Source organism: Rosa rugosa, chromosome 7, assembly GCF_958449725.1.
Source record: "Rosa rugosa chromosome 7, drRosRugo1.1, whole genome shotgun sequence".
NCBI lineage: Eukaryota > Viridiplantae > Streptophyta > Magnoliopsida > Rosales > Rosaceae > Rosa > Rosa rugosa.
In genome coordinates this window covers 4460386-4528689 of record NC_084826.1, presented here as the reverse complement: position 1 = coordinate 4528689, position 68304 = coordinate 4460386, and the positions used below count along the sequence as shown (strand labels likewise).

The window sequence follows — 68304 nt, the reverse complement described above, 5'->3', positions numbered from 1 at the left end:
CCATCTCAGAGAGATAGCCAGCGCCATACAATCCATGGCATACCGCCGCCACGATCTGGCCTCAGGCCACCTGCTCCAAGCCTGCGTCGAATCCCAGCCACCCATCCTGCACGCCTGCGCTGCCATCCGAGAAGAGAGAAACGTCGTATACAACCCGGAAGGATGAATCCGAAACCCGATACGAAGCCCCGAGCCCCCACGATCCCGTCCGGCAACACCCGCCACTCGTCGATGAGGCCGGAACCCACAGTCGACGCGGAGGCGCTGCCGGACAGGCAACAAGCTTTTCTTTGCGATTTCCAAAACCCTAAAAGGCTTCCCTGTAATCTCGGAGCAAAATTATTTTTACAAGATTATGTGTTACAATTTAATTTAGTGGTTTCCTGTAATTTATTTCCGTTTTTTTTTTGAGAGGGATTTATTTCAGGATTTAAAATGTTAAATTAATTACGAGGAGACTCACAAAATTTCCAAACAGTGAAGAACAATGAGCCTGATCGAGCATATATTTATTACGAAATATCTGGAAATACCATTGGAATTAATAACAAGCGCTAAATTCTCCATTCGATCTTTATTACAGCGAAATTAATGAAGGCAGATAAGTAACAGAAATCGACATATAAACTACTCCTTGACTTGTTTGAAGGAGGTCAATATCTTATTGTTCAACCAAAGCCTCTCCCACACAACAGCCTCATATTTCACAGCCGAGGATTTATCCTTGACAGCAATGATGAGCCGGAAGTTTTCGCCGGCGACCACCTGAGTCTCGCCTTTGACGACGCTCTGGAACACCAACTTGTTCTTAGATTTCTTGTTGTACTCCGACACTGCGAACTCCGCGATCTCCTTCACGTGGGGGTCGTTGATGTTCTTGATCGGCTTCCAACCACCGAGCACAGGGCTTTCTGGGGCGGCGGCGGAGAGAGAGAAGAGGAGTGCCATGATTGCGAGGAGGAGGAGACGCATGGTGATCGACCGCCGTTGAATCTTTGGATGAAGTTTTAGGGAGAGAGATGGTGGTGAAAATTATTTATATCGAGGTGGTTATAGAGGTTCTTTGGCAAAGCACCTGGATTTGGTACTTATTACGGTAGTGGCACTGCACTTTTATGAGTTTGGGCGGAAAGTCGAGGGGGTAGTTTAGGGAAGGTCAATCTCTACACTATCTTAGCTTCTCTTCAAAACCCTAATGCAGAGAGTCCGAGACAGTATTACATGAATGTACACCACGTGTACTTATCAACCATTGTATGATGAAGCTAAGCTGATATATTTACACGACTGTATCAAGTTGAACTAAAGCAAGTTTAACCATTACCTTCTTTGTGCTGAAAATTGGTTCATGAGGTACTACAATTATGGACAAAAATGACAATGGTATGCGAAATTAGTAAAAGAGGATTTCCCTTAATTTGCTACCATATCATTTTCGGTGTGGTTAATGATTTAACTATTTTCTATCATATGTGCAAAGTAGTCATTACCATCTGAGGCAACTAATTTTGTGGCGTGTAATTGGGAGGCTAGTGAAAGGAACCCTTCCATACCTCCTTAATTAATTAGAATCTAAAAAAAAAAAAAAGAATACATGTTTTTTGTTGAATCTAATAGAGAAATAACAAGAATATACGTACGTACTCCATTGAAAATTGAAACAAGAGAAATATTAATAACAGCAGAACAATTATATGACTGGCATATCTTATATAATTAAGCCAATTCTTGGGAATTGTTAAATTTTTGAACTACCATATATGCCCTCACATAATATAGGTATTAATAAATAAATTATTTCTAGATGAGGATAGGATAGTTAATTGACTATATCATAATTCATATATCCCACAAAAAAATGAGAAACTTCCCTAAAATCAGGAGAGATAACTCTTTTAATTTAAAAAAATTAAAATAAAAGGCAATTGACATGTGCGAAGCACATGTTAAGGGGCTAGTTTACAATTATATATACATGTATATATGAAAAAGGTAATGAATTGGAGTAGACATTAATTCCACATAACTAATATATAATTGTATATACAAGATGATCGAGCAGACGTGATGTAAGTGGTGCAGTCTAGGGAGACTAGATAGAGGTACGTCTGTGAAGAGATTGAAACGTTGTGCAAACCAAGACATGGCATTGAATGGTGCTAATTAAATGAGGTAGTTCAATAAGGCTCGGGTGGAACTGATGATCCGACCATAACCGATTGATCTTTATCAGAAGGTGATGATATCTCACACTATTGTGCATGAAGGGTCCAGTGATGAGGGACTATAAATTTGCAAGCAAAGAGTAAACATTGTCTAGCTCGACTCATTTCAGAAGATCATGGAGAAAGGCATCGAGCTCACACCTCAATTTATAATTTCTTTTACTTCCAAGTTCCAAAAAAAGAGTTGAGGATAGGTACCCAGAGGCCAGTAACTGCCATGGTTATGTCGAAGCTGGGATGATGATGAGTAGTTCAGGAGGTGGCAAGGAACTATATACACATAATCGGAAGAGCAACGATGTTTACATCCTCGGGTATCCACTGCAATAAGGCCATGCTTTGCAAATACATGTTGATGTTGCCACGGAAACCAGATTTTCCCATGAAGCTTAGGGCACACATGCACACGTGTGAAGTTCCATACCCTTGATGTTTAATTATTGATTTTTTCAATTTCAAGCCTCTCTCCCATTCCACTCTTCAATAATTAAATACTGTGAACAATGTGAATACGTGTCTTTCCAATTCTTTTATTCAATTCTTTTCAATTTCTTTCAGCAGAGCTCTTAAAGAGATGAAATTAGTACAAATTTTGTTTTGAATGATGCTCAACCTGGCATATAAATTGGGATAATTTACGTACTGTACTAAACTAGCCAAACCTAGGGTTTTGAGTATAGAGAGCGACGACGACGGCTTGCTCCTCATCGTCGGTCTAGCAGAGGCGCGATCTATCGTCGTCGAGCGAGTTTCAAAGGTGAGGCAGGGGAAGTAGGTTTTGCGGCTTGGAGCAGGTTTCTTTTTTGCTGTTTGGAGTAGGTGTTGGGGAGGAGCAGCCGGCGGTTTTGCAGCGGCGATTGAACTAGGTGCGGTCTGTGTAGCGGTGGTGAGCGAGGATTGGCTGAATAAGAGGCCTCTGTTGTTGTGGCGGTGGTTGGTTCGAGATCGGAGATCCTAATCGATCTCTCGTTTTTGGCCGTTTGGGTTTCAATTTTGTTGTTCTTCTCTCCCAGTTCCAGCACCGATCGGGTTGCTGCTAATCTGTGCTAGGTTGCTAAGAGGAGGTGACACTTATGCTGCGTTGGAGGGGACGTCCGCTGGAATCTGTGGCGGCGGCGGCGATGATTGGCAGAGGCAGACTAAAGTCTGCTATGGTGTTGTTTTTGGTACCCTTGGGCCTGGGCCTGGGACAAAGTCTTTTGGGTTTGGTCTCAATCTCTAGGCTAGTTTGGTTTGTTAAGAGGTCTGACCCTTTTACAGGACAGGAGCCTATAGATGTCTAGTTGGTTTATTTGCATCTATGTCTATGCTTGTAAGAATGTCTCTATGAGTATTGTGGAAGTACTTAGCTTTAGCGTACCACAATTGCGTGCTCGACATTTAAGGTTAGGTAGAATAGATTGCCTACAAGGCGAGGTGTTGTTATTTGGCATAGACTACTCTGAGCATAAATGTATTATTAGAGTAGTCTTCTGTACTATTCTTAATCTATGAACCGGGGCATACTACTAGTATGTTTCCATAATTCAAAAAAAAAAAAAAAAACCTGGCATATAAATTGAGAGCTCGAATGTGATTATTAATTGTTGAAGAACATGTTGAATCTGGCAACAAGTCCAACTCGAACAGGCTCTTCACGACATAATGTTCAAACTAAGTTTTGTTAGAGTGACTTAGAAAATGAAGAACCTAGTGGATAAAATGTTTATATCCGGTCTCACATTAATTCTGTTACCTTCTAGTATGATGAGGGTGACACAACTTTAGAACATGAAAGCTCATTCAGACTCTACCAAAAACTCAAAGGCCAAACATTGTAAAACTAGTTCGCAGATCTCTATCCTACCCACAATCGAACACCAACTATGCGTCTTAACCTTTAATTTAATTGGTTAATTATGCCTTTTTTTCGTAAGTGGTCTTAATGTGCCTCCTTGTTGTTCTCTTTCTCATCTCAATAAGTCTAATATTTTTTAGCCAAAAAAACATATGTTGTGAATATCGGGCCTATGCCGAAACTAGTACGGCCCAGTATCGTACCAGTTTTTTTTTTTTTCTGAGCTGGGGTGACCCAATTCATTGAAAACGATTGCTTGTGGTCTCCACTGCACCGAATCACTAGTTAAAGTCTCATACTTTTCAACCACCCATTATTCTATTTTCTTTTTCTTTTTACCTTTTCTACACGTTTTGCGCGCAAAGCGTTCTCCTTCAGTTTAACGGTACCGCCCCGATTCCCTGCACAATCTTCATTTACGTTCTTCTTCTTCTTCGTCTTCCTCTCTCTCTCTCTCTCTCTGAATCCTAATTCCGAAGCATACATATACTATTTCATATATAACTACAGCGTTAGGTTTTTCGCAATGGATCTCCCTGATTCACCCCCTTCAAATCCATGGATTCGCCCGTCTCCGGTGAGTTTATATTGTATTTCATGCAGTCTTATTCGATCGCTTTCTCATTCGTTTGATTTTAATATGCAATCCGATTGTTTATGCTTGTGTTTGAATTTTTGCTGAAACAAGTCATATGAATATTCAATCACTTTTTTATTTCATTTTCATATATGAAACCATGAGGAACTTTCCTCAGTTGAGCTTATTTTGAAACAATAATTATTTTCTAAATTTGATAGGAAAGATGTAATAAAAAACAAAACAAACTAAACAAAAAAAGAAAAGGAAAAAATTTCATAGCCTGATCATCACTAGTGACTAGTTCCTATCATCTGAACTTACTTATTCGATCTGCAAGGTTATGTTTACTAACTACAGTGATGAGGGAGCGGGTGCCATAGCTCATGCAGTTGGATAAGAAGGGTACATAGCAATGCCACACAAACCTCCTGGAGGACCAGCATTTCGAAGAATTCTCATGTAGCCCTTTTCACCCCAGGTTTCGCCCCATGAATTCTTCACTAACCAATAGTTGGTGCCTTCTTCAGTCATTCCGAACCCAACGATTGTAACAGCATGGGTTAGGTTTGTCCCGCAATTACCAGAAAATACCCCACTTGTGTATGCCCTAAATTCATCTCCATCGGCATCAATGGCAACTGAGACTGGTTGCTTGGCCACGGCCTTTAGTAGATCATTTTCGCTATTGGGAGGAACCATTTCATAACCGTTTATCTTGGCAGCATATTCAGTCGTCTTAGTAGTGTCACATGTCTCTTCTGCACCCTTGTATTGGTAGTTTTCTTCACTAGTGATTCCTCCGTTGTCATTTATGTATTTAAAGGCATCTTCCATATTACCACCACCGCAGCCCTTGTTAATTTGATCTCTGTTACAGTCCACAAGTTGTTGCTCGGACAGTGACATCAATTTGTTACTTTTGATTTTGGTAATGCCCTCAATTGCTGCCACTGCTGAAAATGCCCAACAAGAACCTGCATATGTGTACAGAGAATTTGATAAATTTACGTGGAAGAAAGTCATTAATATACAAGGAATTGATCAAGGTTTGAGATATGGTGGTTCTTACTGCATTGTCCTTGTTCCTTGACGGGGGTAACAGCACCTTGTTCCCTCCAGTCAATTCTAGTCGGAACATCAGTTTCAGACAGGTCTTGGTACCTAAAAGATTTGATATTACGTTGTCCGCGGAATGAGCTTGAGTTTAAGGTGACATTGGGAGCTTGAAATCCAGTGTAAAGTCCGAGAAATTCTTCATTGGCCATATCAGAAAACAAGTTGACGCTTAACTTGTAAGTCTTATTCCCTTGGCTGTTGAAGTTATTTACAAATAACAAGTTCTTCATGAATATGGTGAGACGCCTTTCTTTCTCTGCATTGTCACCGTAAGTGCGTCCGAACTGTGCCATCCATTGCTCAAATGTTTTCAAAAATGTAGAGGGATCAACTTCATCGTTGGACGTGGCTGGGGGTTGTGCCATTGCCCCCAAGATGATAGATAAAATGGCAATTATAACAAGGTTATTTTGAAAAGCCATTGCAGTACTACACCCGCGGCCAGTATATATCAATGAGGGCTCTCTGATACCAAATGACTTTGATTTAGCAAGCTGTGAAGGAGAGAGCATGCTATCATCGGTTTATATAAAATGTGAACATGTCTCACATACTATGATAGACGTACCGGAATTTAATTTTGGCAGGTTTAAAATTTGACAATCTTAAAGTATCACAATTATGAATAACAGTTATTCATTTGGTGGGTTTAATTCTAATTAATATTTGGTAATTTTCTGTTATGTTATATATAGTGAAGAATCACAGGGTGACTATTAAATGTACCCTGTAATTTTTGTGGTCAACCACTATTAAATGTACCTGTAATTTTTTGTTTATGTTATATGTGTTACAATTTAATTTAGTGGTTTCTTTACCTGTAATTTATTTCCGTTTTTTTTAGAGGGATTTATTTCAGAATTTAAAATGTTAAATTAATTACGAGGAGTCTCACAAAATTTCCAAACAGTGAAGAACAATGAGCCTGATCGAGCATAGTTCATAGTAGTTCTTACATGTTACATTATGAAATATCTCGAAACACCATCGGAATTAATAACAAGCTAAATTCTCCATTCGATCTTTTATTACAGCGAAATTAATGAAGGCAGATAAGCAACATAAATCGACATATAAACTACTCCTTGACTTGTTTGAAGGAGGTCAATATCTTACTGTTCAACCAAAGCCTCTCCCACACAACAACCTCATATTTCACAGCCGAGGATTTATCCTTGACCGCAATGACGAGCCGGAAGTTTTCCCCGGCGACCACCTGAGTCTCGCCTTTGACGACGCTCTGGAACACCAACTTGTTCTTAGATTTCTTGTTGTACTCCGACACTGCGAACTCCGCGATCTCCTACATGTCGGGGTCGTTGATGTTCTTGATCGGCTTCCAACCACCGAGCGCAGGGCTGTCTGGGGTGGCGGCGGAGAGAGAGAAGAAGAGGGCCAGGATTGTGACGAGGAGGAGACGCATGGTGACTGCTGTAGACACAAGAAATTTAATGAAAATAAAATTCATTAAATAAATTGGTCAATCTTTGAAATTTTGACTAAAAGGCTTAGTTGGCACATGAGTCCTACAAAAGGTACACGTGCTCATACGTCACCAAAATTATGTGAGCTTCGAGGATGACGCATGTCAAAATACGAGTGATCTATCGGTTGAATGACGCGGAAACATCAATTTATCGCTGATTGATTGTTGCTCGAGTTAAGCATTTAAAGCGGATCAATCATATTAAACTGATTGATCTCAATGAAAATCAAGTATTAAATCACTACTAGAATTATGGCCTCAGACATCGGCCAAAAACCGATGAGAAAAAGAATTTCGACCGATGTCTTAGTGGGTGATGAGAAAGCTAGGTCCGGAAAATCCAGACATCGGTTTTTAGCCGATGTCTGGTATCATTATATACATCGGTTCTTTATTATAAATCGATGTAAATACGTTTAAATGATAACAAATTTGTATGTTTATATATTGTTAAACCCTCATCTTTTTGCCTTTAATGCTTATAGAAATATAGATCCTACAGCCCAACTATGCATTTTAACATCGTTATTTATTTAAAAACGATGACTAATATTGTTTCACACATCGGTTTTCTTGTCTTCACCGATGACAATACTTATACTAGACATCGATCTCTATCTAAAACACGATGTGCACTAGTTTGTGGCACATCGGTTTCAACATAGTAATTCGATCTCTTGTGGTTAATGGGACATCGATTTTTATTTTGAAATTGATATATTTCTCTTAATAGACATCTTTTCTTATAGTTATAACTGATTTAAACTTTATATATAGACATCATGTTATTTAGATGAAAATGATGTCCACAAAATATGTAGCTGCTGCTATAAAAGGCAATCTATAATATTTGACGAAAGTAATTTGAATATTGGAGTATTATGTCCAAAATCATTATCCTTGACGGTTCACAAAATAGGTAAAATAAAACCCCAATTAACCTACTACAAGGCTAGCCTAGCAATTACTATTGCAGTTTTATTCACAATTGCTGTAGTCACTTCATCTACCACAAAAGGTGCGAATTGGGTGCGCTGCAAGACTGAAGAAATCATATGGATAGTTCATATTGTCTAAAAATTCTTGAAGATCTTCCAACTTTGCACCAGAGAAGCCTGCAAAAGAGAGTATAGACAAACATGGAAATGCAATGTTTCCTGTTAAATTTCACTTGCACCACTGACTATCATGAACATTTTATAGCTATTACCATTACTATCATTCATCACAGATGAATCTTTGTATCAGTTGTAGATCTTATCTATCTTATTCTGTTTCGCTTCTTCAGCTTTTCTGGTCTTCAGCTTTGCTGTTTTCGTCCCAAGTTGTGATGATGTTTTAACCATCTCTGCACAACACAATAATTTACAATGAGTTTTGATATAAAATTCATCAACGGATACTACCACCCAACAACAAAAGATAGATACATGCAAAACAACTTCAATATGGTAATTGTAAGGATTTTCCTATTCATTAGTCTTCAATCAGGAAACCAGATACAGTAAAATTGCACATAACAAAATATAAGCTTGTCTGTTGAACAAATATAATTGTACAGGGCCAAAAGAAAGAACTACCACTTTTGGCAATTTGGGGACTAGCAGCTAGAAAATTACTCTCCATGTTAGATCAGTAAATTATATCTCATGAGAGCCAAACAATGATAGAGGACAAGAAGTCCTCAATTAAGCCTAGAAACACTCAACAGTAACAAGGAAAAAAAAAACACTCAACAGTAACAAGGAAAAAAAACACTTCAAGATAACGACATTAGTCAAAGTAATAGCAGTTTTCCAATCTTATGATAGGGCTGATAAGAAGTAATGTCTAAACTCTAGAGCGACTGATGCCCATAGAGCAGACCAAAAAATGATTCGATCCCAAAACATAACTACAAAACGGAGCACTATTTAAAACTGATGTGCAAGCCTAGATCAGAATGTTACCTATGGTGAAACATAGACTTTGATTAACAACAAACTACTCACTGTGATAAGGAGCTTGCCTTTTTCAAAAGCTCTTTGATCTCTCGCCGCAACCAAGTTTCCGCAGCAATCTTTGGTCCTCTCTGAGACCAACAAACCCACCCAAACCAGAAAAAATTCTTTTCACAATCAGAATTGAACCTTAAAAAAACATGAGAACGAATCCAATTGAAGCATGGAAGCGTCGAATTGCATGATTAAGACAACGAATTCTGAAATCTATGCCATAGGGATTGAGCTATGCCATAGGGGTTGAGCGACGGTACCTTCTTTCAGTAAAGAAATTCAACATGCGAAAAATCAAACTATCCAAAAGTACTGGACTCTAACTTACCTAAACCCGTAATGGGACATCACAGCAGCAGGTTCTCCTTTTGCCAATGTACCTCGGGGAAAATGTGGTTGGCTCCATTACACAATGGTTCAACTTCAACCCAATGGTTTATGGTCTACTGGTCTGCTTGTCTGTATCAATATAAAAGTAGGATTTTCCAGTATTTAGTCTTTAAATTTCCTTAGTGCTACAAAATTTACCGTAAAAAGGACATTAATCCAAGTATGGGCAAGGAATTGACCACCTCTAGACTTTAAGCAAGAAAGGAGCACATCACAAGATCCTTGATTAGCAGGTCTGGAAGACCTAGTTTACTTCTTCACACTATTGATTTTCACTGCAACTGGTTCTGAATAGTATGGACAACTTCCAAATAAAACATCAAATGACCTGTAATGCAAGTACAAAAAAAAAATAAAAATAAAATAAAATTATTTAGTAACCATAAAAGGAATCCTATGTTCACCACTGTAGGTTTTGACTTGACATGACTGACAGATGCAGCCCAAACAATTCTCAATGTTAATATTTTCAAATCATTACACTAATTGTCATGGTCAATTGAAGAGATTGTTTGAAGTAGCTTAAGAAGTAATGGAGGCAGTACTAATGAGAACAGGTTAAGAAGCTATTCTATATGTCCCTTACAGTTCCTTTTAGGATACCTATATGTTTTTCCTTTATGATATAGTGGAAAACTGGAAATGCACCAAGTCATTGAATGTTAATGTCAAGTTCAAGCCATGACTCATGAGTATGCTAGATAATTATACATTCTACACCTACAATTTCTGTTACAAAATATCAAAGCAAGTAAAGCTATAATATATTCAGTGCAATAACCAGTGGAAAGATGACAGTGATACAAGAGCCTTAACATACTGCCTTGTTGTGGTAATGGAACGCAACCAGTCCACGAGACATATGCTATGAAAAGCCCTCTTGCAGCTGGTATTATCGCATGTATAGTCAGAGGTAATGGATCTACATGTTGCTGAGAAGGATCCAAAATGAGCGGTGTGAAATCTTGAGAACCAAAGCAAAGCACTAAAGCATTTTCCTTCACTTCCCTAAGAACCAAAGCATCAAACACCAAAACACTAAAAACCCAGTAACTCAAACTCCATTACCTTTATCATTCAAAGACCAACACAAGCTCAGATTCTGAAACAGCAACCACACAACGGATCCCCACACAACCACCACACCCACAACCCCCAAAGGGTCTCTAAACCGATTGAACCTCCACTCATCCTTCATCTTTCTCAAAATCAAAGCAAACCCAATTAACAAAACAATAACACAACCAAAACACTACAACTTTATCTCCAAAAACCAGAGTTGAAAAGGCAGCAGATGAGTAAAGATCAAAAAACGTGTACTAGTACTAGTTGCTAGCTAATAAAGGCCCCCCAGAAGTGTTTGAAAACGCGTTCCACTACCTCAGATTACATATAATCTAGATAATAAAAAAATCAATGTAAACAAGTCAGAGGAACCCAAAAGATTCATACTTTAGCCTAGTCGGAAAAAAAAAGGTTCATACTTTACAATCAACCAACCCAAAACAAGAAGGGGTCTAAGAACTAGAGCGCACGGCAAGCCTGAGGTAATTTGCTGAGATCTACATGTTGTTGAGATGGATCGAACTGGGTTTTGCAATTCTTGCAAGTCCTAAGATTCACAAAACCATACACCGCAACAAAAATGCCCCAAATGTTGAAGATCCCCTCGATGCCGAGAACCCAACCTTGTGAGTAGCGAATTCGAAACCGGATCGACCTGTTTAACAATGGGCTCGCCCGAGCCAGTGTCATATTAGAAGAGAGAGAGAATCAGTATTGGTGGTGCAGAGAAGAGAGAGAGAGGACCTACGCTGGTGGCGGTCGGAGAAAGAGCTCGAGGCGGCTCCAGGCTCCGAGCTGAGGTCGAGGGCGCGAGTCAAGTCGGAGAACGAGCTGAGGTCGGGAGCGTGAGTCAGGTTGGAGAAGGAGCTGAGGTTGGAAAAGGAGGCAGTCAAAGTGAGAGTATCAATTAGGGTTCGAAAGTTTCGGACAAAATGACTAAGTGTTGGGGGAAATTAAAATTTTAAACCCCCGCGTTTCTCAAACTTTTTAAGTTAGTCCCTCCGCGTTTTTTCAAAATTTTTGAACGAGACTTTACACATCAGTTAATTTAACGACCGATGTTTATAATCACAATAGAAATCGATATTTCATAAACCGATGTTAGGATGTATTTTTTACATCGCGTGCAATTCCGACCGATTTAATAGTGGTGATGTCTGATGGCATAATTCTAGTAGTGAATACAAATATCGATCAGATTAAATTGTTTAATTCTGATTGAAATCAAGTATTAAATACAAATATCTATCAGATTAAATTGTTTAATTCTGATTAAAATCAAGTATTAAATTCAAATATAATCAAATTAAATTGTTTAATTCTGATTGAAATCAAGTATTAAATCAAATCATATTTGATTGGCATATTCCTTAAATAAAAGGTAATTAAATCAACGATCGCGAATTTAAACTGATTGATTTAATTACATATTTACGGAATGTGATTAATGCTATGTCATCAATGCATTCCAAATTGAGGGAGGTGACAACACTATAAATACCCCCTCTCAAATCAAGATGAGGGGAGAGGACGATAGACAGAGGGACACAAGCCGACTGAAGAAACCTCTCCAAAGCTCAGAAGTCTCCCAAGCACATGAAGAACCATCAAGCTGCCAAATAGCCGGTCTCTTCACCTCACCAACTTCAGACAAACAAGGGAAATCACCTGCAAGCTCAGAAGTTGTCAAACTCGCGGAAAATCAACAAGCACCAAGCAAACGTGCCGATTCATCCGCCATCAAAGCAATACACGCCACGTGACACTTCTCGTGGTTCAAGTCTGATCAAGATCAAGCCTCTATAGCCCTTGATCATTCGTCATCTTCAACAAAGTAAATCCTATACAAGTTCTTCTTCAAGCTCGTGGAGAATCAATAAGCACCAAACACACGTGCCGGTTCGTCCCCTACCAAAGCCGAAGAACGCTCACCACGTGATACAACTCGTGGCCTAAATCCGATCAAGATCTCAACAAAGTAAATCATCTACAAGTTCTTCATCAAGCTCGTGGAGAATCAATAAGCACCAAACACACGTGTCGGTTCGTCCCCTACCAAAGCTGAAGAACGCTGACCACGTGACCCAACTTGTGGCCTAAATCCGATCAAGATCAAGCTTCTACAGCCCTTGGTCAATCGTCTTGCTCAAATCATCAACATAGCAAGAAGTTGACACTACAACCGTTCGATTCAAGATCAAGTGCTCGCCACCCTTTGATCAAATCAACGTCAGAGATCGAATCAGAGGAGATTCTTGTGAAAGAGCATCTACAGAGATTGTAACCCTCAAATTCATTAATATAAAATATATTATTTTGTACACGTGTCCTTCTTTCATTCATTGCAGAATTTTCGTGTTTACAACCGCCGTTGAATCTTTGGATGAAGTTTTAGGGAGAGAGATGGTGGTGAAAATTATTTATATCGAGGTGGTTATAGAGGTTCTTTAACAAAGCACCTGGATTTGGTACTTATTACGGTAGTGGCATTGCATTTTTATGAGTTTGGGCGGAAAGTCGAGGGGGTAGTTTAGGGAAGGTCAATCTCTACACTATCTTAGCTTCTCTTCAAAACCCTAATGCAGAGAGCCCGAGACAGTATTATATGAATGTACACCACGTGTACTTATCAACCATTGTATGATGAAGCTAAGCTGATATATTTACACGACTGAATCAAGTTGAACTAAAGCAAGTTTAATCATTACCTTCTTTGTGCTGAAAATTGGTTCATGAGGTACTACAATTATGGACAAAAATGACAATGGTATGCGAAATTAGTAAAAGAGGATTTCCCTTAATTTGCTACCATATCATTTTCGGTGTGGTTAATGATTTAACTATTTTCTATCATATGTGCAAAGTAGTCATTACCATCTGAAGCAACTAATTTTGTGGCGTGTAATTGGGAGGCTAGTGAAAGGAACCCTTCCATACCACCTTAATTAATTAGAATCTAAAAAAAGAAGAATACACGTTTTTTGTTGAAGCTAAACGAGAAATAACAAGAATATACGTACGTACGTACTCCATCGAAAATTGAAACAAGAGAAATATTAATAACAGCAGAACAATTATATGACTGGCATATATACAATTATATATACATGTATATATGAAAAAGGTTATGAATTAGAGTAGACATTAATTCCACATAACTAATATATAATTGTATATACAAGATGATCGAGCAGACGTGATGTAAGTGGTGCACTCTAGGGAGACTAAATAGAGGTACGTCTGTGAAGAGATTGAAACGTTGTGCAAACCAAGACATGGCATTGAATGGTGCTAATTAAATGATGTAGTTCAATAAGGCTCGGGTGGAACTGATGATCCGGCCATAACCGATTGATCTTTATCAAAAGGTGATGATATCTCACACTATTGTGCATGAAGGGTCCAGTGATGAGGGACTATATTGTCAAGCTCGACTCATTTCAGAAGATCATGGAGAAAGGCATCGAGCTCACACCTCAATTTATGTCGAAGCTGAGGATAGGTACCCAGAGGCCAGTAACTGCCATGGTTATGTCGAAGCTGAGATGATGATGAGTAGTTCAGGAGGTGGCAAGGAACTATATACACATAATCGGAAGAGCAACGATGTTTACATCCTCGGGTATCCACTGCAATAAGGCCATGCTTTGCAAATACATGTTGATGTTGCCATGGAAACCAGATTTTCCCATGAAGCTTAGGGCACACATGCACCTTCGTAGCATATATTTGCAAAGCATGACTTTATGGGAGAGGATTACATTTTTGGGTATGTGAACATTGTGTTTAAAGTACCGAATTTACAGAAGACGTAGTAGATTAATTACGGTGCCACCAATGGCAACTACATCAATTGTGGTGGAGCGCCAGCCGCCACAAGGGTGTCGGGCCATTGACGGCAATAATCTTTCTCTTTCAGTCTTTTACTAAACTGTTTGATAATATGTGTGAAGTTCTAGACCCTTGATGTTTAATTATTGATTTTTTCAATTTCAAGCCTCTATCCCATTCCACTATTCAATAATTAAATATTGTGAACAATGTGAATACGTGTCTTTCCAGTTCTTTTATCCAATTCTTTTCAAGTTCTTTCAGCAGAGCTCTTAAAGAGATGAAATTAGTACAAATTTTGGTTTGAATGATGCTCAACCTGGCATATAAATTGAGAGCTCGAATGTGATTATTGTTGAAGAACATGTTGAATCCGGCAACAAGTCTAACTCCAACCGGCTCTTGCACGACATAGTGTACGTTCAAACTAAGTTTTGTTAGAGTGACTTAGAAAATGAAGAACTTATTGGACAAAGTGTTTATATCCGGTCTCACATTAATTCTGTTAGCTTATAGTATGATGAGGGTGACGCAACTTTAGAAGATGAAAGCTCATTCAAACTCTACCAAAAACTCAAAAGCCAAACATTGTCAAACTAGTTTGCAGATCTCTATCCTACCCACAATCGAACACCAACTATGCGTCTTAACCTTTAATTTAATTGGTTAATTATGCCTTTTTGAATTACATTTTTTTCCCAAGTGGTCTTAATAATGTGCCCCCTTGTTGTTCTCTTTCTCATCTCAATAAGTCTTTAATATTTTTTAGCCAAAAAAACATACGCTGTGAATATCGGTCGGGCCTATGCCGAAACTAGTACGGCCCAGTATCTTATTCAGCTAATGGACTAGTCTTTTTGTTTTTTTTTTTTTTTTCTGAGTTGGGGTGACCCAATTCATTGAAAACGATTGCTTGTGGTCTCCACTACACCGAATCACTAGTTAAAGTCTCATACTTTTCAACCACCCATTATTCTATTTTCTTTTTCTTTTTACCTTTTCTTCACGTTTTGCGCGCAAAGCGTGCTCCTTCAGTTTAACGTTACCGCCCCGATTCCCTGCACAATCTTCATTTACGTTCTTCTTCTTCTTCGTCTTCCTCTCTCTCTCTGAATCCTAATTCCGAAGCATACATATACTATTTCATATATAACTACAGTGTTAGGTTTTTCGCAATGGATCTCCCTGATTCGCCCCCGTCAAATCCCATGGATTCGCCCGTCTCCGGTGAGTTTATATTGTATTTCATGCAGTCTTATTCGATCGCTTTCTCATTCGTTTGATTTTAATATGCAATCCGATTGTTTATGCTTGTGTTTGAATTTTTGCTGAAACAAGTCATATGAATATTCAATCACTTTTTTATTTCATTTTCATATATGAAACCATGAGGAACTTTCCTCAGTTGAGCTTAATATGAAAAGGAGGAGGAAATAATGTAATCAAAAGGTGTCAAATTCGTTGATTTTTCAAATTTTTTTTTTCCTTTTAAAAAAAAAAGCGATCTTTTATTTATTAGGTTGGATTTGTGTAATTGAAATAGGACTTGCTGGATATGAGGCCTTAAATGCAGCCAAATAATGTTTTATAGTGCATTGGTTTTGATTTCTAATTTTTTGATTGCTCAGGACTGCGTGTGAGGCATCACCGGGAACTTGAAAATTTAACACTTACGACGAGGCCGGTAAAGACGTTAAAGTATTTCACTGTGGCAATTGGTCGGTATTTTAGGCAATTTATGGCAACTGGTGGTTCGTTTGTGCTGTTTATTATGCTAGCGGGAGGTCTAGGAATTGCTACTATGACAATTGGCGGACCACATGAAAAGGTATTAACTCTCAAGCATACATTTCTCTTTTTCAACATTTGCTTTTAGATTGTTAGATAGGTATTTATTACAGATTGCTTATTAGATAAGAATGTTGTTCTATTGGATTGTAGGACTCTCTGTACCATTATTGGATGTGGATGGTCTGTATGCATTTCCGGACTATATGTTAGTCATTTAATAATTCAATCTCTGTGCAGCACATGCAGGAGCTTTTCCGTTATCTGCAATTTGGACTCTGGTGGCTGGCTCTTGGTGTGGCATCATCAATTGGTCTCGGTAAGTATGAGTTATGTTCAACATTACCTGCTTTTGTATTCTATGCCATAAACTTATTATCACATTGAACAAAATTGTATGTGTATAAGTCCATTAGGAATAATTCAGGCACACTAGTTTCTTTCCCCAAATACTTTTTTTTTGTGAAAAATTCGCTTCTGTAACAAACACTGAATCTTTTTCATCATTACTGCTATACAGGATCTGGTTTGCACACATTTGTACTGTATTTGGGCCCTCATATAGCTCTGTTTACCATGAAAGCCGTGCAGTGTGGCAGAGTTGACTTAAAAATTGCCCCATATGATACCGTTCAATTGAAAACGGGTCCTTCATGGATGGATAGAAACTGCTCTGAATATGGTCCCCCACTATTTTCATCCCAGCAAGGTTCAAGGCTCCCACTTAGCAGCATACTGCCTCAGGTTCAGTTAGAGGCTATTCTGTGGGGAATTGGAACTGCACTGGGAGAGCTTCCTCCATTTTTCATATCAAGAGCTGGTAACTACCAAACAAACAAAAAGTTCTTACGGTCACCAAGTATATTGCCATTAAGATATGTATTATTGTAGCAAACAGTTTCTTTCTAGACGGGAACAGCCTGTTGAAAAGCTTCACCCAGTCAATTTTTTCTTTTTCTTTTGAACTCTTATCTTCATCTTTGCATCTCAAGTATATATAGAATTATAAAAAATTGCACTTACGGATGGAGTGATTAATCTTGGTTGAACAAGTAACTAGTTATTACAATTGTTGTACATATATTTTAGCGAGTCTTTTATCATTTTGGCTCTTCAACACCTCAATACATTTCTGCCGATCTGCATTATCCTAACCTATGAAGTTTTCCAGCTCGTATAGCAGGGAGTGAATTGGAAGTAATGAAAGAATTGGATTCTTCTTCAACTGAAGATGGTGGAGTTGTAGCTAATCACGTGAACCGGATCAAACTATGGCTTCTTTCACATTCACAGTATCTGAACTTTTTAACGATATTAGTTCTTGCTTCAGTAAGGTTTCTTCTTGCTCTTATAGGAAAACTTTTATAATATGTGTTATGTCATTTCCCAAAACATGGCTATGGAGATATATTTTATATACTTTTTTTTTTCCCTTGAAAAGCTGGTTTCAAAGTTAGCTTAATCATACTCATGATTTTACAAATTTCTGTTAATATTTGACCTTTCTAACTCCATTTTGCATTGCAGTATATATTTTTATTACTTTTTCTTAAATATTTTCAATCCTCCTAGTTCTTATCAGATATAATTTCAGGTACCCAACCCTCTATTTGACCTTGCTGGTATAATGTGTGGACAATTTGGCATTCCATTTTGGACATTCTTTATCTCAACAATGATTGGAAAGGCATTTATCAAGACTCACATACAGGTATGTTAACTTGTAAGATATTTTCCAAAATTTGAGAACTTATTACTATCTGCTCATTGAATATTCATGGTTGCTTTTATGCACTACAGTTGCTATGTTTAATTATGTGGTGCTAGATATAATGTTTTCATAACATCATGCCAGCAGTGGTACCGTGACTTGTGAGGGATTTTGCGTCATGCATGATGCAGACTCTAGCGCTGCTTCTAAAATGAGCAGTGTGTCACTGATTGGATCCTTGATCCAAACTATTAGATGTTTAAACAATGCTTGCCGTGCAAGTTCTTAAATTACTTCATCTTGGTAGGACATACTTACAGGTTTTCAGTTTACATAGTAAAGATTCCTTGTATTGATGGTTCATGAGTTTACATAACTTAAGGAAGTTATGTTTCCCTGTACTTGCAGACCATTTTCCTCATCTCAGTTTGCAACAATCAACTACTTGACTTGGTAGAAAATAAATTGATTCGGTTGCTCAGCATTTTCCCTGGATTTGGTTTGATTGCGCCCAAACTGATTGCCAAACTACATATTTTGAAAGAGAAGTATATGGATGGCTCTCCTTCAGTTATCTCAAACAGCGAGGTAGTGTTTTTGGTTTGTGCCCTTCCTTGAGTTATACCTCCCAAGTAACCATGCTTGTCCTTATACTCTTCTCCATTTTCTGCTTTCAGGTGAAAAAGTGGAACTTCTCTATTGGTGCAATTTGGAATACTGTTGTGTGGCTCATGCTCATCAACTTTTTCATCAAGATTGTGTCAGCAACTGCACAAACCGTTCTCAAGGAAGAACATGAAAAGGAGTTGACTGCATTGACGAACAATGTAGGGGCATCAGATCTCGGCAAGGTTGTGTCAACAACTGCACAAAACGTTCTCAAGGAAGAGCAGAAAAAGGAGTTGACTGCAAAGCAACTGGCTGACGAACAATGAACAGGCATCAGAACTCGGAAAAGCAACTGATTGAATTATTCTGAAGGTCGTTCAGATCCAATTATCTTTTGTTCCTAATATTCCTAGCTTTGGACTGTAGTGGCAGAAAGTTTTTATCTCTGCTATGATCATATCTACCAAAGCTCAACATCTGCATCTCTGTTTCATTTTGTACATAAAACGCACCTGCAATGAAACAGGAGGTGGTATTGTAGAAGTATCTACATGTCTTTTAGGGGATGCTATCACTTTTAAATTGTATCGATTCTTGGCCTTTGTATCTTACATTTGCCCATCCTGGGATATGCAATGGAATAATATCCATTCTAGACATTCATTTATACAATAGATGCAATCTTACTCGGAAAATGTTGTTACCATCCTGCAATCCCCTTTTGGCATTTCTTGTTTCATTTTTCCTAGTCTTGGAGAACAGCAGACTTGCCAGAAGTGCTTTTGATAAGGAATGAGAAAGCACTTGCTGGATGCACTGTGCTGTTTCTGACAATAAGATTGATGTCGTTTCCACAATTCCATGAATCCAAGCAACAATCAATCAAGTATATCTTTCCGAACACAAATGATATATGTTATCATTAACATTTAACAATGGGGATGGACAATCCCAAGTTACAGCTTAGGTAGAGATTTACACGATTTTATATAACACAGACACTGATTCATTGATATAAAGTAGTAATCTTGAAACATTGACACAAATGGAAAGACTGGCTTGCAATGCTTTAAGCAAAGGCCGAATGAGTCTCCCACCTAAGGTCCTGCGAGAACTGAGACAATGCAGCTCTCGGATCCCCATCAGCAATGGACAAGTAGTACAGAGCAGTGGCATCATCAACCTGCATGCTTCTCCTCAGAGACTCAAGAACCCTCTTCTTGCCTAGCTCAGAATTCAAGCCACTGCTGTCGGCACTCTTCTGCGACAAAGAGCAAGAGCTCATTGATTTCTGGTCAGGACCATCTTCCAAATACAACACCGCAACTTCTCTCTTAGCACAGGGATCCACTTCGACATAGCAGGTAGCTCCCACAAGCATTTCAGGATCGCTTATCGGAATCAACAACCTCTCCCTCGAGTAGATTCCATGCTCGCTCATCATGTTGTTCAAGCGCTTTATGTCCATCACCTGATCAAATACACATCATCAATGACCAAAACATTTCCGAAACAGCTACTGATGTATCGACAAAATTTCAATATCAATGTACATTATACGAAATCTTTGGCTAAACCAACTGCAATTGCAATGTACTGGATTAATCGAAAATTTCGAGGATATAATCGACATTTTAGACCTGCAATTTTTGCATCTTCTGAAAATTTCAGGCAACCAAAACACACCGTGACCGTTACCTGAACGGAATACTTGACGGCGAGGCTCGCGACGCTATCGCCGCGGGCAATTCGGTGCGAGATGGCGAATTTGCCGAGGCTGTTATCTCTCCAGAAGCTTCCGGAGGCGGGTTTTCCGACGACGTCCTTGAGCTTCCACGGCGATTTGAAGGCGTTGGCGACGATCTCTTGATCGGAGGCGACGGAGTTCCAGGCGCGGCAGACGCAGCTGGAGCGAGCGAGGTCGGGGATCGGAAGCTTCTCGAAGATGAGGCGGAGGGTGTCGCGGCAGGCCAGGGCCGAGAAGTGAGAGTTCATCGGGGATATGGAGGTGTGGCCGTCGGAGGAGGAGGACGACGAGTCGTCTCGGGTTTGGGTGGTGGTGGAGGAGGTGGGGCTGAGAGGGTTGAGGATATCGTCGTCGTTTTCTTCGTCGCCGCAGCAACCCATCGTCCTTTAAAAGCCGAGAGCGGATGGTGGAAATGGAAGCCGGTTTCTAAGAGCCATTGGTTTTGTTAGCTTTGAACCTAAGGGACGGTGTCGTTTTGGGGGGTTGACTGTTGGGACGTGGGAGTTGACTAACTTGCGAGGCTATGGTTTTAGAATATTTTTCATTTCGGACCTCGTTTGGTTATGTTATTACAATTTTGACCTGAAAGAAAAAGATTAATGACACATTTACTTGCTGGAATGAGAATGGAAATGAAAAGAATGTCCGTTGTATGAGTTTTCCTACGTTTACTAACTTATGTAGGTATTAGAATGGATGCGTCTCCCGCCTCATTGTCAGAAATCAATTCCTGAACATTCTTAATTGGGAGAATAGTCACTTTGGTCACTCAACTATGACTCATTCGACACTTTGGTCACTCAAGTTTCAAATATATCACTTTGGTCACTCAAGTATTACACTGTCATTCACAAAAGTCACTTTGTTGTGAGAAAAAATGCCCCTTGGGTGACTTTTATGAATGACAGTGTAATACTTGACTGACCAAAGTGATATATTTGAAACTTGAGTGATCAAAGTGTCGAATGAGTCATAGTTGAGTGACCATTTGTGGAATTCTCCCTTCTTAATTTGGTACCCAAGTTAAAAAAATCAAAGCCTTAGGAATGCATTTTCTCTACCCAAAATATCCTTATGTATTTTCAATAACCCCAAATTACTCTTAAATCTTAATCCTAGAAATATATATCTCTCATGAACATTTATTTTTTTAGGAGTTTAACCCGATTCATGAACATTAGTAAACAACATCAATCATAATAAGTTATAGGGGTCCTTGACCAATAGCACCAAAAAAAGCCAAAATTATCCCATTTACCCCAGCAACATATTTTTGTTCTCACTAACCCCATTTAACATAAAAAGACAATTTTACCCTTAGTCAAATTAAATAATTACATACATGCCACTCTCTTCTCTCTCTGTCCAGCACATCGGCGCGCACACTCTCTCTCCCCCCTCCCCCCAAACGTGGCCGGCATCTGCACTCTCTCCGGTCAGAGCTCCCTCGTCACAGCGCCATCTTTCTCTCTCTCCTCCGCTCCGCGTCGATCTGCACTTTCTCTCCTCTCCGTCTCCTCCGCGCCGATCTGCACTCTCTCTCTCTGCTCTCTGTCTCCTCTGCGCTAATCTGCACACTTTCTCCTCGGTCGGAGCAAATTCGACTGGTGCAGGTCAGGAACTGCGCCGGGTCTCCAAGCCATTGAAGCCCGGGTTTCGTTCTGATCTGTAAGTTGCGTCTTTTCTTCTCAAATCCTACTTCGACGTCTCGTTTGCTGAATTGCCCACCAACTGTTCGACGAAATGCCTAGGAAGAACATGGCCGCGTGGAACACAATGCTTTCGGGGTATAAGAGTTTGGGGGATGTACAGAAAGCACGCTCAGTGTTTGATCAAATGAAGCCGCGAGGTGTTAATTCATGGTGTTGCATGATCGATGCGAATGTGAAGAAATGGCGACAATAAGTGTGGCGCAACGCTCTTTCGGAATATGGTGATTGAGGAAGGTATAAAGCCATTTGCGATGCATTTCCGTAGGTTCATTTACGAGTCTTTCTTGTCTGTTTGTTTGTTGTCATCATGGTTGGCGTTGCGCTATGTAGATACACATTGCATTGGATGTGAATGTGGACAGGGCAGAGCATGTGCTTCTATGTGCCCTTTTTTTTTTTTTTTTTTTTAAGTAATGGGACAGAAGGAAAGAAAAAAAAAGTTTTGAATGTCTATTGGGGGGCAATAGACGTCTATTGAAGGGCAATAGACGTTTTTAAATTGATATAATCTCTTCTTTTTTTCTTTAATCAAAGTTTTATTTGTCTAATTTTAGGGATATTAGTTCCAATTCCGGCTACCAAAAGTTCTATTGAGGGGCAATAGGCGTCTATTGGGGGGCAATAGAAGTTTATTGCCCCTCTATTGGGGGGCAGTAGACGTCTATTGGGGGGCAATAGACAATACCCTCTATTGGGGGCCAATAGACGTCTATTGGGGGCAATAGAGATTTTTAGAAAAGTCCGGTGAGCGGCGGCCGGTGACCGGAATCCGGCGAAAGTTGGCCGGAATCCGGCGGCCGGTGACCGGAATCCGGCGAAAGTTGACCGGAATCCGGCGAAAGTTGGCCGGAATCCGGCGGCCGGTGACCGGAATCCGGCGAAAGTTGACCGGAATCCGGCGGCCGGTGACCTGCTCCGGCGATGTCTCATATGGTTTCTCTCTCTTCCATTTTCTCTCTCTCTCTCTAAGTAACAAAGGGGTAAGGGGTAAAATGGTATTAAAAAAAAATAAAAAACAAAAAAAAAATCTTAATTGGGTATTAGGGAAGACTCTCTTAGAGTGTATTGGGTAAGAGGGAATTAAAAAAACTTAATGGGGTTAGTGGGAAAAAAATTCCTAAAAATGGGGTAAATGGACAAAAACCCTAAGTTATATTCATATTCCGATTCCATATAATAAGTAAACATCTTAACGGATATGAAATATTCTCATACTGATTCCTTCATTTCTTCTATTTTAGTCGTCACCGATTCATGATTTTTTTTCATTTCAAATAAGTAAACGTGCTAATGTGCCATACACTCGCAACTTATATGAATCAGCTTCCTTTCTTTACTTATAAAAAAAAATACAACATCTCAAGCTTCAAAGATTCAGCACAACAAACTTGCTGTTCAAGGCATCTTGTACAATAGATACGAATTTCCTAGCATCCATGGCAGTAAAAAAGATTATCCAGTGGCCAAAATCTAATTTCTAGCTCCACTGAAAACTTGGGAAACAAAAAGTTTTAACAACAGTTGTAGACGTTCACCATCCGTGGCCATGACCAAGGCCGTACGGATCAGGATAACCAGCTCCAGCACCATGAACATGTCCATGACTATGCTCTTCATGACCAGCATGACCATGAAGATGCCCATGACCAGTCTGTTCGGCTTCATCAAGCAACGTCTGAATATGCTCAGGGATCCGCTCTTCAGTGACCTTTCTGACAGTAGCAGGTAATGAGGTCACAAAATTAGCAATGTGTCCAGCTACTTCATCAGCTGCATCCTCCTATATCAAACAACAAAGGAAAACAACTTAGCGGACCATCCACAGTAAAAAAAAAAAATAGAGTAGTTTATCAGGGTACTCGTCATGGTGTCTGACTATTAGAAAAACCACTTAAATGTCGCAGAACTAGAACACATTATGGCTAGAATAACACATGAATGTTAAATTGTTAACGAAACACATTATGGATCCAACTCAACCTCACATAAACATTCTTTCACTTCAAAGATCAGTACATATATCAGACAATGTTATAATGCATTCTGTCTCATCTGAACTCTAATAGGAGCCAATTTTGGACAACCTCTGTACATATATTGTGTTGTCACTGCCTGACCACCCTTAGAAGCAGTAATTTTGGACCTCATAATTAATAGCTTATGTTACAGACATAGTCACATTCATGCAAGAAGAGAATATACATTGTAAAGCCAACAAAAAGTACACCATAACCAAAAGCAGGTCTGCTTAGATCAAAATGTATAAAGAACTCAACACACATGCAAAAGCTCCAATCGAAAAGGAAATACATAAAATCAATCCTTTCCAGAAAACGTTTTTAACCCATCAGAATACAAGATCGGCCACAAATTTGCACTTAGTAATTATAACAACCTTTATATACAATCTGTATCTTTTGGACAAAATTTTTGGAACAGTCCCTGTTAATCCATGGAAATTCTCACCACTATGACTCAAGGAAAATGAATTCGGACAAACATAAACAGCAAATGGCACTGCTTGTTAAAATGGTACCTAATTCTCAGCTGAATTGGACCATGCAGACTTCATGACTTTTCAGTTTGTACTTTTTTCCCGAAGGGCTGAGAATTATTTCAAGATACCTCAAGTCTCAATTGGTTGCAGTATACATTAAAACAACACAGAAACTAAGGCACGTCAAACTCTGCCAAGAGCCTTAATGGAAAGCAATATCATAATCTTGTTCTGCAATTGTCTTGGACTCAAAAAAGAAGCTCCACTGTAGCCATGTAGTAGTAAACTTCAGTATCAGATTTCGTTATAGCAGTATTATCCACAAAGACCATAGACCAAGCACCAGATTACTTAGACCACGCAATTGGCAAGTAAATTCTACTACAATCCACTTAGCAACTTCTACATTTTCTAGCAAGGACTATAATATTCTGATTTTAGATCACAACCAGCAATCCAAGAGTTAGCCTCCTATTTCTAACAATTATAGGCTTATAGCTGTACAGGGACACTAATACAAATACTATAGGTTCTACCCTGTGAATATCAATTTTGAAGTAACAAATGTATTTAACATTATCTAGAGTTCATTAGAAACAAGTTTATTTGGTTAGTAAATCTTATACCTTCTAACATTTACTGTTTTGAAACAGTAATTTAAGGAAACTGAAACCCAGCCAAATTCAATCTAAATGGTATTAAAATATAACATACAGGAAAAACAAGCAGTAGTTGGTAAAGGTATTGAATCCTCACCTGAGGCCACCGTCCACCAGAATGGGAGACAAAGTTTGCCTTTGGAAGTGCATTCGCAATTCGGCGCCCCTCTTCACTCCATTCCTTAGACCAACGTTCAGACCAAAGCAATTGCATTGGCACTCCTTTCAGTCCATCCGAACCACCCCATTCTGCAATATCAAAGCTACGATTCAACTTCTTCCCCATTCCAACAATCGCCTTCATCCCATCCCTCCCCTTCAAAAGAACTCTATGCGCATTCAAATCCACACTATCAACCCCGCTCGAGCAACTCATCTTAATCAACAATGCATGAGCATACGAAAACCCCAACACCAACTCCCTAACCAATGGCACTTCCAAAACCCACAAAGGTAAAGCCCCTGCCGATTTAGCCCCAGTATCAATCAATGTCACACTCCTAACAGACTGCACATTCTCCAAAACCCAATTCGAAACCATCCCCAAAGCCGAATCATGCAAAACCAAATGCACAGGAGCCAGCCCCATTGTCTCAATCACTTGCCCCAACACCTTCCCAACCTCCTCAGGGCCCAACTCAATCGGCTTCACTACTTTTCGCTTCGATGCCCTAGCCTCTATCTCCTCAAAGGGCACCTGCCCAGTTGCCACAATCTCATCAAACGCCCAAAACAAACCCTTTTCTTGAATTTCACTCACAACAAACGAAAACCTCCCAAGAAGCCCACCTGGGTTCTCCCCAATCTCCACCGTCGATTTATCCGAAAACCCATTTCCAGGTAAATCAAACGCCACCACATGAACCCCTCTGGAACCTAGGGCTTCGATTACTTTGCGAAAAGAATACGAACTCAGACCCAACCCATGAACAATTATAACCTTCTCCGATTCTGTAACGCCTTTCTCAGCTGTGAAAACTTCAAAGGCGGATTGGTCCGGGTGGGTCTGGACCTTTATAGTGCGACCCTTGGAGTAGTATTGACGCAGCGATGTGGGTAAGCTTAAAAACCAAGACTTTGGGTCTTGCGGGGAGAGAGAGGAGAAGGAGATGAAGAAGAAGGTTATGATGGAGACTGTGATTGTGAAGTAGAACCAGAAAGCGAACGGGCTTTGAACCTCTTGGGGTGGTTTTGATGGTGGCGGAGTCGGAGACGACGGAGTGGGTTTTGATTGTTTTGAACGGTGGGTTGGTTTGGTGCTTGGTGAGGGTTTGGGGTCTCGTTTTTGGTTGTCTTCTTCCTCTGTGATGATCACCATTGCTGAAAGGTTGGAGCTTTAGGAGGTTTGAATTGGAAGGAAGATCGATCTATACAGAGGAAAAGCCTGAAAAGTGAAAATGAAAAGCGAGTAAAGTGGAAGCGGGGATGTTTAGGAATATTCACTATAACGTCAGGTCGTTAATGGAAGCTAGATTTCAATAATCCACTTTTTTTTTTTTGCATCATTTCTTTTTGTTTCATAAAATTTTACTTCCACTATTTTAATTTAACCATTCTAACCCAAAGGATTTGGTCTAGCGGAAATCTGGCTAGGCCTGCAAGTTGGGCGAACGTGAGCTGAATACTGAAAGAAGTTCAACGTTTGATCATGTGCTTGTGAAAAACACCTTATGGAGAGAGCTTTATTCAAATCAGGTCTCAACTCAGAATGGTACCACTTTGTCACAATTTCTTTAACAAAAAAAATTAACCACTTTAATGTTTTTTTTTTTTTTTACCATCCAAACTTCATTGTTGCTTATTTTACTTGGTACCTACAATTAATGAGGTCCGACTGACAACATATGAAAGGGGAAAACTTGCTTATTATAGTTTTATTTTAATGACATGCTTGGTAATTATATCGATAAATATATTCAAGAAACGTAGACTGGTAACTTTGCTTAACGAAAGAGGATTAATATTACATTTGTAATTCGCTAAGTGTCGAACTTACAAGTTTTGCATTAAATGAAAAACATAAAGATTGTCACCACTTTTAAAGTACCGTATCTTCTTTATTTAATAAGCATTTTCAAACTCACTTCCTTAAATTATATAAATCATATACTACAGTATTGACCCTAAATTTCTCCCCTTAATGTACCTAAGAAGATACATATATATGTGTGTGTATATATATGGTGATTGCATCCATGGGATTAAATTTTCAAATTTGATCTAAAAGCATCTATTTCTTAAAAAAGAAATCTTTTCTTGGAGTGAAAAATAAAAAAAAAGAAAGAAAAAAAGAAATGCTTTTTGGGGAGGAAAGTTAGGAAACGATTGGTCGTTGTCGTCTATTCGGTTCAACGGTATCTCCTTCTTCTTCTTCTTCCCGTGTTTGTGGGATAACTGACAAACTGAAGCTCACATCTCCTTGCTTGGGGTTTTGCTACTCTACGATGCACTCCCTCTCATCCCATGCGACGCGTCCTCTCTCCTCTTCCTTCTCTCACTCCACCTCCTACTTCCGCTTCATCTCCCTCTCCCTCCCATTTCTCCACTCTCCCAAATCCCACCCCAAACTTTTCACTATTTCCCCAAAAGCCCCCACTTTCACGATCCGGAGCATCTCCGCCAAGCCCTCTTCGGAGCTCCGACCCAAGCGCCCCAATTCCGACTCCGACTCAAAGCTCCGAGCTCTCCGCGACCTCTTCTCCAAGCCCGGCGTCGGAATCGACGCTTACATCATTCCCTCTCAGGATGCTCACCAGGTTAAAAACTACGTCGTTTTGATCCTCATTAGGTTTTAGCTCTACAATTTGATTCTGTAGTTTGAGTCTTTGAGGCATTGTTTCGAAAGCTACGAGCTTTGCTTTTACTTTGTGACCAAGATTGTGACTTTGAGCTGTATGCTATGATGTGCTAGTGCGGATAAGTTTTTACGGTTTTGCGCCATTTTTGACTGTGAATTAATAGCTCATTGGACTTTTTCGTTTTCGGTTTCAGAGTGAGTTCATTGCTGAATGTTATATGAGGAGGACCTATATATCGGGTTTCACAGGGAGTGCCGGCACTGCTGTTGTCACTAAGGATAAAGCAGCTCTTTGGACAGATGGCCGCTATTTTCTTCAGGTGTGTAGAGCTAGAAAGTTAGTTTTCACTCTGTTTATCATGATTGGGAGAAAGCGGTTTCTTCTTTTGTATCATTTGGATTGAGGTCTGTTCTTGATAACTTTGTGTTTTGTTGTTAGGCTGAAAAGCAGCTGAGTTCGAGTTGGATTCTCATGCGGGCTGGTAATTTTGGAGTACCTACAACTATTGAATGGCTGAATGATGTTTTGGCACCTGGTGGGAGAGTTGGCATTGACCCTGTGAGCAATACTTATTCTCTTAAAATGGGTGCTTCCGCTTGTCTTTTGTACATGTTTGTATCATTAAGTTGTACTGTTTTTGGCTTCTTCAACCGGTTACTTTTGGATACGGATTTTAACTGCCTCTTCAATTCTAATCAGTTACATGAAGCACAAGGTGACTGATTACTTATGCCTTGTAAATTGAATTGATTCTCTTATTATTTTTTATATTGAAAAGCATCAGTTGCTTTGACTGAACTCATTTTCATATTTTCTTTTTCTTAATCTGTTTGCTCCATTGGGTATTCTAATGATTCATTTTATTAAGCTTGATTCCATTTTATTAAAGTTTGCGTTTCCTAATGTTTTTATGTCATTCCTTAAACGGCTTGTTTGTGATGCCACCTTCTCCTTTGTATTGTGAAGGGATCAGTTTCTGTTTTCTTCCGATGCTGCAGAAGAATTGAAGCAGGGCATCGCTAACAAGAATCATGAGTTGGTTTTTCTGTATGATAAAAATCTTGTGGATGAAATATGGAAAGAATCAAGACCAGAGCCTCCAAAAAAACCAATTAGAGTACACGAACTGAAATACGCTGGTGCAGATGTGGCATCAAAGTTATCATCTTTGAGGTCTGAACTTGTTGCAGCTGGTTCATCTGCGATAGTTATATCTATGCTTGATGAAGTTGCCTGGCTGTTGAATTTGGTAATACTTCTGAACATCACTTTGGAACTGATGCTTTGAAACACACACAAAATTATGACTTCAGAGTTATTTGTAAACGATCCGGCTTCAGAGTTAATGTATTGGTCCAAATTGTGTGTCGTTTGTTTTGCAGAGAGGAAGTGATGTTCCACATTCACCTGTTATGTATGCTTATCTGATTGTGGAGATCGACAAAGCAAAGTTATTTGTAGATACTTCCAAAGTAGGCACTGAGGTGTTGGATCACCTGGAGAATGCGGGTATTGAATTGAGGCCATATGACTCCATTCTTTCTGAAGTAGAAAGGTGAGTTTGAGCTGAACCCTTTTTGCATAGCGAACATTTTTCATAACAGTGGTGATCTTGTACATGTAATCATATGTACAGCTTCAATAGCAGTCACAGCTTAATGCCAGATCATGACTTCTAGGCTGTAATAGTCAGGCAAACTAAGTTGTATTTTCTGTCTTAATTATGCTTCTAGCCTGACCTTCAATTTCTTTTTAGAGAAGGTGAACTTATTGGGTACTTAGTGCATGACTGAAATCTTTTATTTTTTGTCTTTACTTTTTAATATTTTCAGTCTGGCAGCAAAAGGGGCTAAAGTTTGGTTGGATGCATCATCTGTGAATGCAGCTATTGTCCACACCTACAACACTGCTTGTGAGAAATATTATGAGAGCCTTGAAAGTAAAAGAAAAGGTAAGACTAAGGAATATGATGACTCAAATGGTTGGTCTGAAGGACCCACTGGAATGTATAGGGTGTCCCCTGTCTCTTTGGCAAAGGCACTGAAAAATGATGCTGAGTTAGAAGGGATGCGGAGTTGTCATTTAAGGTAATTGGTTCCTCCCTCCAAACTTGACTCTGTTCTGATTTTCATAATTTTATGCTTTGAATATCATTTTTTGGTTCCCTTTGTTTTTAACATTAAAGACTAGCCTCAGCGTCAGATACAATGACAACAGATACCTTATATGATGAAGCTTTAAGTTGGATCATGCATATAAATTTTGAAGCACACTTTATAGCATCAGATAATTGCACACTAGAATGCCTTGAGAGCTTTCATTTTGGTTATGTGGTTTTGACTTTTGTGGAAGAAAATATCTAATTAGGGATAGATAAACATGTATGAATGTATTGTATCAGATATTCTATTTTCTAGTCAGGTATCGATTTTGCCATCTGCTTCTGTGCTTTGGGTGTGGATGGGGGTTAAGCTTGACAGTGTGGAGGTCTTTCCCCGCCCCCGCCCCCGCCCCCTTTTTTTGGGTCAGCAACAGTATTTTTGTTCTTGTGATGAAAAAGGTTTCAAAATGGAAGTGTTAGGCATGACAGTCACCACGGGTATACATGGTTCGTTTCTTTGTGAAGATGACATATTATTGATTCTGTTATAAGGAGAGATCTTTTCTGCATTGTCATTACAAAGACAAATATTGCTTACAAGGATATGTGTCAAGTGATAAGTTCTGTGCAGGGATGCTGCTGCTTTAGCGCAGTTTTGGGTTTGGATCGAAGAGCAAATCAACAAGAATGTGAAACTAACTGAGGTAGAAGCTGCAGAAAAACTACTAGAATTTCGTTCAAGGCAGCCTGGTTTCCTAGACACAAGCTTTGACACCATCAGTGGTACATATCACTTATTTATTTTCAGTGCCTTTTATCCTTGTACTCTCTCATTTCTTGTTTCCTTTCTTTAGGCATGGGGGTGGATAGTCATTATCTCATATTTGTCTTCTTCTTTTTTTTTTGCCAATTTCATTGCTCACAATTCCAATGATATTCCAGGCTCTGGTGCAAATGGTGCTATCATACATTATAAACCAGAACCAGATAGGTGCAGTGTTGTGAATGAAAAGAAACTCTTTCTGTTGGATAGTGGAGCTCAGTATGTGGACGGAACAACTGACATAACAAGGACCGTACATTTTGGTGAACCTTCTCCACGTCAAAAAGATTGCTTCACCCGAGTTTTACAGGTATCAAATAAATTCCTGTGAAACTGTCTTTTTTTTCCCCTTTTTTCTTTTCTTCTTTTGGGGATGGGGGAAGTGCTCTGAGTTTCCTAAACATTGATTTATTTTAGCATCAGAAGATGTGGTTTCTTGGGCTTTTCTAATCAACTGTGCAATTACAGGGTCATATAGCTCTTGATCAGGCCGTATTCCCTGAAAACACACCGGGTTTTGTCTTAGATGCATTCGCTCGTTCTTTTCTTTGGAAGATTGGACTGGATTACCGACATGGTACTTTTCACCAATTTCTGTTGACTTATTATGAACTGTTTCTTCTGCTGAATTATTGTTGTTCTTAGTTATCTTGTCTTTATCTTTCACTGTAATAGGAACTGGACACGGTGTGGGAGCTGCATTAAATGTTCATGAGGGTCCTCAAAGTATTAGCTTTCGATTTGGAAATACAACTTCCTTACAGAGTGGTATGATTGTTAGCAATGAACCTGGCTATTATGAAGACCATGCCTTCGGCATTCGGATTGAGGTACTGCACTTAATTATATGTAGACGTTGATGCTCATTCGTTCTCTTTGTTGCTTCACCATGGTAAGATTCTTATGCTATTTGATCTTGCACTCTTGCTCAGTAAATCACATGTTCATTTTCATACAGAATCTCCTTGTTGTGAAAGAAGTTGACACGCCAAATCGTTTTGGAGGAATTGGATACCTGGGATTTGAAAAACTCACATATGTTCCCATCCAGGTATGCAGAAGCTAATTTGTTAGTTTGAAAACTTTTTGATTTTCCTCAACTAAGCATGGACTTCATGTTGGGATGGCCTTAAATGGCAAAATGATAAATAAAGCTCTGTTGGTCCTACCGGGCTTCATAAATAAACGTTAGTGGTAATTGCTGTACTGCTAATCTCAACCAGAATGGCCCTAATAAGTTAGTCCTGGTGATTTACTCTTAAAAAAAAAGCTAAGATTCTATGAGCTTCTACTCCTAATGGTTTATTTACGCAGGCTAAATTGATAGACTTGTCTTTGCTTTCTGGTGCGGAATTTGATTGGCTTAATGATTATCATTCACAAGTTTGGGACAAGGTTAGTACAAATCGATAAACCACTTTTGCAACATGGAATACGCTTGTTCTTCTTCGTAGATTTATTTCTTTCATATGATGACTGACATTAGGGGTCTTACAGGTCTCACCATTGCTCAATGGTCCTGCACGCCAATGGCTTTGGAACAACACAAGACCACTTGTCAAGCAGTGATTCTTTCTTATCCATTATTCTCCATGTTGTACCCTTTCTTTGTTGTAGCCATGTTGTCCCATTTTGTACCCTTAGCCAATAATTAGACTGTAAGAGTATAGCCTTGTACATACTTTGCTCTGCATATTTGATAATCTTTATGATTATAAGATTGTTCAAAAATATTCAAGGTGAATGAGAAAAGGAAAGTATTTCTCTTTTAATACTGTACCGCACCTTAATGGCTGAAACAAAAAGACCGCTTAACTCAACATGCTGTATCCTTCTGATGGATATATTTTAGTTTGCCTTGTTGCACAACTTTGCATGCGTTATAGTTAATCAATTTTAAAGTATTCATAGCAATTCTCCAGTTATTTGCAGCTAGGTTTGCCCTTTTTCTGTTGGAGAAGAAATGAATCTCTAGCATACTAATCAGTAATCACTCTCTGGAAAATAAATCGTTCACAGTTAATACATAAACAATTTCAGGCTCAGGTTCTTAAATATAAGCAAAGCAGTCATCTTACAATAAGATCTCATTTTAGCATACATCAGAAATATATAGATGCTTCAAAACCCAGCTTCAAATTCTGATCCGCTCCCATTGTTCCTCACAGAGGATAATCAAGATTTTTGGTTTCTCCTGTCTATTCCGGTACGGTCTTGTCCAGATCCTGAGGTTTGCCTCGGTTATCGATCTCCACCTGATGAAGCATCACGTCCCATCTTAAGCAGCTCAACATCAACTCATGATCGGGAGGATCCCAATGATAAGGAACCTCTCTGAGGTCATGCATTGCTCTACAGATGACTCGGTGGCTCCTCATTAGCCTTCATCCTATTCCTAATAGAGTAGGGTTTTTTTTTTGAAAGGTAGAGTACGGTTTATTCAAATCAGTATTTGAGAAACAGATGGATTTGCATCCATTACGTGATTTGTGTTATTTTTCTTCTAGGAATTCTTTATTGTCTTCTTGTCATGCAAGTAGGATTCCCAAGTAGAATTTATGAATTAGATTGTTTTCTTGTTGCACAAGGTATTAAGGGATTCTAGTTAGATTCTATTTAGGTTTGGGTTGCCTATATAAGCATCGTTGAATGAAAAACACAAACCATCCTACAAAATCAGAACACAAGATCAGAAAAGATGAAGCCCGTGTAACCTTATTACCCATAGCTCTCCATGGCTTTCATTACGTTACCTAGAAGATCAAACAAGACCTCGTCACAACACTTGTCAGAACCATTTCGAAGGACAATACTAAACAAGACCTTGTCACAACAATGTCTAAGAACAATAATAAAGGCATCAAGGAAGATCTTGCCACAAGAGTGTCGAAGATGAAGGGTAATTTGATGGCTCAGGATCTGAGCAAACTGGATCTAACTCAGTTAGATCCACTCTCGCCGGAAGTTATATCTCGTCAGGCCACGATCAACATTGGCACAATAGGTCACGTGGCTCATGGTAAGTCAACGGTGGTCAAAGCAATTTCGGGGGTTCAGACAGTTCGTTTCAAACAGGAGCTGGAGCGCAACATAACTATAAAAACAGGATATGCTAATGCCAAAATTTACAAGTGCAGTAGCTGCCCCCGACCCGACTGCTACAAGTCTTATGGCAGTGGAAAGGAAGACAATCCTCTCTGTGAACGGTGTGGGAGTCAGATGAGACTGGAGAGACATGTGTCCTTTGTAGATTGCCCCGGTCACGAAGCACTAATGGCTACTATGCTTAATGGTGTGTCCATTATGGATGGAGCGTTACTTGTTGTAGCTGCTGACGAACAGTTTCCCCAAGAACAAACCAAGGAGCATCTGGAAGCTGTTGAAATCATGTCTCTTAAACACAACATTGTGCTTCAAAACAAAGTTGACCTTGTCCGAGAGAAGGCAATCGAGCAGCAAAAGGAGATGAAGGAGTGGTTTCGTGGCACGGTAGCTGAAGATGCAACAATTGTGCCTATTGTTGCTCAGTTGAAGTATAATATAGATGTAGTGAACGAGTACATTGTCAAGAACATCCCCATTCCGAAAAGGGACTTTGCTTCGCCTCCTTATATGAGGATCATACGTTCGTTTGATGTCAACAAACCCGGGTTTGGGAGTGATGACATAAAAGGTGCTGTGGTTGGTGGAACTCTTCTTAGGGGTGTTTTGAAACTGAACCAATTGGTGGAGGTTCGTCCTGGTCTTGTTGTCAAAGACGAGAGGGGGAAATTCTTGAGGTGCACGCCATTGTATTCTAGAATAGTTTCCTTGTTTGCTGAGGAAAACGAGTTACAGTTTGCTGTGCCAGGAGGTCTGATTGGGGTTGGCACAACCTTGGATCCTGCTTTGGCTCGCGGCGATAAATTGGTGGGTCAAGTAGTTGGTGATGTTGGCTCACTCCCTGATGTGTATGCACAACTTGAGGTGCACTACCACATGACAAAGGGATCAGCTGACAAGAAAGGGCTATCAAAGTTAAGCAAGAATGACATTGTGATGTTAAATATTGGATCCAAGGCTACAGAAGCAAAGGTTGTTGCTGTGAGGGAAAGTATGGTGAAGTTGCGACTAATCACATCTCCAGTTTGCACGAACATAGGTGACAAAGTGGCGATCAGTCAAAGAATCGAGCAGCATAAGCCCCGGTATCTTATCGCTTGGGGCGAGATTACAGCTGGGAGAACACTCGATATCGAACCTTGCCCTACTTTAGTAGCTGACTCCACAAATCAGTAAGACAGAAAGAAGAAAACAAGAAATGGAAAGGTCAAGGCAGAGACTTTTTAGGAACAGTTTTGGTTGATTTTTATATCTATGTTATTTGGTTTTGTTTGGTGATAATTTGTAGGTTGATTATAATTGATGATGAATTTCAAGTTTTTTACTAGTGATATGCTCTTCTGTGTTGATTCTCATCTTTATGTGCAACCTCAGACCATACACCTGAACCGCGCGCATTGTTGGCTTACCGTATTGGTGAAATGCTAGCTGCTAATATATTGACAGATGATACCGAATTCATGAACTCAGTTAATACAGACAATTTCAGGTTCAGGTTCTTAAAGAAAAGCAAAGCTGCAGTCATCTTATAATATACAAGTCTCATTTTAGCATACATAAGAAATACATGATGATTCAAAACCCATCTCCAAATTCTAATCCGCTGCATCCAGCCGCTGCCATAGTGGAATTACAGAGGATGATAATCAAGATTTTCGGTTTCTCGTTTCTGTCCCACTCCCAGTCTTGTCCAGATCCTAAGATCTCCTATTGAAACACAAGAAAGTCGACATCAACTCCTCGTATTGTACGTCATTGCCTCTGTCCCTCACTTATATATCTCCAGCGCGCTGATGAAGCATCATGTCCATCTTAAGCAGCTCAACATCCTCATGTGGCTACAACAGATCCGGAGAATTCCAATGATGAGGAAGCTCTGTGAGGCCATGAAGAATTAGCGCGCAGCTCCTCATTAACCTTTATCTCGCATTTTGTGGAGCCTTAATGGAGCCTATCCTTCCAATTCGTGGAGCAATAATTTCCTAGACCTCTCATTCCAATGTAAGATGACTCCGCAGCGCCGTTGTCATCATCATCGTTTGACTCTGTTGGAAACTCTATTTGGGTAGTGTTGGTGCTCATGGCAGATCGGTGAGGTTCAAGAGACAGACACCGATTTACCACCGGGTAAAGTTGGTGAGTCACAATAATAACAAACACAACAGAGAGGACCAGGAATGGGAATAAGAGAGAAAACACTTGGTATTGTGGAAGTGGAATGGAGAGGAGTGAGGGAAGGAAGGAGGCCCCGATGGTCTTTAATTACCTAGAAGGCTAGAAGCTGGGTGGGTACGTAGTAGTTGGGAGTTGTGGGTGGTTGTGGACTTGTGGTATTCAAAACCCTAAACCTCAGTAATAAATTCAAAAGATCGAAAAGGTTGTACTGCTCTGTATTTTTCTTCTGTCAGAGAACATTCGAGTGTTGTGGTTTGCAAGACTTGAACAGCTCTGTTGTCCTGTCTCTGAGACAAAATTGGTTCTTGTACGTTGACCAGATCATCGATGGCATAATGTGTTTGAAACTATCCTATAATTTTTACTTCAAACTCTCTCACCTAAACTTAATGGAATTTCAGTTGGTCACTTTTTTTTTATCAGATTAGCATTGTTAGATTATGTTCATCACCTCAATTTCCGTATCAGATTGGTTAATTTGGTTAATAAATATTCCTTATCCATTGTATCCTTAATTTGTACACGGTGTAGCAGTTAATCAATTCAAGGTGAATGAGAGAGGAAAAATATTTTTCTTGTAAAACTGCACAGAACGTTTAGACTGCTTTAGAGATCATAGCTAGAATCCTTCAACATATGGATTGCTTCACCTCACCTTGCCAATCAATTGTGGAATTGTGGGTACGTAACCCCTTTCTGGTGTTCTTTAGCCCATGCATTGTACAGAACTTTGAAATCTGTACTATTAAAACTAATTATTAACATGAAGAGGCCTAAAACATGCCTCATTCACCCAAGCCCAAAGAGCAGCCCAAAGAATGTGCTCCTCAAAACCCTAGCAGGTTGGCCCACAACTAGGCCCAGTGCACCAACCCTTACGCCACAGCATACGATTAGTCGCCACGCCATGCCACGGCCTCCACGCATACATTGCTGTCGACCCGTGCCGATTCTAGATGTTGCTGCACCGACCACCATCGCAAGAAAGACGCAGATCAAGATCCGATCCTCCAAGCACCGGAAACTCTAGATCGAACTAGTCCAACCTCTATGCGTCAAGGTCGCACTGAAACCATCGTCGCAACCCATCCTGCCAAGCTTCCAAGAAAGCAACACTCGATGAAAACATGCTCATGAGCCCAAACATCTAAGTGCCCGTCCGACAACAGTCCACATGCATTGGCAAAGCCAGAGGCTTGCCTAGACGCCACGTACGCGCCGCCTGACGAACGTAGTTGCACAAACACGAAGGTTGGCTTTGCGGCTGCGCTCTATGGGAACGTTAGGTTTTGTGTTTATGTTTCTATTTTTGTTATGTGATTAGAATGCATACTTATTTTATTACTTCGATCTAGATTGAAATTTAGGGGATGACATCCTTAGATTTTAGAGGCAAAAACTCCAATTTAATATTCGTGGAAAATACAAGCATGATTCACTACATAATTAGCTTAATCGCGATTATGGTATGCTTGGTTGCCTAATTCCTCTATCTCTAGGCCTCTTGAAGTCTTGATGGAAGTTAGTGACCCTTGAACCGGCAAATGCAACAGCATCACAATCCTTTTTTTTTTTTTTTTCAAACCTCGATGGAACGAGGATTATTTATTGAATGGGAAGAGTACATCAAAACCCATCAAAAAATTGAAGAGACATCCCTCTTCAAGAACAACCAGAAAACTACAAACTAGCGAAATCGAAAACTAGGAAGACCTAAACGATCTCTTATTACAAGCCATCATTTTTTTTTTTTTGGCAAGCCTCAACAAAGTGAGTAATTTATTGAAGATAAGAGAGAAACAAAAGTAACGAGAGAGAGGGGGACATGTAAACCAAACCCTCAAATAATACAAAATCCCAGTCATCTATGTTGGCTTCTTTTGATCGCATGGCTTGATAGCTTTTGGTGGTGTATCTGCAAACTGCCAAAGACAGGAAAGTAAGTAGTCTGGTAGCCTGTACCCTGCCGCTGCATTGATAGGTATTGCCTCAGATATCTCTTGTATATCTTCTTTAGATAGATTCACTCTCACAGAACCAACATTAGCATCAATATTTATAGTCTTGGTTGTGCCTACAAAAACAGGAGAGTTAAGTCTGTTGAGCTTTTAACTGCGAATGAAAAGAAAGTTCTGGTGACAATATTCATCAAGGTACATTTGCCTTAGTCTAGAGGAAATAATGTACCATTACGAAAAGAAGAAGTAAGAAAAAGAAATAGGCACACACCAAATATAGGTACAACACCAGGCACACAGCAGACATCGGGTTGATCAATGAGCCACGCAAGTGCTAGTTGTGCAGGGGTGCATCCATATTTTTCAGCCAAGTTCTGTACTTTACCTTGAAGGATCTTATTTTTCTTGAGGTTGTCTCCTTGACAACGAGGAGTTGAACGCTGATAACAAATATTGGCCACCAAATGAACATAAGCAGCAACACGAGAAAATTAACAAAGTGCAGGCTAAATCAGTCGATATACAAAATCAATAACATAGATTACCAAAAAGCTATCTTCAGGTAGACCATCTACAGCTAAAAATCCACGACCAAGGGGGTGGTATGGCACTATCCCAATTCCAAGTTCCCTACGTTTCAACAAACACAATACATAGAGGCACTTAACTTTAGTGTGTAAGTGTATATATCACAACACATATATGTGTTATGTAAACCTCCACCTCAACCAAGTAAAGGTTATTGTAAGCTCTACTAAGGACTTGAAAAACATTGACAACCAAACCGTGAGTATATGGAATACAAATCAGATTGAACACCAATTAGCAAAATTACCAGCTTAATTATTGAATGGAAGCAAGTCAAGTCCCACATTATAGCACTGTGAGATGAGGTTACCTGCAAAGTGGGACAAATTTTTCCTCAATTTCGCGACTCCAAAGAGACCACTCCATTTGTATAGCCGTAATGGGATGAACTGCATGTGCCCTCCGAATTGTTTCTGGACTAGCTTCAGATAATCCAATATATTTTATCTTCCCCTCTTCCACCAGCTTCTTTAGTTCCCCCATCTAACCTTGCCAAAATACAGGAAGTAGTTTAATTCAAAATCCAAGAATTTGTGACAAATGACAGAATAAACAATGGAACACATTAAGAAAGCAGTTAAAAGAGGGCTTACAGTGTCCTCTATTGGAACTGATGTGTCTACGCGATGCTGATAGTAAAGATCAATATAGTCAACATCAAGGCGCTTTAGGCTAGCCTCACAACAGGAGCGGACATACTCAGGAGTCCCATTAATTATCCTAGTTTCATCAGGCTCAATTCTTACAATACCAAACTTTGTAGCCAACTGAACTTTATCTCTAGGCAATTGCTTCAATGCCTAAAACAATTGTAAATATTAAGTTTTAGACAACACATCAAACATTCTATCTTTTTATGAAATGCATGCATGATATGTAATGACACTACCTTTCCAATCAAAACTTACCTTTCCAACTAAAACTTCATTGGTATGTGGTCCATAGAGATCTGCTGTGTCAAAGAATGTTATTCCTTTATCGAATGCGTGCTTGATGATTGATAATGCAAACTCTTCACTAACTACAGCTTCGTTGTATGTCCCAGTAAGCCGTCTACACCCAAATCCCAACTTGGAAACCTGCATGCAACAAATGAACTTAAATTTGCGAACAATTCATTATGCTAGGCTACATTTATTAGTCACATAATAAACTAATAAGAATGACAATCTAATCAAAGTTTTTATTTTTTGTTGTTGGTAATTACTTGCTATTGACACATAAAAACCAAAAATCAGAAATGAATTTCACCTCAAATCCTTGATTTCCTAGTTGCACTCTCGGAATTCGGACTCCCTCAACCTCAACCATTCTTCTTTTTCTTTCTTTCCTCTCTAAATGGTACTAAGTGGAAATCAGGACTTGGTATTTATATAACAAACTATAGGGATCTAGATAGCTAGTATACAATAAATATGTGAGTGTGGTTGGCCAATGATAAGGGGCATTAATGAGGCCTAAGATTTGTGGCTCAATGAGGCCTAAAATTTGTGCCTCAATCTTTGGTGTCATGTCATGTAAGTAAATATAATTTTTTGTTTTCAATCTCTTCCACATAATATATCTTGCCAAATCATATTCTTGCGATACCAATTTCACCCTTTTATATTTTCATTTAGATCTTAGTTGGTGAATGAATGACATTAATGAATTTAATTAGGTGACGAAAAAATATATTGCATGTTAATGGCAAACATTTATTATATACTAATTTAAGGGATATGTCTACATTCTTTGACCAATATTTTCTTCACTTAATTAAACTCTTTCTTATAAATTTTCTTTCCAAATAACGCTAATACATTGAACTAGCTAGGTTACAGGAAATAAGGTGAATGAATGACATTAATGATATTTAATTAGGTGACAAAAAAAATATTGTGTGTTAATGGCAGACATTAATTATATACTAATTTAAGGGATATGTTTACATTTTTTGACCAATATTTACTTCATTTAATTAAACTCTTTCTTATAAATTTTCTTTCCAAATAGCATTAATACATTGAACTAGGTAACGGCATCAATTTTTTTTTTTCAAACATCAATTAATTTAATTAAAAAAAAGTATTAATAAATTGAATTTGAAAAATACATAATGTCCAAATTAAGATGTAATAAAATATTCTATGTTAGTAGCAGTCATTCATTATCATCTACAATCTACCTTTAAGGAAAAAAAAAACTCAAATCTAGCGTCAATATATATACAATAAAACTTCGATAAATGAATGTTCAATAAATTAATAACCTCGATTAAATAATGAATTTCTCTGATCCTGACTTGGGTCCAGTGCATTTTTGTAATAACATCGCTAAATGCATAAGATAATAATTTCTAAACATTCTTTAGGACCCAGTGAATATATAAAGTAATAATTGATAAAAAAAAAATTTAAAAAAATCACAAAATATATTAATAATTAATTGATGAAATACATAAAAGAGGGGGCGGATCAATAGCCACCTAAATTATAGTTATTTTTTTAGAGAAGGGAGGTCAGAACTTTATTAAACTTTTGGAAATTACATGGAAATAGATTCAACTGCTAAAGCAGCTAACAGGAAAGAAGGAGAAGAAAAATAAAAAAACTCATGCAACTCAGTACAAGCTCTTGCTGCTATAAGGTGTGCAACCTTATTTGCACTTCTGTTAATATGAACCAACTTCAGATTAGATTGACTTTCCAACACCAACCCAAGATCCTCATATAGCCGACCCAAGACAGATGTATTAATTCCATCCATCCTAGACAATTGCCTCTGCATGATTTGACAATCTGTTTCCAAGAAAGCTGGAACAATAGCCACCTAAATTATAGTTATAATAATACTCAAATTCTAGATTATTAGATTAGATAACAACTAACAGTTGAATATCCTATTTGTTTATTTTTAATAAATGCATATTCTAAAATACAAAAATATATGATTATCATTTTTCCTTTTTTCTCAATTCTTCATTGGGGTCTTGACTACATGCCCAAATTTGGCCTAATAGGAACCCACTTACCCCACTAATATATTTGTGTGTCCACTCACCATATTTAAAGAGACAAAGACAATTTTACGCTCAACTCATTTATTAAATTACAATGTGCCACACTCTCTCTCCTACCCTAGCAGCAACTACGCCGACATCTCTCTCTCTCTCTCTCTAGACCGAGATGGCTCAAAGCACCTGAAATTATGGTAGCCGAATCTCTCGCTAGTGGCCAAGTCGAGGATTATCGGAATTGATTTCACATCCTCTTCAATACATTAAGTATGTAACATTAGATCCTGAACCATTCACGTCTAGTAGTATCTAAGGTTAGAGTCGTATGTTAAGTATGTACCAGCAGTCAAAACTACACAAATTTTAGATAGTATGGACAATATATAATGCACATTTAGCCATATCAAGTAGATTAAGCATGTCGAGCAGCGTACTAAAAATTAAGAGCATGGCGGAGAACTCAGGATGGTTAAAAAGAATCACCTTTATGCCTTCAGTGTTGGAGAAGAAAAGATCCCATATTAGAAAAGTAACAATAAAATATAATTTTATAAGTGGATGGATCACATCCAATTGTATCGAGGCATTTTGTAATTAAAACCTAACACCTAACATGTGGTTAAGTTGGGATAGTATTGGTACAATGGTGGACTATAGGCCACGCTTGTCACTGTTTAATATAGTATCAGAGTGGATGCCTCTCCAATTGCGACTCATATCTTCCACTGCTCGGGAAAGATTGTGGTTGTTGAAGAATGGACATGGTATCATAGTGGGTGCCTAACCAATTACGTCTCCTGTCTCCTCTCCAATGGGGATGGTATCAGAATGGACGCATTTGTTGAAGCCAAAAGAGATTGTGGGACGCATTTGTCAAAGACAAAAGAGATTGTGGACACATTTGTCAAAACCAAAAGAGATTGTGGCCGTTGAAGAATGGACACATTTGTCAAAGCTATGCTTGCATTTGTCGAAGCCAAAAAGAGATAGTTGGTTTAATAGATAGTCGTTGAAGAATGAATGCATTTATACATCCCACATGGGAAGAGAGGACCTTGCATATGAGTTTATAAGGGTTTGGGCTACTCCATCCATTGCCAATTAGTTTTGGATATGAACCCCATATTACTTTATCATGGTATCAGAGCGGGTTATCCCACATGTGCATGCCTCACGGTCGCACGGGCTCCACGTCACCCAAAGTTGTCCACGTGTATGGCTTGAAAATTCGTCACACATGTGGGTGCATGTTGAGAATATATACATACCACATGGGAAAAAGGGGACCTTGCATATGTGTTTATAAGTGTTTGGGCTACTCTATCCATTGCTAATTGATTTTGGATGCGAACCCCAGATTACTTTATTATTTGTCGAAGCCAAAAGGGATAGTTGGTTTAAGTGGGAGATTGTGGCCATTGAAGAATGGATGCATTTGTCGAAGCCAAAAAAGCCAACTGGCTTCAGTGAGCTTGAGATTGGGACCGAGGAGGGAGGACTCTGTGCTAGCTATAGAGAGAAGTGAATGGATTTTATTCATTGTATGTACCAAAAGGGATAGTTGGTTTAAGTGGGAGATTGTGGCCATTGAAGAATGGATGCATTTGTCGAAGCCAAAAAAGCCAACTGGCTTCAGTGAGCTTGGGATTGGGACCGAGGAGGGAGGACTCTGTGCTAGCTATAGAGAGAAGTGAATGAATTTTATTCATTGTATGTATGTTGAATAACACATTACTAGATACAAATCAAACTCGATCAACTAAGATTTTTCACGCATAGCTTGCACACTAGGGGCAATCATGGTCCGATTTTTAGAAACTTCTTTTAAGTGAGCACTTAATTTTCAACAACTGAACTGCTATATGGCCAGATACAAAACCTACAAAGGAATTGGTAAAGCAACACTTGCACCATACGATATATGGTTTCTTTACAGAAATTCACAACTTTGAAGAAGCAAAATCACACTCATCTCTAGGGAACATAAGATTGCTTGTACATTGGCATGATTCACAACATACTTGGCTGCATCAGTTCCTGCTCTTAGACCAATAAACTATTAAAGCAGGGTACATATCTACAAACTTGGAGCAACTGATTAGAGAAAACATATACATACCAAAAGTGTCGTATAAAGAAATTGAGATAAACGAATATGCAGAACAAGGATGATCAACAATCAACCACTCTGGTCTGTTTATGAAAAAAAGTCCCACACAAGCTCCCTTTGCAAGACAAAAATACTCTCATCAAGTTTTGCACTGAATAAGTTGTCATTGTTTAACATATAGGAAATTTACAACTTATTACTTAGAATTGGTACAAGTAGAAGCTATATCCCTATGGGGTCAGGATCCTGGGACACAATTTTACACAATTTTTTACACTCTTTCTAAGCCCTTGAGATTAAAAGCATTCAATCGCTCGGATTAATTTTGTAAATGATGTCAACATATTAAAAGATGATTGGACAAATGACGTGGCATCAAATTAATTAAAAAAGAATTAGATTACACTTTTCTTTTTATAAGAAGCCATAAAATGAAAAAAAAAATTGCAATGAGATGATCATAAGTGGTCGTACAGTTTGAACCATATATCTTGAGTCCTTAATTCTTTCTACCAATGCCTTCCACGGTGAAATTTCATGTTCCATTGGAAAATTAACATCCATCATCAACCTAGAGTTGGGTTCAAATCTTTTGGAAGGGAAGATCCCAAACTCATTGAGAAATTAATTACCCAAGAACTATGGAAATGCTCTCCGGTTGATCCTCCTGCTCTGTCATGATCACAATCATGAAATATGAGTGCCAAAATTCCCACCAAACAGAGCACAGATCCTACAATAGAATACCGTAATCTCTTGGGGAATTAAGATGTCTTGATTTCAATACTTGGACCTTGGAGAAGATGATGGAGCTATGCTAGGGTCTTCATAGTTTCTTTACTCTTTTTTTTCTAATCGTGTTCTTCTGTTCATCTAACTGCATTTTTTTTTTCATTTTATGGCTTCTTATAAAAAGAAAAGTTTAATCTAATTATTTTTAATTAATTTGATGTCACGTCATTTGTCCAATCATCTTTTAATATGTTGACATTATTCACAAAATTAATCCGTGCCATTGAATGCTTTTAATCTCAAGGGCTTAGAAAGAGTGTAAAAAATTGTGTAAAATTGTGCGTCCCAGGATCCTGACCCATCACTATGAGTTGGAAAATACTCTCAACACTCTTCTACTCTAGAGTTAAACTTGAGACCTCGTACTTAATCAATTGGCACTAGGTACGGAGCTCATAATTTGGTTTGTTGTTGATTTTTTTTCTTCTTTTCTTTCACATGTTTCTTTAGAATTCGATTGAATTTATATACATTAAAAAAAAAAGTACAATGATTCATTTAGTTTGGTGTTGAGTTTCACTGCGAGGCTATTCGTTGATCTTTTAGTACAAGGAGCATCTGGAAGTGCTATTCTGCAGAATTAGATCACTATCCTTGACATATGCAAGTGGGTGTATTTGCATGGAACAACTGCAGTTGGAAAATAGAAGTTCCTGGGTTGCCAAGTGTTTTTTGAATATCCAAGTTATACAAAAACTTGAGGAAACATTAGTAGAGCATCTTCAGACTCAGCATCTATCGATCGATCCTTGCTCAGGGTAATCTAAATTTCCTGAGGTCTGCCGTCCGCGTCAGTCGTTTTTATTATCTTGATAGAACACAAATACACAGTACTTGTAGTTCTGTAGAAGCCAGGATCTAGCATCCCTTTGATATTCAATTTGTTTTTGGTTTTTGATTGAAGACGATGAAAAAAAGAAACTGTAACGTACAGTTTATTTATTTGTGTCAATAATATTAATATATATTTCTTGTATACATTCCACATATATGATACAGTGAGATAAATTCCACCTGCATAGATGAAAATGGAGGACCATATTTGCAGACATAATGGAAGAGGTGTGGACCAGAACAAATCAGTATATCTGTCACTGAGCATAATAAGCCACAGTGCTCACTTGTTATTGCATTGAAAGAATGAAAGGGGCTGGTTATTTTGCTCCACGCTTCTTCTACAAATTCGGATCATCCAATTTTTTTCGTCACAACATCAGATATGGAAAGCTCAGAATACATGTTTGATATTGCTTTGGCGAAGTGTGCCTTTGCTTGAGGCCTCTTGATCTGAAAAAGTATTTCATCTCAATACACTGATACTAGAAGTCTCACAAATTTCAATATCCAAACACAAGATTAAATTCAAGATGACGAAACCAGAAGATAGTTTACCTTGAAGGTTGGAGTGAGAAGGCCATTCTCTAGTGTGAATGGTTCAGGAACTAAAGTCACAGCTTTTGCAAATTCAAAACCTCTCAACTGCAGTTGTAATTGAAGAATCAATAAGCAAAACCTTGCCTTGAACCGGAAGATAGTTATTTCAAGTAGTATATCTTGAGATAAGATAATTTACCTGAGCCTCCTTTCCAATGGCATCCATGTCAGCCAAAACAGCAGACCTTACTCTTGGATTATTGCACAATTGTCTGAGATATTCGTACTGCATCAAATGTAATTAGAGTCATTAAGTATGTACCAACAGTCAACACTACACAAATTTCAGATGGCATGGACAATAATGCACATTTAGCCAGATCAAGTAGATTAAGCATGATGAGCAGCGTACTAAAAATTAAGAGCATGGGGTAGAACCTAGGATGGTTAAAAAGAACTACCTTTATGCCTTCAGATGCAGCCCACTCTTTCAATACATCCGGATCCACTGCAACTATAGCTACTAGACAGGACTTGAAGCTATCACCTAAAAGTAGATGGATAAAATTAGCAAATAGAGCATACCAGAGAAGTATGGAATGCAAAGAAAACTGTAGTCTTCTTACCGTATACAAAACATTGAGCAACAAATTGGCACTTGGCATAGACATTCTCAATCTTCTCTGGTGCTACATACTCACCCTGTGCCAACTTGAAGATGTTCTTTTTCCTGTCAAAAGAGGTTGAAAAAGAAGCTAATATTGGATTTTCTCTAGTCTTCACTGATTGAAGTTCAACTGGAAAATTTATAACATCAGACAGTTCAATTTCAATTATACCTTGTAATTTAAATTAATAAGTATTTGCAAGATCTCACCTATCAATGATCTTAAGCCGGCCTCCAGCTAACCACAAACCAATGTCTCCAGTATGCAGCCAACCATCAACATCAATTACTTCTTTCCTGCCAATCAACTGGGCAGTCAGCCAAGGTAAATTCAACAATACTAGTTCATATGTCTATGATAACAAGAGTAGATGCAAGTTAGGTACGTCTGGTTTTCATCTTTGTAGTAGCCTTGGAAGACAATGGGACCCCGGACACAGATTTCCCCACGAGGATATGGCTGGTCCTCAGAAGTGTAATTCATTTCAGGGACATCGACCAGTTTTACTTCTGAAACAAAGAAATAGGGAAAGCTAGTGAGCTAGCTAGGGTGACATATAGAAGAATCTGGAATAGGACACTTCAAAACCAGAAGTCAATCAACCTCTGTACATATGATTCCAATTGTCGTGGATCGTGATCTATAGAACATTTATTCAACTATTCATGGCATTCCAATGCAATTGCCAACGTCAGCATTTACACACACACAAAAAAAAAGGCTATATTTGTATGGGTTATCAACTCACCACAGGCTGCATTAGGGGAACCAACATGGCCAATTAATGTGTCACCCTCATCGGTCATGCTTATGACACATGAAGTCTCTGTCATACCATATCCTTCAATTACTTCACAACCAAAGCACCTGCATTTTGGTAACAAATGAAATGGAAATGATATTGCCATATTGGTCTTTGTTAACAAAATGGCACCATAATAAGTTGCATCCTACGAGATAGTCAGCTTACACCCTAAGGAAGTCCATGACATCAGGGGACAAGGGTGAAGCACCAGATGACATTAAACGGATTCGTCCTCCAAGCTTTGCCTTGATTTTATTAAATACCAATCTGTCCCACATTGGTGATGATGTTGAACCTGAGTATTTGTATAACATAGAAATTGTATGTTATAAGGTGACACTTAGTATGCATGTCTTGTACACTTCTGTTGTATCTCGAAAGATACAGTGTATGTACACTTTCTTTTTTCTTTTGATTTTGCACACACGAAATCGTACTTAAGATAAAGAGTGTCATGCTAAACAATGAGAAGATCTAGTTATAAGTGTATATACCACTCATCACGGACTGCTTCTTAGAATTGTAGGCGGCTCTGAATAGTCTCTCCTTTAGAATCCCAGATGTTTTAACAGCATTTGTAACTCTATGATGACCAAGTGAATCAGCTATGACAAAGGGATGATGGCATGAACAATAATAAAAATTATCATCAAGCAGCAGTTTTGATTACCCAGCATATATTTGATTGTACAACCGCGGAACACTGGCAAAAATTGTAGGTCTTAATGCAGCCAGGTCATCCATCAGTTTCAGATTGTCCTGTAATTGATGAAAGAGCCATATGTAGTATGCTTTTGTATATGAAATAATTCAAAGATTATCAACTTTCTGACATATCAAAATATATACGTAACAAAACTTGCTCTTGTAAGGTGGATCGACTTTCATAGAGACCTACAGATAGTGTTTAGATTTTCTTTAAGTTCCACTATCCAACAGGCAACAGTATTTTATTTTTGTAGCGAACAAAGATCTTGATCAGTATACATGAAACAAGAAAATAACACGAGTTCATCAGATTCTACATGCAATTACCTACTGCAATACTATAGCTACAATTTCCAGAGCATGATAAGTAAATCAATTTGGTTGAATGTAGTCAGAGAGTTGCATGTGGAGATAACGATTCTTAGAAAAGTTACATACCCCCTGGTAGAAACCACAAGCACCACCGTAGTACAGTAAGACAATTTGATTAGCTCGCTCATAGATGTGTGCTAAAGGAAGATAGGATATGTAACTGTGGACATATAAACAGTATACTTAAACATTACAAGATTCATAAAAATCTGACATATAGTAACTAGTAATTAATATATGGTACTCACATATCAGATGAAATGAATTGCAATGCACGAGTGAATCCAGCACAACTTGAAATTAAGTTTCCATGAGTCAACACAACACCCTTTTGTGGGAGGGGCAGGAAAGAAACAAGTTTAGTACAAGTAACGAGGTACATAATGTACTTCAGCATAGGAATATAGAATGTGCTTCTGCACCAGAAACTGAGCATAATGTCTCACAAGAGTGAGCTCTACCTTTGGTGTTCCAGTTGTACCGCTTGTGTAGCAGATGGTTGCAACATCTTCGGGATTAGGAGGGCAAAGAGGCTGTAGACTACTGCGGCCCTAGAAGAAAACCATTTAAAGGTGAACACATTACACATAATGTGTTTTTTTTTTTAGAGATTAATTTAAGAACAAGAAAACTAAACAAATAGAGAAGGGAATTTGGAACTGAAATTGCATTTCAGATTAATGATTTGGCAGATTAGATAGTCAATGGTGGTGTAAATCATTCGTGTATAAATATTTAGTGGAACGCGAACATTTGCGATATAAAGAAGAGCAAATAGCAGTATCGGGATGTGACAGAAAGAGGGGCAAATAAGATTCATAATATGAAAGTTTAGAGTATATTAAGTGAATGGAGAGCATCAAAATGTATACTAAAAAGAAGGGGTAACAGTATTGGGATGACAGAAGACAGAAGAAATCCAAAAGGCCAGCATCACAGTTTCACCAACATAACCATGTTCAACTTCTCAAAAAATGTCTTAAGATTCTTGAATCCCATCTCAGAAGGTCAAACCAATATCGACACAATGATCAATGTTTTTCTTGTTTAATGATTAATAATCACGAAATTAGATGATCAACTAGACATTGTAGTTTTGTCAAATGGGAACCAAGTGAAGAAAGATATCAGATAAGATGATAAGTTAAGAGACAGAAGAAATCTACCTGACTGAGAAGCTCTAAATATGACATAAGTTTCACTCCAGTTATAGATGGAAGGGAACGCAAGTGTTCATCTACCCCTCCCACAACCTAGATTCATGGAAAAAAGCAAGGTAAAAAAGATCAGAAAACTCATTACATGGATCAGCTGGATCTAAGCTCTAACAAGAATAAATAATAAGGTTTCAGAAGTACGGACCACTATAAGAGCTACAGATGGGATCTCGGAAAGGAAGCTTAACAACTGCAAGTTTTAGGAGAATATTAGATATAGTAAATTTGGAAGAAGTAAACAAGTTTCTTATGACGAGAAGTAGAAACCATATACAAACACAGGTAATCAGCAATCATGGTCCAGTTTCTATCAACTTCTTATAAGTGAGCATTGGTTTTCCAGCTTCCATAGTTTCAACAGCTGAATTGCCATATGGCCAGATATAATACCAACAAGGAATATGCTGGAAGAAGATTTTGAATAATCAAGGAAAAGAAAGAAAGAATGCATCTTTGAAGAATTAATGTGCAAAGGAAATCTATGCAAATTGAGAAACATGTACAAGTTCATTTGACTGGCGAATATAAGGAACTAGAGTTTTAGTGCTCTTCAAGATTGTGACCAATTAAGAAAACATGTTAGAAATGTAGTTTGCAGAAAAACTTGCACCAAGGTAAAGCAACACTTGCACCATATATGGTTTCTTTACAGAGATTCACAGCTTTGAAGAAGCAAAATCAAACTCACTGATTTCAGATTCTCTAGGGAACAAAAGATTGCTTGTACATTGGCATGATTCACAACATACTTGACTGCATCAGGTCCTGCTCTTAGACCAATTAATAAACTGTTAAAGCAGGGTATCTACAAACTTAGAGCAACTGAATTGAGTAACATACATACCAAGAGTATCGTATAAAGGAACTGAGATGAACGAATATGCAGAACAAGCATGATCCACAATCAACCACTCTGGTCTGTTTATGAAAAAAAGTCCCACAGAAGCTCCCTTTCCAAGACAAAGACAACCTCATCAAATTTAGCACTTATATGTAGTCTATTAATATGTACAAAACTTACAACTCAATACATAGAATTTGTTTGAGTAGAAGCTAAGTACCAAAGCAGAGAATTAATATGAGTTTTGCAAAGTTTATGAATGAGTCGCTTAGAAATTAGAATCCAAGTGTCTACTCACTTTTTGTATCCCATTTAACCGTAGGCCGGAACCTAATGCTTCCCGAACTGTTGCTGTTTCTCCGTATGTCATCCATTTGTACCTGCTTGGTTAATGAAGACACCAACTTATATGTAGAACTGTCATGATTTACAATTAATCGATCGGCTCAAAACACAACAAATAACCAACTAACTTACTCTCCAACAGTTCCATCAGGCCGAATTCGTGTACCCAAATACTTGTGATCTATGAAAGTTTCAGCCGAACGTCTGCATCCTCAAAATTAAGTTCCCCACCATCAATATTTTCACTAATAACATGCACAGACTCCAACATTAAAAGAACATAATCCTTACGCAAAGTTGTCGTGCAATGTCCCAATCTCCGGATGCTTAGCAAAACGAGTTACAAGCTCGAAAGGCGATCGTGCAGATCTGCAGCCAAACCCCAGTTACTAGTAACATCAAGTTATTAGTAAACATACAAGGTAGCTTAATTAGCTGTAAGGTCCGAAACTGTTACCTGTACACATTCCATTTTCCTGTTTGTAACTTCTCGGGGAGTACTACACTGTAGCCCTTCCCTGCTCAACACGCAACATACAAACTAAATCCGTCGACTTTCGACACTTTGAGATCGTGTTCAGATTTCAGAACCGTTGTTGGGAAAAATGGAGCACGAAAAGGTAAAGTTGTGATCATACCGTGAGCATAGTCGCCGGCGGTGATGTTGGCCTGAAGGAGGGGTTGAGGATCGTCGGCGGTGGGAGGGAGTAGGTGGGACTGAACGGCGTGGAGGCGACGCTGACATTCCATTATGATCGCGGGGAAAATGGGTGGGAAAGTTGGTTATGACGGTGATTAAAGGAAAAAAGAAAGCACGATTTTCGAGGAGGACAGAAGTAAGTGATTAATTAGGATTAGGTCTGGAATCTTCGGTCTCCAAAAGTCTTTATTTCGTGAAACAAAAGAACATCGTGTTGACTGTTGAATATCTCCGTACCTAGATGCATTGTTGGCATTTAATATTTCATACATTTGAGGATTTGCCTATTAGTAATTGTTTTTTTTTTTTTTTTTGAGGAAGAATTTTCTTGTTTACTTACATCGTCTCTATGTTGAAGGACTACAAATGTCGCTTCGATATTAAGTTCTTGACGGTACGCGGCTTCTACTATCTAGGAAGACGTCGCTATATGATGTTGAATTTCACTTATTTTTTAGTATCTTAGAAAATGTAAATATATATATATTTTTTTTTTTTTGAAATAAAGGGCTGGTGCGGCTGCCCTCAAGCCTTGATTAATGAAACTGTCGAATACAAGGGGGGGGACATTGAGCCTAAACCCCATATTACAATAGGCACCTAGAGAACAACCTGAAATAATATCATGAGTCTCTACAAAACAATTGGCTTTGGGACATTAGCTATCAGTAAATTTACATAATTTAGTAGTAATAACATGAAAGAAGTAACATCATGACGTTGTTTGTCAAAAACCAGACCAATGTTAGAGAAACATTTTACATTTTACATTTCTCTTCCATATATATGGTGGCCTAAATAAATAAATAAGGGAACTGAAAAAAAGAAGAAGAAAAAATTCAACTCAATATAGTAACGCCACAATGATAGTGATCGAAGCGCGGTAAAATCAAAATCTAGTTGTGAAAGCTGTAACAGCAACAACCGCCGTAAAAAACAAACAGACACCTCGCAATGGCAAAGGGCCCATCTTTGTCCCAATATGGCCTCTTCTTCTTCTTCTTGCTTTGTCTCATCGCTGAGCTCTCTCAATTTCCACAAATTTCCGATTCTGAGCGAGCTCAAGTGTCGGTGGCGCCTAGGGTTTCATGGCGGCGGTTGCGGCGATCGGGAAGACGAAGCTGCACTCGGGCTGGCTCGGCACCCGGGACAGGGATGTCACCGTCACCGGCGTCCAGCTCACCACCACTCACCCTCCGTCTCTGGGCCCCAACTCTCCTTGGGTTGAGGCCGTCGTTCCGGGAACGTAATCTCTCTCTCTCTCTCTCTCTCAATTTGATTCGAATTTGGAGTTTCAGTGATTCTGAGTTTGAATTTAGATTTTGAATGTGTTTTCTTTAAATCAAAATTCAGGTTTGGAGTTGAAAGAGTGGATAGAATGTACTTGATATAACTAAATGCAGTGCATTTGGAATAGATCGATCCATGTGCAAAGAGTGTCATTTTCAATCAATTTGTGTTCTTAGACTTCTGATTCAAAGCTGTAAAATGTATGGATTTTGAACCCTTTTTTTTTTTTTTTTTTTTTTTTTTTTGAGGTAGCCGAAAGGAACTGCTTGAAATGATTGAGTTGTGGATTACACATATCGGATGTTTCAGTCATGAAAAGTCTACATTTTGAGTTATAATCAGACTAATAATTATGAGGTTTTCAATGATAGTGTTTTGGCAACCTTGGTGAAGAGCAAAGAATTGCGGGATCCGTTCTACGGCATGGAAAATGAGTCAATCATAGATATTGCTGATTCAGGGAGGCAGTGGTACACATTTTGGTACTCTACAACCTTTCAGTGTAAGCTGGTAAGTGATGCATATAAATGAAAAAAAAAATGCACTTTGAGGTTGTGTTGAGGTTATTTCTCAATAGTTTGAATGATTACTGTCGATGTTAATCTTTACTTTCCTTGGCATTGTGGTTAGGAATAATGTTGTCTATACACTTGGCCCTTTTACAGTCAGGTACTCAGCACCTGGATCTGAATTTCCGTGGAATCAATTACTATGCAGAGGTATATTTGAATGGGCACAAAAAGGACATCCCAAGAGGGATGTTTCAAAGGCATTCTCTAGATGTCACTGATATAGTACGTGACGGTGAAAATTTGCTTGCTGTTGTCGTTTACCCCCCAGATCATCCTGGGAGTATTCCTCCTCAGGGTGGGCAAGGTGGCGATCATGAGGTACATATCTACAATCCAATAAAGCTCATTGATTATATACATTCCACTACATTCTCAGTTACAGTTTTTGCTCACCAATTTCTAGTTTTCAGAACTACCATAAAGTGCTGGATCTCGCATGATGACTTTAAACAAATTAATTTTTTATGCAACGTGCCAATGTGCAAACTAAGGTCATTAATTATTTGAATTTTAATTTCAGATTGGGAAAGATGTGACTACACAATACGTGCAGGGTTGGGATTGGATGTGTCCTATAAGGTGATTATGTTTTACTAGTGAGAATGCACCGTGTTTCGTTTTGTATTTTCTGGTCATGTGGTGCTTTTCATCTTCCTTCAAGTAAGGAATTCCAGAAAACTTGTCGGCGGATTTATTTTTATGTCAGCTAAAATGAGACCAAAGACTATTGATTGATGTCCAGGAGGAACTGCAATGTAATTGAGTTGTGATGCTGATAAGATACATCAATTTCCAGTGTATCTTGTTGTGTAATTGGTCTAGATTTTTCTTCTCTGTGCTTGTTACCAGTGCAAAATCTTCAGAAATTGTTATATTGAGATTAGCAGCACAAAAAAATCTCCATTCTAATTGAATTGTATATCGTTACAGGGATAGAAACACTGGCATATGGGATGAAGTGTCAATTTATGTAACAGGGGTGAGTTTTATTTTAAAATGCTTCACTTACTGTCATTGGGTGACGTTTCTTTGTATATATATCACATTTCTTGTTGTTGTGTAAGATAATAAAATTATCTCATGGGGTTGATAATTTGTTTTGTGTTGAGTTTCATTGAGAAGCTGTGTTGATCTCCTTGTACTAACAAATTACGAGGAGTATCTGAAAGTGCCATTCTGCAGAATCAGCTTACTCTCTCCAAAAGTATATGCATTCATCATGACACATATTGAGATATCTTACAACTTCATGTTAAGCGTCCTAGTTCTATACTTGATCTTGATTTTTTTTTTTCTTTCCCTTTTGTCTCGGATGCTAGTTTCAGTGTCATTATAGAGTTGGTTACAGTAAGTTTGAATTTTGACTAATTACTATTTGCTGCAGCCAGTGAAAATATTAGATCCCCACTTGGTTTCATCATTTTATGACAATTACAAGAGGGTGTATTTGCATGCAACGACTGAGTTGGAAAATAGAAGTACCTTGGTTGCCGAGTGTTCTTTGAATATCCAAGTTACAACAGAACTTGAAGGAAACATTTGTTTAGTCGAGCATCTTCAGACTCAGCATCTGTCAATCCCTGCTGGATCGCGGGTGCAATATACATTTCCTGAGGTGGGTGACAGTTATGTGTTTTTACTATCTTAATAGAACACAGTACTTTATAGAGGCCAGGAGCCTTTCTTTGATATCCCATTTACTTCATTTATTCCTTTTCTATTTCACTACTTGTGTCAGTGCTAAAGAGTATAATTTGGCAGCTCTTCTTCTACAAGCCAAATTTATGGTGGCCAAATGGTATGGGAAAGCAAGCCTTGTACAATGTTGTTATTACTGTTGATGTAAAGGGATATGGAGAGTCTGATTTGTGGAGCCAATTATTTGGATTCCGCAAAATCGAGAGCCACATTGATGATGCCACCGGTGGAAGGTAATGCACTTAGGACTATATATGTGTAGGATATTTATTGTTTTTGTGTGACCTGTACGTTCTACTCTTCAGGTTGTTCAAGGTCAATGGTCAGCCTATTTTCATTCGTGGTGGTAATTGGATATTGTCAGATGGCCTCCTACGGCTTTCAGAAAAGCGTTACAAAACAGACATCAAGTTTCATGCAGATATGAATTTTAACATGATCCGATGTTGGGGTGGTGGACTGGCTGAGAGGCCAGAATTTTATTATTACTGTGATATTTATGGCCTGTTGGTAAGCTATCCTTCTCTCTCCCTCTATCTTTTGCTCTTGCTTTCAGTGCGCATCTCTAGGGAAGGAGGCTAAGAAGACTTGTTACTCTGTTAGGTTTTTGGTTGTCAAAATTAAATGCACAGGTTTAGAGATCTATGGGCCATGGAATTAGTTGGGTGAATCTGATGCATACTGCTTCTGATTTAAATTTTTTAGGTCTGGCAAGAATTTTGGATTACTGGAGATGTAGATGGACGAGGTGTCCCGGTATCAAATCCAAACGGTCCACTGGACCATGATCTTTTCTTGCTATGTGCAAGAGATACTGTCAAGCTTCTAAGGAACCATACAAGTCTTGCTCTTTGGGTGGGAGGAAATGAACAAATCCCACCCGATGACATCAACAAAGCTTTGAAACAGGACCTCAGGCTCCATCCACATTTTGAAAATTCCATAAATGGTAGTGGTGAGTATGTTGAAAATTTGAAGTCAGTGTCAAAGGATCCAAGCCAATATCTGGATGGTACACGCATTTACATACAAGGATCGATGTGGGATGGATTTGCAAATGGAAAGGGGGACTACACTGACGGCCCTTATGAAATCCAAAATCCTGAAGACTTCTTTAAGGATGATTTTTACAAATATGGGTTCAATCCTGAGGTTGGTTCAGTAGGTATGCCCGTTGCAGCTACCATCAGAGCGACAATGCTTCCAGAAGCATGGCAGATCCCTTTGTTCAACAAAGTTTCCGATGATTATGAAGAAGTTCCAAACCCTGTCTGGGAATACCATAAATACATACCTTATTCAAAACCAGGCAAGGTTCATGACCAGATTTTACTCTATGGGTTTCCAAAGGATCTTGATGACTTTTGCTTACAGGTAACAGGTTGTTTATTAATCGGGTGATTTTGGATGATGAACACTATCTCTGATTTGACTATTTGACTTGCTTGAACTCATCTCAGGCTCAGCTTGCTAACTATATTCAGTATAGAGCTCTACTGGAGGGTTGGACTTCCCGCATGTGGAGTAAATACACTGGTGTTTTGATTTGGAAAACACAGAATCCTTGGACAGGTCTTAGAGGTCAATTTTACGATCATCTTCTTGACCAAACAGCAGGTTTCTATGGCTGTCGCTGTGCTGCAGAGCCAATACACGTCCAACTTAACTTGGCTACTTATTCTATAGAGGTAAGCTCTAGAGTCGCAACAAAATCATAACAACACTAATCAGTGCATGCAACTATGCAAGTGTGCTCTGGTTCTTCTCAACATACTGAAAGGCAATCAGTGAAGCAGGAAAAGTTTCATTGTAAAGAAAAAGAAACAAAAAATTGCCCCCAAACATTGATCACCTCTAAGTGGAGCATCTTTTTATCTTAAGCTACTATAAGTCTAGCATAAGAATTTGATGTTATGTTACCTTCCTGGACTTAACAGGTTGTAAATACTACATCAGAGGAATTATCGGACATTGCTATTGAAGCATCAGTGTGGGATCTGGATGGAACATGCCCATACTACAAAGTTCATGAAAATCTGTCAATGCCGCCAAAAAGAACAGTACCGGTTGCTGAGATGAAATATCCAAAATCTAGAAACCCAAAACCTGTGTACTTTCTTCTTCTCAAACTGTATCACAAGTCAAATTTTCGCATTATCTCCAGGAACTTTTACTGGTTGCATCTTTCTGGTGGGGATTACAAGCTGTTAGAACCATACCGAAAGAAAAGAGTTCCACTCAAGATTAAATCCGAGGTCTTCATCAAAGGAACCACCTACGAAATGCACATGAATGTGAAGAACACATCTGCGAAACCACCGCCTAAAACTTTAACCTATCAGAATCATTTCACCCCTAAACTTGGTGATGGTGATTTTGATATCCACTCGGTGGACCCTCAACCTGATGGAGCAGACGAAAAACATGAATTTGGTTTTCTACAGAAGATATACAGGCATTTTGCGAAAGAAACTGATGGTTTGAGGGTTGCTGAAATCAATGGCTCTGATGTTGGTGTTGCTTTCTTCCTTCATTTTTCTGTTCATGGAGTAAAGAAGGACCATAAGGAAGGAGAAGACACAAGAATTCTTCCTGTTCATTACACTGACAACTACTTTTCACTGGTGCCAGGTGAGTCCATGCCCATCAAGATCACTTTTGAGGTCCCTCCTGGTGTGACCCCCCGAGTTACTCTTCAAGGATGGAATTATCATGGTGCCCATAGAGTCCATTGAGGTGTTTAGAAATTGTCATCTCGTCTTTGCTGCTTGTAGTACTTGAACTATACACATAAGTCATCAGTCGTATCTTATTCACTAGTACCGGAAAATGTTACAGACTTACAGCAACCTCTTCTGTCATATGGATGATCGGAATAAAATGCAGATATAAATTGAGAAAATGGCCCATGTGGGCATGTTTATATCTTTTTCATTTTCTATCAATTTAAACTCAACTTTAAAGTAAAAAGGCGTAGCAAGTCATTTCAAACCATATCTCTATTTCTCAATGCATTCTCTTTACATTTAGTCTAGATTCAAACCAACCTCAGTAATATTTTTATTTGCTCTATGATTTGTCATATGATTGTTAGAATGAAATGAATATGTAATTAATTTGAGAAACATTTACCAAGTTTATCGGAAGCTAAAAATCCTAAAATTATTGTCACTCTTTAAATTTACTTTTTTTTTTCTTACTGGGAATTAGTTAAATACAATCGCCTCTAAGACAGTCATGTCCTAGGCGATCAAACAGAATGGCTCTTGATACACTAGGAGGAATCCAAGGATTCCAAACCCTCTCTCTATTACAGTTCAGTCCTAAATGGGCACAGAGGTCGGATGTCTTCTTATGTTCCTGAAAGAGCAGTCATTTCTGGCTTTCCAGATTTTCCAGCAGGTTATGAGAACTCTCATGAAGAGATTCTTATCATAGTTTTTCCTCAGAAACATAGCTTTAAACACATTTATGTAGCCATCACTCCAGTTAAATGGAGCATTCAAGTTGATGAGTCTCCAGACTTCCATTGTAAAGGGGCAATCACCAAAAAGGTGATTTGCAGTTTCATTGTCTGAGTTACAGAGTGAGCAACTATTGTCATGTATGAGATTGAATCTGAATAACCTATCCTTGGTTTTTAATCTTCCTCTAAGCAGAAGCCAGCTAAACATTTTAACCTTGCGGGGTATATTCAGTTTCCACATCTTATTAATAAGAGCTATCTGAGGATGCTTTTCAGTTATTTTGCATTGTAACCAAGTTGCAGTTTTAATTGAAAACTTACCATTTGAGGCTGGTCCCCAAAACAGAGAAGTCCTCTTGGTTGTTGATTGGAATTGGGATGCCTTCAATCTGTTTGACTATCTCCTGATCAAGAAATCTTAACAGACTTGCCTTGTTCCATGCCAGCAATGACCTGTGATAAAATCACTAACAGTGGCATTCAAATTTACTTGTTACCACTACTAAATGCTGTGCTATCATTCATCTTTTGGTTGTGACAGTGCTCTGTGGAGGACTAGTGAAGCTCTTCAAATTAATGGTACCTCGATATCTACAAAAACTGGTAACGTAAGAGCAAAAATATCTGCATTCAAGATTCTTGAAGTCTATCGTTCATCGACTAGTGCTAGACAACCACTGCAGAAACAATAACTTGAGATTTCATGCATACATTAGGATTCCTATCAACTAATAAGAATCAATCACTAACCAAAGAACCTAAATGCAGACAAGAATTTCAACTTTTTGAAGTTCTTTTGTTTAATCCTAAACTTTCTCCTATCTTCTTTACAATTTGAGATGCATAGCTTCAGCTTTCTTCTATATTCTTGTGTTTAATCCTAAGCTTTTCTTGGAATGTTTAGCTTCACCTTTGACATTCATAATAATGGAAGCTTGAACGAGGTCTGAGAAAATTCAAAGAACCTCCTAAAATTTTCCCAGCTACCTCAACTTGATAAACCAAATATTTGGATCCCTTTCAGGTCTAGCTTCTTCTTCTGCATCCACAACCGCTACGGATCAAATAAGGATCTCTAACTAAATCTTTATTAAAAACAACACAATAGAAAACCGGTCTAAATTCAGAAAGAGCAGACTAATTGTGGGCTGCAGGCACTTGACCCAACATAAGGCCTTTCCGGCCCAAATTCTAAACCATTCCAAGTCCTCTGAAGCACTATCATTCCAATGCATCTGAAATTGAGGTGGTGAAAGCTGTGCCATGCCGGGGCGGTGCCGCCAGCGGGCGGTATCTTATGTATCCAGCTGTTTTGGCTGGTTTGGTTGGACTTGGAGGTTTTGAGGTGGCTTATGCAGATGCTGAGGAGGTACATTTTACATTATTTTCGAGGGTGTTTGTGAATTGTGCTGATCCGTGATTGCATTGTGGAACTTATTCTGTTGTTATTTTTGGTGCTCTGCAGGCTGCTCCCAAGCAGAGTTTGCCGGCTGATGCCCCTGTGAATAACGTGGAGGAAATTGCCAAGAAACAAAGACAGGACAGATCGTCGTCCAAGGTAGATCGAGCAAGAAGAGAGAGGGAGATTGATGATGAGAGAAGCGGGCCGAGGCGGAAGAAAAGCGGATCGAGGACCGACTGACCGAGATTTGCCGGAAGCCGGCTGAGGCAGCGATTCTGCAGAGAGAGAGAGAGAGAGAGACGGCAAGAGGGAGATAGAGTGGGATGTAACTTTTAATTTTATGGAGCCCAAAATCGTCATTTAGCTATTAAATGGGGTTAGTGGGAACAAAATTCTTTTGAGTGGGCTACTTTTAAGTTATTTTGGTGCTATGGGTCAAGGACCCTTTATTTTATATCACTGATTTATATGTGGAGATATCCAATATATTAAAATGAGTTCATTTCTTACCTATTTTCTGTCTTGAACTCTTGATTGCTTATGTTTGAGTGTACTCATCTGGGTGCATGAGTGCTTAAGAATACCTAATTACCTATATTGAACTGCTAGTGCTCATTGTGCAGACAGATAGAAGACACGATACTATTGGCTTTGCTTAGTCTTGAAACATATGATGATATTGCCCGTGGAACTCGTTGCAAATTTGAGTCAAATAGACCTCGAGCTGTACTCTTCGAAGGCCCACCAGGTGCACCCAATTAAACTTCGTTGATTCAATATATTCGAGATGATTCCTTTTCTGAACTGAGTTACTGATATAGAGGATTCATGTATTTCTGATTCTTGTTTGTGATTGTGTTAAGAGCATGTGATGATTCATTAGTGTCAAGAAACATGTAGTTGTTTTGGTGCTCTAAATAACTGTACCTGGAGCAGATATTTCCCAGGACTATATTTTGTACTAAGGTGCTAGGGAAAAGCCCCCTTGATTATTTTTCATTATGTATTTATATTAGTAATAGTCCTTTTATTTAAGGTGAACAGATAAAATTTTAATCAAAAGTTGGGTGTGCTGAACAATCTTTATCTATTTTTTTTTTTTTTTTATATGAACGTGTGAGCTTTGTCCCACTTTTGTGCTTGCTTTTGAAACATGTGAGAAATATACAATTGCATTAGTTTTGATATCTGTCAATGTTTGTTAAATTTCAGGTACGTACAGGGAAAACTTCTTCTGCTCGTGTCATTGCTAATCAGGCGGTGAGCTGCTAGGCGCGCATTTCCTTTTTTCGTCTAATACTTTACGTACCTTACATCCATCCTGAGCTCTCCATCTTTTTCTATCAGAGACTTCCCATCTTACTAGTAACTTGTGATCTTATGTTAAAGAAACTTTCTTTGGTCTACTATGCTATCATAACTGACTATATACTATCATAATTGTTCTAGAAACATGTTTTCCCCTTGTATTTTCTAGGCGAGCCTAAATGTTCCAATACTCAACTATGACTATTTACAGCTATGTTCCATGTTATGTATTTTTCTTTTATTGTTGTCCGGATGCTCCATGTTATGACAGAAGCTGTTACAGTGAGGTGCTTCCTTGAGGAATTGTCCTTTTCCATGGTCAAGATATGGTTAACTTGCAATTTACGTTTGTGCATGTGGTATTGCAAAGCAAGCATGGTGCTGCTGCTGCAGCATGGCACAAATAATCCTTTCTCATTCAATGGAGTTTAAAGCATGGTGAAGCAAGTCTAAGCATGGTGTCCTTTCTTATTGACTTTCTTCTAGTCTAAGCATGGTGTCCTCTCTTATTGACTTTCTTCTATTGTAATAAGTTTAGGTAGGATTCAAGTAGGGTGAATCCTCTTAGTCTTCCTTCTTTTTCCTTATTCAATGGAGTACTTTAAAGCATGGTGAAGCAAGTCTAAGCATGGTGTCCTTTCTTATTGACTTTCTTCTATTGTAATCAGTTTAGGTAGGATTCAAGTAGTGTGAATGCTCTTAGTCTTCCTTCTTTTTCCTTTGTAGTGTGAATTCTCTTAGTCTTCTTTCTCTTTTCTTTGTCTATATATTTACTCATGTTGTAAATTATTATGGATATATCATGTAAATTATTGTATATTAGAAGATGCTTTCCTCTTTCCTAGTTTTAGGGGATCCATGTTTTAAGGAGGACTTTAAGGGTCCTTGTTTTATGGAGGATTTTAGGCTATATGTTCCTTGTCTTCCACTACATATGTAGTCCATTTCTCATACATGGAAGAAGATGAAAAACAGAAAATACTACACTTATTATCTGCATCTAAACTCTCTCTCTCTCAAGTTCTTAGAAGCAAAGCTCTCTCAATTTTCTGAAACACTTTCTATGTTCCTTTTACAACACGTTATCAGCACGAATAGCTCTACGATTCGGATTGCAGATTGACAAGAGGAGAGGTGAATAACTTGGGTTGCAGAGAAGAGGCAGTTCATCTTTCAATCATCTTCACTCTACCAGCTCTACAACCAAGTAGGTTTTTTCCAAACAAAAACCGATTTTGCTGTTTCATTTTACCTTCTGTTCTCTGTGTTCCAGTATTTATTTGAAATAGTAAATCAACTCCAAAACTCACCAAATTTTGTATGCTGGAGCCCTTATGTGTTTAGTGAATCTCTGTAAATTTTCGTATTTTTCTGGGTAGTTTTGCTTAATGTTTCAGTTCGTCTTTCGACTGTTATTCAGTAGAAGCTGCAATCATGTTTTTGATTTTTGTTGAAGCATTATGGACTTAATTTTTTGGTTACACTAATTTGAATTATGCCATTATAATTCCTTATGCTAGAAGCATTATGGGCTAAATTATTACGCGATTATTACATAAAGTTATGCGATAAGCATTTACTCAATTTATTACCTATACGAAATGCCAGAAGCATTAATGGGATTTGAACCCATTTCCTTAGGTACATAACCCCTGCATTAATTTGTTTCTGTTATGATGTAATAACATATATTGAATTTGGTTATGTTATAATTGTGAATATTAAATGTGGTTGAGTCAGAAGCTCAAATCAAGCCCAAAGCCACAATAACAAACCCGAGCCAGAAGCTCAGGCCCAAGCTACAAGACCATAACAGAAGCTCGCCATGTGTTGCCATGACAAAGACCAGTTTGAGCCCAGCAGGCCTACTCTCCCTCTGCAGGACCTAGCAGCCCAGCAGGCCTCACACACCATTTAAATTATGCATGAAAGGCCGGGTCATAAGCCCGCAGACTAAGCCCGATAGGCTTCACTATCAAGCCCACTCTTTCTTTGGTCCAGCAGAACCAAATAAAAGAAAAAATGATTTGATTCTACTGAGATTTGAACCCAGACAATGTGCATGTCATTATGGCTATTGTAAATAAATTCACCATATTTCATATGTGTAATTAATTGCCAGAAGCATTTATTCACATAATTGTGTGACAATTAATATGTTATATTACTAGCATGCAATTAATATCTCAATTGATTTGTGATTTCCATTTATTCAATTTGTGAGATATTATTTCAATTTGCTCTATTCAATATTATTGTGTTACTTGTCTAAATTTTCGCACTAGAATATATGTGTAGAAAATGCAGGTACCTAATGAACTAGAAGTTCTAAATGAACCAGTAGTTCATACACATATCGAACTTGTAGTTTCGATAATGTCATTTAAGAAACTTGAAGTTTCCTTCATAAATTCACCACACATGATAAAACCAGTAGATTTTACATGTTTAATCCGATTTTTCATACCATGTTATAGAACCTGAAGTTCCTATTAGTTGCTTATGGACGATACTACCCAAAGCACTAAGATTATTTGTTCCTTTCCTGTAAGAAATGCCAAATCTCAACAAACTTGACTTTGTTGCTTTGGAGGTTTCCAGAAGAAACTATCTAAAGTGGACTCAAGATGTGATAATTCATCTAACTGCAAAGAAGATGAGATCAACAATCAATGCTAACAATGTCGTCATTGAGGTTTTTAATATGAGTGCCATAATTTTCAAAGGAAACATATGGAGAAAACACTCCAAGTTGAGTATCCGATGAAGAGGATACACAGATTCTTTGGGTCGCTCTAGAAGAGCACTTTCACCATCAAATGACCATTTTCTTGCTTGAAGCAAGACATGATTGGCAGAACGAAATTAGCCCATATGACCGTCTGCCACTTGGCCAAAGCCCAAGAGGCCATGTAATCAGGCTCCACGTGGCCAAGGCCCACGTGGTAGGAACCATGATGCCATAACTCAGCAAGCCCGAGTTGAAAGGAACACTGGTCCGGCCCGCTGCCACCAGAATCGATCAGCATGATCTTTGTTATCAATGTGGAGGAATTGACTGCTGGTCCCGCACCTGTTGTGCGATAGCCTAAGCAGTAGATGAGTATTACGCCAGTCGCAGAACTCGAAATACCAACTTTATTAAAGGGTCATTTTCTATCGATTCCACACTAGAGATCATGGATTTTCAGGCAGTTACTGAACATACCGAGGATTAGAACTCGAAGACATGGGTATAATTGGCCCCTTGTGCCATATCTATTTCATCTTAATGAATGAAACATCTTCGGATTTTGGTGATTTATGTTTTCAATTATTTTGGATTATAGAAATGTGGTTATGTTCGAATATATTTAATTCAATAAACTTATTCATACATGTGATCCATTGAATTAAATAAATGAATAGGCATATTCTGTGGGGAAGTTTGTTGTCTGGTTAAAAGTGCTATTACGCACACCATACTCCGAGATCGGAGATATGTTTCAAACTTATTGCCCATGCATACCTCTGTGACAACCATATCAGGCCAATCCAACCTGATAGAGGGCTATGGCAAAGCCCACTTTATGTTGTCCAATGGTACTGAATTTACCATTAATGAGGCCTTATATTCTCCACGTTCCAGAAGAACGTTATTGAGTATTAAGGATATTCGAACCAACATTTATCACGTTGAAACCCCTAAGAAAAATGAGTGTAATATCTTTGCATAACCTCTGAATGTGCGGCCAGAAGCGTATATTGGAGAAATTGAAATTTGTTAGCCAGAAGCTAACCAATTCGAGCAACTACTTGCTATGGCATGACCATTTGGGACACCCAGGTCAAAGTATGATGCACCGTATCCTCAACTTATCACACGGGCATCCCCTTCTGAATAAGGGTCCTGTGTTTAGTAACACATTACGCCAAACTTGCTCGTTAGGAATGTTAAACTCTAGACCATCATGTGCAAAGACTAGTATATACACACACCATTTTTCTGCACAGAATGCAAGGAAAATTTGTGGACCTTTCCAACCACCATGCGGACAATTTAAATATTTCATGGTTGTGGTTGATGTATCGACAAAGTGATCACATGTTACACTATTGTCCACAAGAAAATGCTGCTTTTGCTAAACTCTCGCCCAGATCATGAAATTGTGGCTCACCACTCGGATTATCCCATAAAGTCCATAAGACTTGATAATGCCGGAGAGTTTACAGATTGTCACTTTGATGAGACAATCTTCCCGCCGTTAGGGGGAGATAAGAACGTTACCGTTCCTGATGAACGACGTGAATTGACGTGGAATGTCCCCACTATGTCTCATCTCGATCCCCGAACCGCACAATGCGATAGTGAAGTGCGGAGAATTCTAGATCTACAAAGTATAGCCCAAAATATGCCAGACGCTTTCTCTGATCTAGCTAAAGTGACCAGATCACATATACCTGCTGCAAATATGCCTGTAAGGATAGACGTCCCCGTATGACATGTCATCCCAGATGGACGAGGTACGACCATAGCGGCTAACCAGTCATATGTCCCTGCCCAGAAGTGAGGTAGACCATTAGGTTCGAAAGATTCTTATCCCCAGAAGAGGGTAAACTCGGCACAAATGAATCTTCTTGACATCGCAATCTCAAACTGATTCATCTCACGAGATAAATCCGGATTATGGGTCCGTCCTAGAAGAGACGACGTTGGGGGACGCTCCAACATTTGAACCCACTCCCGAGAATAGAGAAATCTCGGTAAACTTTGTGAGATTTGGAATTGGAATGAGATTATCATCGATGATGTGTTTGTATTTGCGGTGGCCACCGAAACTAAAACAAGAGATGAAATCGAACCTTGCTCCGTTGATGAATGTTAACGAAGAAATGACTGGCCAAAAAGGAAATAAGCAATCTAGGTCAAATTAGATTCCTTGACAAAGAGAAAGGTGTTTTGGACCTGTTGTTCCTACACCTCCCCATGTTAAACCTGTAGAATTTAAATGGATATTTATAAGGAAGCGTAATGAGAAAAATGAGATTGTGATACACAAAGCTCGTCTAGTGGCGCAAGAATTTTCTCAACGCCCTGTGATTGATTACGAGGAGGCGTATTCTCCCGTAATGAACGTCATAACGTTCCACTACCTTATCAATTTGGTAGTTTCCGAAAAACTGAATATGCAGCTTATGAATGTGGTCATAACTTATCTCTAGGGGGATCATAATACAGAGATATACCTGAAAGTTCCTGAAGGACTTAAGGTACCCAATGCAAATAGTTCTAGACCACGGAACGTGTTCTCCATTAGTTTTGAGGTGTTCACTTTATGAATTAAAACAATCTAGACGGAAGTGGTATAACCGTCTAAGTGAATATTTGATCGGGATGGGATATGTGAATAATAAACTACGCCTATGCGTGTTTATTAAGGAAACAAATTCCGGGTTTGCAATTATGGCGGTCTATGTCAAAGACATGAATTTGATTGATATTCCTGAAGAGATCAAGGAAACTGCAAAGCACCTGAAGTCGGAATTTGAGATGAAAGCCCTTGGGAGAACAAATTATTGTCTCGACCTGGAGCCCGAGCAAAGTGCAGATGAAATTTTGGTCCATCAACCAAATTACATCCAGAAGATGTTAATATGCTTTAATCAGGATAAAAGCAAGCACACTCATGGTCGTCCGAAGTCTAGAGAGAACCGTATTGTTCTACTGGTGATAACGAAGAGATATTGGTGCCAGAAGTCCCATATCTAAGTGCAATAGGCGCATTATTGTACTTGGCTCAATGCCCTAGACAGGACATCCCATTCGATGTGAACTTGTTAGCTAGATATAGCTCTGCACCAACACGCCGCCACTGGAATGGTATAAAAGATATTTTTCGTTATCTTAGAGGTACGATTGATATGGGCTTATTTTATCCCTATGCATCAAGAAATGGATCAAACCCCCTTGATCCTCAGAATGATGCTCGCCTTGTTGGATATGCTGATGTAGGCTATCTATCAGACCCACACAAGGCGCGTTCCCAAACTGGTTATGTCTTTACCATTGGGAATACGGCAATTTCTTGGAGGTCTACAAAACAGACCCTTGTTGCTACCTCTTCGAATCATGCTGAGATTCTAGCTCTTCACGAAGCAGTACGTGAATGTATATGGTTGAGAGCCATCACAAAGCATGTTCAAAGCACATGTGGATTGCATTCCACCACTGATGAACCAACCACTATCCATGAGGATAATGCTGCTTGCATCGAGCAAATGAAGACAGGTTTCATCAAAGGAGACAACACAAAACATATTGCACCAAAGTTTTTCTTCAATCAGCAACAACAGGAGCATCAGAAGATTGAGGTCAAGCAGATTCGATCTGAAGACAATCGTGCAGACCTCTTCACTAAGTCACTACCAAAATCTACATTCCAGAAGCATGTACAAGGTATTGGTCTACGTAAATTATCTGAATTACCTAACATGTAATTTTCAGGAGGAGTTGAATCAGGGGGAGTATCCAGAAGCATACCCACTTGACCATCGTGTACTCTTTTGTCCTTCGTCCAGGGTTATTTTGTCCCACTGGGTTTTATTACCTGGCAAGGTTTTAACGAGGCACATTTTTAGTATGGTCGCTCCATCCTGAAGATGTTTTTGATTCAACATATATGCATTTGCTCATCTTTTCCCTTCGACCACGGGTTTTTCCCACTGGGTTTACCGGGCAAGGTTTTGGTGTAGCAACTCTAAATGCATCCCTCTCGTAGACATGCTACTTACTTCTGATGCTGATAAGAAGACTCCACTTATCTCCGAAGCTGTGATATTACTACTTCACACTCATGCGCGTTGTGC

The 68304-nt window shown here is 38.8% G+C and overlaps 10 protein-coding genes across 12 annotated transcripts; 4 read left to right on the top strand and 6 right to left on the bottom strand.

Moving 5' to 3' along the window:
* Positions 1-467: 467 nt before the first annotated feature.
* LOC133722277 (cysteine proteinase inhibitor 1-like) lies at positions 468-1074 on the bottom strand. Its single transcript, XM_062149129.1, has one exon. The coding sequence runs from the start codon at positions 970-972 to the stop codon at positions 628-630; it is 345 nt and encodes a 114-aa protein (XP_062005113.1). The 5' UTR covers positions 973-1074; the 3' UTR covers positions 468-627.
* Positions 1075-5023: 3949 nt separating this feature from the next.
* Positions 5024-6549, bottom strand: LOC133723394 (ervatamin-B-like). Its single transcript, XM_062150221.1, has 2 exons — positions 5712-6549; positions 5024-5616 (listed from the first exon to the last, which is right to left on the bottom strand). Exons 1-2 carry the CDS (start codon positions 6268-6270, stop codon positions 5024-5026), a joined length of 1152 nt encoding a protein of 383 aa, XP_062006205.1. The 5' UTR covers positions 6271-6549.
* Positions 6550-15519: 8970 nt separating this feature from the next.
* On the top strand, positions 15520-19291 carry LOC133720702 (vacuole membrane protein KMS1-like). The gene is made up of 8 exons (XM_062147131.1): positions 15520-15751; positions 16153-16352; positions 16553-16631; positions 16833-17132; positions 17484-17641; positions 17907-18023; positions 18432-18611; positions 18701-19291. Exons 1-8 carry the CDS (start codon positions 15700-15702, stop codon positions 18956-18958), a joined length of 1344 nt encoding a protein of 447 aa, XP_062003115.1. The 5' UTR covers positions 15520-15699; the 3' UTR covers positions 18959-19291.
* A 232-nt stretch (positions 19292-19523) lies between these two features.
* Positions 19524-20801, bottom strand: LOC133720703 (F-box protein At1g55000). The gene is made up of 2 exons (XM_062147132.1): positions 20331-20801; positions 19524-20103 (listed from the first exon to the last, which is right to left on the bottom strand). Exons 1-2 carry the CDS (start codon positions 20757-20759, stop codon positions 19702-19704), a joined length of 831 nt encoding a protein of 276 aa, XP_062003116.1. The 5' UTR covers positions 20760-20801; the 3' UTR covers positions 19524-19701.
* A 2600-nt stretch (positions 20802-23401) lies between these two features.
* On the bottom strand, positions 23402-26693 carry LOC133721489 (protein AUXIN RESPONSE 4). Of its 2 annotated transcripts, XR_009852220.1 has the most exons (3): positions 25345-26693; positions 24628-24853; positions 23734-23871 (listed from the first exon to the last, which is right to left on the bottom strand). XR_009852220.1 is itself a non-coding variant. In XM_062148117.1 (2 exons), the coding sequence occupies exons 1-2, from the start codon at positions 26563-26565 to the stop codon at positions 23623-23625; spliced, it is 1470 nt and encodes a 489-aa protein (XP_062004101.1). In that variant the 5' UTR covers positions 26566-26687; the 3' UTR covers positions 23402-23622. The 2 variants fall into 2 exon arrangements, 1 of the variants encoding a protein (XP_062004101.1); XM_062148117.1 differs by lacking the exon at positions 24628-24853 and having other exon boundaries at positions 23402-23871; positions 25345-26687.
* Positions 26694-27586: 893 nt separating this feature from the next.
* Positions 27587-32737, top strand: LOC133722300 (aminopeptidase P2). Its single transcript, XM_062149153.1, has 13 exons — positions 27587-28003; positions 28239-28364; positions 28484-28603; positions 29019-29294; positions 29428-29600; positions 29878-30132; positions 30778-30929; positions 31089-31279; positions 31438-31546; positions 31645-31799; positions 31928-32020; positions 32284-32364; positions 32467-32737. The coding sequence occupies exons 1-13, from the start codon at positions 27692-27694 to the stop codon at positions 32536-32538; spliced, it is 2115 nt and encodes a 704-aa protein (XP_062005137.1). The 5' UTR covers positions 27587-27691; the 3' UTR covers positions 32539-32737.
* Positions 32738-33804: 1067 nt separating this feature from the next.
* LOC133722693 (eukaryotic translation initiation factor 2 subunit gamma-like) lies at positions 33805-35247 on the top strand. Its single transcript, XM_062149566.1, has one exon. It carries the CDS (start codon positions 33805-33807, stop codon positions 35245-35247), a length of 1443 nt encoding a protein of 480 aa, XP_062005550.1.
* A 2636-nt stretch (positions 35248-37883) lies between these two features.
* Positions 37884-40370, bottom strand: LOC133721381 (probable aldo-keto reductase 1). The gene is made up of 7 exons (XM_062147973.1): positions 40044-40370; positions 39701-39871; positions 39386-39592; positions 39103-39275; positions 38750-38834; positions 38476-38644; positions 37884-38320 (listed from the first exon to the last, which is right to left on the bottom strand). Exons 1-7 carry the CDS (start codon positions 40101-40103, stop codon positions 38112-38114), a joined length of 1074 nt encoding a protein of 357 aa, XP_062003957.1. The 5' UTR covers positions 40104-40370; the 3' UTR covers positions 37884-38111.
* A 5235-nt stretch (positions 40371-45605) lies between these two features.
* On the bottom strand, positions 45606-51881 carry LOC133721380 (long chain acyl-CoA synthetase 6, peroxisomal). Its single transcript, XM_062147972.1, has 23 exons — positions 51661-51881; positions 51480-51540; positions 51314-51391; positions 51155-51226; positions 50976-51057; positions 50681-50786; positions 50525-50601; positions 49982-50026; positions 49786-49872; positions 49081-49170; positions 48868-48947; positions 48686-48779; positions 48210-48298; positions 48034-48122; positions 47705-47834; positions 47483-47601; positions 47120-47243; positions 46944-47030; positions 46693-46796; positions 46528-46613; positions 46266-46352; positions 46085-46171; positions 45606-45979 (listed from the first exon to the last, which is right to left on the bottom strand). Exons 1-23 carry the CDS (start codon positions 51770-51772, stop codon positions 45881-45883), a joined length of 2085 nt encoding a protein of 694 aa, XP_062003956.1. The 5' UTR covers positions 51773-51881; the 3' UTR covers positions 45606-45880.
* Positions 51882-52711: 830 nt separating this feature from the next.
* On the top strand, positions 52712-58216 carry LOC133721379 (mannosylglycoprotein endo-beta-mannosidase). 2 transcript variants are annotated; one of them, XM_062147970.1, is made up of 11 exons: positions 52712-52968; positions 53384-53522; positions 53678-53902; positions 54105-54163; positions 54515-54563; positions 54969-55199; positions 55346-55515; positions 55588-55792; positions 55988-56656; positions 56743-56970; positions 57220-58216. In XM_062147970.1, the coding sequence occupies exons 1-11, from the start codon at positions 52811-52813 to the stop codon at positions 58015-58017; spliced, it is 2931 nt and encodes a 976-aa protein (XP_062003954.1). In that variant the 5' UTR covers positions 52712-52810; the 3' UTR covers positions 58018-58216. The 2 variants fall into 2 exon arrangements, with proteins under 2 accessions (XP_062003954.1, XP_062003955.1); XM_062147971.1 differs by lacking the exon at positions 52712-52968 and having other exon boundaries at positions 53643-53902.
* The last annotated feature ends 10088 nt before the right edge of the window (positions 58217-68304 follow it).

What these genes read in the sequence shown, in the direction of transcription:
- LOC133721381 (XM_062147973.1), bottom strand. Translation starts at nt 40,103, where the DNA reads ATGGTTGAGGTTGAGGGAGTCCGAATTCCGAGAGTGCAACTAGGAAAT. An exon ending in TAGGAAATCAAGGATTTGAG is followed by an intron (nt 39,872 to 40,043) that starts GTGAAATTCATT and finishes TGTTGCATGCAG; the next exon opens with GTTTCCAAGTTGGGATTTGG. An exon ending in CAGTTCCAATAGAGGACACT is followed by an intron (nt 39,276 to 39,385) that starts GTAAGCCCTCTT and finishes TGGCAAGGTTAG; the next exon opens with ATGGGGGAACTAAAGAAGCT.
- LOC133721489 (XM_062148117.1), bottom strand. Translation starts at nt 26,565, where the DNA reads ATGGTGATCATCACAGAGGAAGAAGACAACCAAAAACGAGACCCCAAA. An exon ending in CTGGTGGACGGTGGCCTCAG is followed by an intron (nt 23,872 to 25,344) that starts GTGAGGATTCAA and finishes TGTTTGATATAG; the next exon opens with GAGGATGCAGCTGATGAAGT.
- LOC133722300 (XM_062149153.1), top strand. Translation starts at nt 27,692, where the DNA reads ATGCACTCCCTCTCATCCCATGCGACGCGTCCTCTCTCCTCTTCCTTC. An exon ending in ATTCTTTCTGAAGTAGAAAG is followed by an intron (nt 29,601 to 29,877) that starts GTGAGTTTGAGC and finishes TAATATTTTCAG; the next exon opens with TCTGGCAGCAAAAGGGGCTA. An exon ending in TCACATATGTTCCCATCCAG is followed by an intron (nt 32,021 to 32,283) that starts GTATGCAGAAGC and finishes TTATTTACGCAG; the next exon opens with GCTAAATTGATAGACTTGTC.
- LOC133722277 (XM_062149129.1), bottom strand. Translation starts at nt 972, where the DNA reads ATGCGTCTCCTCCTCCTCGCAATCATGGCACTCCTCTTCTCTCTCTCC.
- LOC133720702 (XM_062147131.1), top strand. Translation starts at nt 15,700, where the DNA reads ATGGATCTCCCTGATTCGCCCCCGTCAAATCCCATGGATTCGCCCGTC. An exon ending in GGCATCATCAATTGGTCTCG is followed by an intron (nt 16,632 to 16,832) that starts GTAAGTATGAGT and finishes ACTGCTATACAG; the next exon opens with GATCTGGTTTGCACACATTT. An exon ending in ATTTTTCATATCAAGAGCTG is followed by an intron (nt 17,133 to 17,483) that starts GTAACTACCAAA and finishes GAAGTTTTCCAG; the next exon opens with CTCGTATAGCAGGGAGTGAA.
- LOC133721380 (XM_062147972.1), bottom strand. Translation starts at nt 51,772, where the DNA reads ATGGAATGTCAGCGTCGCCTCCACGCCGTTCAGTCCCACCTACTCCCT. An exon ending in CTTGTGGTTTCTACCAGGGG is followed by an intron (nt 48,299 to 48,685) that starts GTATGTAACTTT and finishes CATCAATTACAG; the next exon opens with GACAATCTGAAACTGATGGA. An exon ending in TTCCCCTAATGCAGCCTGTG is followed by an intron (nt 47,244 to 47,482) that starts GTGAGTTGATAA and finishes TCTTTGTTTCAG; the next exon opens with AAGTAAAACTGGTCGATGTC.
- LOC133720703 (XM_062147132.1), bottom strand. Translation starts at nt 20,759, where the DNA reads ATGGGTTGCTGCGGCGACGAAGAAAACGACGACGATATCCTCAACCCT. An exon ending in CCGTCAAGTATTCCGTTCAG is followed by an intron (nt 20,104 to 20,330) that starts GTAACGGTCACG and finishes GTATTTGATCAG; the next exon opens with GTGATGGACATAAAGCGCTT.
- LOC133722693 (XM_062149566.1), top strand. Translation starts at nt 33,805, where the DNA reads ATGTCTAAGAACAATAATAAAGGCATCAAGGAAGATCTTGCCACAAGA.
- LOC133723394 (XM_062150221.1), bottom strand. Translation starts at nt 6,270, where the DNA reads ATGCTCTCTCCTTCACAGCTTGCTAAATCAAAGTCATTTGGTATCAGA. An exon ending in CAAGGAACAAGGACAATGCA is followed by an intron (nt 5,617 to 5,711) that starts GTAAGAACCACC and finishes ACACATATGCAG; the next exon opens with GTTCTTGTTGGGCATTTTCA.
- LOC133721379 (XM_062147970.1), top strand. Translation starts at nt 52,811, where the DNA reads ATGGCGGCGGTTGCGGCGATCGGGAAGACGAAGCTGCACTCGGGCTGG. An exon ending in GATTGGATGTGTCCTATAAG is followed by an intron (nt 54,164 to 54,514) that starts GTGATTATGTTT and finishes ATATCGTTACAG; the next exon opens with GGATAGAAACACTGGCATAT. An exon ending in GTGATATTTATGGCCTGTTG is followed by an intron (nt 55,793 to 55,987) that starts GTAAGCTATCCT and finishes TAAATTTTTTAG; the next exon opens with GTCTGGCAAGAATTTTGGAT.